The 63,660-nt window shown below is 40.3% G+C and overlaps 3 protein-coding genes and 1 pseudogene across 3 annotated transcripts; all 4 read left to right on the forward strand.

Annotated features, from left to right (window-relative positions):
* The first annotated feature begins 35,436 nt into the window (after positions 1-35,436).
* LOC140926535 (uncharacterized) lies at positions 35,437-36,453 on the forward strand. The gene has a single exon (XM_073376265.1). It carries the CDS (start codon positions 35,437-35,439, stop codon positions 36,451-36,453), a length of 1,017 nt encoding a protein of 338 aa, XP_073232366.1.
* Positions 36,454-36,483: 30 nt separating this feature from the next.
* On the forward strand, positions 36,484-38,082 carry LOC140926545 (uncharacterized). Its single transcript, XM_073376275.1, has one exon. The coding sequence runs from the start codon at positions 36,484-36,486 to the stop codon at positions 38,080-38,082; it is 1,599 nt and encodes a 532-aa protein (XP_073232376.1).
* A 15-nt stretch (positions 38,083-38,097) lies between these two features.
* LOC140926555 (uncharacterized) lies at positions 38,098-39,150 on the forward strand. The gene has a single exon (XM_073376286.1). It carries the CDS (start codon positions 38,098-38,100, stop codon positions 39,148-39,150), a length of 1,053 nt encoding a protein of 350 aa, XP_073232387.1.
* A 5,468-nt stretch (positions 39,151-44,618) lies between these two features.
* On the forward strand, positions 44,619-47,088 carry LOC140946814 (probable ATP-dependent DNA helicase RecS; annotated as a pseudogene).
* Positions 47,089-63,660: the final 16,572 nt, after the last annotated feature.

Below are 63,660 nucleotides of genomic sequence, written 5' to 3' on the forward strand. Positions count from 1 at the left end.
TACATCTTGAAACTCCTAGTCAAAAAATCGTCGAGTTACTTACTGCCTCTATAACATTTCCCCTATTTTATAATAAAGAAGGAAAAGATTATTTGAAATCTTTCACGCCCAGTTTTATACCTTGTCCAGCATATAGTGAACATCTCCCACTTCAGGTCGTTTGATTGAGGAAAAGCTACATAAGTTTTCTTCAGTTAAGTTAAACGTTTTCTATACCAAAAAAATTCACGAAGCCCTTTTTGCTTGAAAAGTCATGCAAAAGAAGCTGTATCTTCCAGCAAAACTTTGCCATGTTCTGCAACAATATGCTGCAAAAGGAGTAGGAAAGTGATGTTTCGCTTTTTATCACCAGCGTTCAAGCATGTGTTGCAACAATCAGGTTGTTGGAAATTGCGTGAATACTGACTTCTGATTGCATAAAATTACGCGGGAATCACACCATAAGCGGGAGTTGCGTCATTCGCTGGAAAAGAAGTTTCCCTGGGTCGGTAAAACGCGCAACTCGCACAGATTTTATTGCAAAAAAAGAACCACTCAATACTCACTATACACTACTTTTGCGGTATAACACGCAACACCGCCATTGAACTGGTTTTGCAGCATTTAATGTTGAAAAACAAGCTGCACGTCTTACCGTACCTTATCTGTGTAGATCAGATAAGGATGAATCCCCTTGTTGGCATCCTTTTAAGCAAACGCATCTAGTCAATTTCCAGATTTGTTGGTTGATTAGCTAATATCAGTTTAATTAAACTCATATTTATATTCAACTCTGTTGAGAATAAAGGGGAAATGACTTTCAAATCTAACGTGTGTAAACGGTCTGGTTTGCCGTTTACAGTGAAGTACAAATAGGTTTTCGATTTGTTGGCCGAGTCTTGGTAGTGTGATGGGTCGTATTGCCCATTCGCTATCGTAAATTATTCACCAATTTAAGTCGATGGATGCATTTATTTCCTGCAGGAGTTTGAGGAACAAGAAGATCAATGAGCGTCTGCCTGGGATATTTTCAAATCTGTCATCGTTATACTACTTGTAAGTAAATCGCGCATTTCTTTGTCTTGACTGTTATTTCATGCGAATCTCGTAAGAGGATCTGAAGACCTCTCATGGTAGCTGGGAAATTGGGGAGACGAGAGAGGATGAATAAACTTAGTGTGTATGTATCTTTTTAGCTTTTCATGATCTTTTAAAACATTTTGGCAGCATATTAGTACTATTATTCGCTGTGGCTAGAGCACTATTATGTCTTAAATAACAATAATATAGTAAAAATGCGCTTTTGTTTGAAAGCAATTAGTAATGTTATGCCCTTTAAATATTAAGAACTGTTTTTTTGACAGCCTGATCAGAGAATGATAAGAATATGTAAATGAGAAAACCCTGTAAACAAATTTTCGCCTATGAGAAAAGCTAGGTTTTCTTGCAAAGCAACTTACCTATCAGTTTAATTAAGAAGTAAAAAGGATTTTAAATCTGAATTTGCGGCATCTCCCTCGAAAGGAAAGCTTTTCGTTTAGTGAGAAAACAAGCGTGATACAGTAGAAAATATATATAATATTTACCCACAAGTTGTTGTCATTTACAAAAAACGATTTCATTTTAACTTTTCAATTCTATTCTCGCTCTATATCCCTGGTTAGGGTTTTCCACAAGTTGCTCGAGATTTTCCAAAAAAGTTTCCTTTAATTTCTTGAAAAAAAAAAAAAGCTCAAAAGTTGCTAAAAAAAATCAAAAAATGCTTTTTATAACGAAAGCTGCTCAAAATTTGCTCGGAAAAACAAAACCTTTTTTTGGTCTGGTGCTAAAATATGCAAATTGTACAACAAAAGTAAGATTTCTAAGCATTTTTGTGCAATTTTGCGTTGTAACCAGCGTTGCGAAATAACTTTGTCCTCATTTCAAACCCAAACATGTAATGAGCCAATAAATTGTTCAATGACCTTCTTTACCCGAGATAATCAAGTCAGTCGAGTGAGAATCAGGAGAATCTTCGTCCACCATTTTGTATTTTCTCTAAAAACCGCTGACCTAGCGACCCTTTTTCTTTTCTCTGGCGTCCATGATAGGCCCCAGAGGAGGAAAGGATTTGGCTCCTTTTTTACAGGAAATTCATAAATTTTCTACTAAAGCATTGTGAAATATGGAAGAAAGGCCAATTTAAGTACTAACAACTGCTCCGATATCTCAGAATTAGAAGATAACTAGAGAAATTGCTCAGAATGCAAAAAGTTGCTCGAAAAAAAAAAATGCTCGAAATACAAGAATTTGCCAAAAAGTTTCCGAGCAACTTGTGGAAAGCCCTAACCTTGGTTGAGTTAATTATTTTCTGAAGAAAAAAGATATTTCACGATGCAAGAAAAGAACGACTTTACTCAGTCATTTGAGTAGAATTAATTAAAACAGCGTAATTTCCAAAAATTACGCGAAGTTTTCAAATTTGGCATAGTGGTTGCTACGGTGTTGCTATGCTGTGTGATTCACATTTCATAGCCCGTAGTGGGTACTGATCTATGCATTCAAAAATTTGGGTTATGAAATAATCGCCCGTCCGTCGGTACGTCCGCACATTGGTGTAAGCAGACGTGAAATGTCACACTTATTAACTAGAATCATAGACAAAAATCTTAGGTCAAACTTGCATTTGTGGGGCTTTGTTCATTATCATACATGCCCAACCCCTCCCCGCAACCCACAAAAAACAGAATTTTTCTCGAGTTTCAATTTTGCATAGGGTGGTGGGAAGGGAGAACATATATCAATGATACCATGTCATTAAATATTCTTGCACCAATTGCATCACGTACCATTCTTTTAGCATGTTCAACCTCCATGCCAGGTTTATATCTTGATCTATGCCAAACACTGATAATTGGTGAGGAGGGCCAATTGCAAGCTATTTTCAAAAGGTTCCCTGTTTTATAAGGACATCCAGAAATGAGAGAAAATTACGAATACTACTTCACTGTCCCAAGGACTTTTGTTCAGGATTATAGGAATCTAAGGTATGCAAGAATATCCATGTTATGGTCAAATGAGAGCTGGGAATCCATTGACCAGTATCATATGACCGTATAGCGGGCTCAGATCTTAACTCATGGAGCTGACTCAATATTTTATGATCTCCGCTGATCATCAGTTATCAGTTTTCAACCGATCGTAAGCTCCTATTTATCCCAAGAAAGAAATTTGAAAATTATCCGTGACAGGTTAAAGAAACCAGCGGTGACAAGTAAAGGCCCGCTAAAATGGGAAACGTTTCAAAAGAAGGGAAACAATGAGACCGAAAAAGGTAAACCTGATTTTTATGTTATGGTCAAATGACAGCAGTCAAAATAGGGTGTCCACTGACCAGTATTATTTGACCGTATGGCGGGCTCAGAGCTTAACTCATGGAGCGGACGCAGATTTTTCTGACCTCCGCTGATCATCAGTTATCAGTTTTCAACCGATCGCAAGCTCCTATTTATCCCAGGAAAGAAATTTCAAAACTAACCGTGACAGGTTAAAGAAATCAGTGGCTCCGCCAAGAGGTCGTACCCCTTTAATGCCCATTTATATACCACTTTTCACGAAAAAAAGAATCCCTTTCGTAAACCTTTTATTGACACATGGTACCCCTTTCACATACCTGTTTAACAACTTTGCATCCCTTTTAACTGATGTAAATGCCCTTTCATTTAAATGACAATCAATCACAAAAATAGAACGTTTTCGAGACTTTATAAAGCCATAAATTTCTTCTGTTAGCCCTTTGCATTGTTGGGCCCTTTCACAGACCCAATTGACAGATTTCTCTACCCTTTCGTATACTTCAACGCAGTAAAATCCCTACCCTTTCATACACCTGAAGCCTGAAAAAGGTACTCCTTTCGGGTGGAGCCTCCCCTTATATAGGTCATTATAGGGAGTACACCCCCTCCCCCCCCTCGGGCATACCAGATAGGGTTTCTGTTCACGCATAACAGCGGTGATTTCGGCGCAAAGCTGGGTCGCGCCGATCTCTAAACAGGAGAGTCACATAGGGGATAGCACAAAAAGCTAGCCAACATAGTGTGAACTTAGCCTTAATTACTGCTATTGTTCTCGTTGTGGCCGTTTGCTATTACACCCTTCTCCACCCCCGGCCTCTAAATTGGATTGCCTGACATACAAACGGCTGCCTGCAATTCAAAGATGTAAGCACCGACATTTTTGTGTCATTCTGTTGTAGCAATCTGATGTAATACAGTCGAACCCCGCTATTTCGAACTCGCTTAATTCGAAGTCCCCGCTATTTCGAAGGAAGATCAAATGCCCTTGGATTTACCCTTCTCCTTTACGCCTTCCCGGTTATTTCGAAACCCCGCTATTTCGAACTTTTTTCCATTTCCCTTGGGGGATCGACTATATCTGATAATATTTTCAGAACTCATTCGAATGTTCTTCATTAGTTACGACACGTGTAAGCGCTGCTTTTGCTGTTTGAAAGCAACAAAACCTCGCATTTAACTGCACTTTTCAATGCTGTAGTTTAAAAAAAAGATATGGCTACGGATCTTGATTGTGACTTATAAATATTCATGACCAAATTAGGACCAGAGAAAAAGTCCGGATAATCGAGGTTCAACTGTACATTCTAAGCAATGCTCAACAAATGACTGAACCGTTGAAAAAGATGCAGTGGTAATGAAAAGCCCCTAAAGTTGATCAAAGAATGGTATTCGTCCTGTGAACACGTTGACAGTTGGCGCGGTGTACATTTACATTTAGGGGAGGGGTTCCATCAACCTTCCTTGTACCACGATGGGGGTATGACTTTCCTTGTACGTCCGAGGGCTAACATTGATTATTATTCATTCAAAATATTTCCCCAATTCTGATTGGCTAAAAGCACATGTTTAATTCACCATAACCAGTTACTGATGACCAAATTTGGAAGAATTTTGACTTTAACGCGGAAATGACCTCAAAAATGCAGCGTTTTCGCAGGTTAAGGCACCGTTAACCGAGAAGACCTGGGGACGAGGTTGAGTTGTTTTGGTTGTGAACTTGAAAAAATGGCGGACATTTCACTCCTTTCAAGAGTAAGAACTACGCGAAAAAATAGCTAAAAACATGACAAGAACAGCAAGGAGACAACTCGAAGGGCGACATCTACTATTTGGAGAATATTTGCGGAGCTGGACAAACCTAAACGTACACTATCGAAAATGAATTGAACATCGATGGATTGATGGAGGTAAGCATGTTATAGCTATGTTTTTAAACTAGGAATTATTTTGAATGAATAATAAAACAGTTATTGAATTCGGCTTTCGTATCATTTGAAGAATTATGGAGATCTCGGAGGGTGTTATCCTCCTCGGCCTACGGCCTCGACGGATAACACTCTCCTCGATCTCCATAATTCTTCATAAGATACTCAGCCTCATTCATTAACTGTTAATTAGGCGTGACTACTTCGGCCGTAATTTTAGATCTCACTGAAGCCTTTGATACCGTCTTCCACGCAATATTAGAGAGCGTAAGCAACGACGACGGCGACGGCAATGAGAACGGCAAAAAAGCAATAGATTTATTCAGCAAAACGACAACTTTGCACGTGCAGCACAGTTTTCTGTACATTTCTTTGCCGTCACTACGCGACTACGACGTGAAAATGCCTAATTTCTCGTTTTAAGGAGGACGTGAACACAAGGCAACGGTTTTCTTTTTCGTTTTGTGAACTTAGAAACAGTCCTTTAGAATTCAACTCCTGAACAATTCGCCAACATTTGATAAATTAAAAGAGTTGGAATAGGAGCGATGAAGTTTGAAACAGCGCGAATTCACGTTTTGAGTGACGATTTCGCTGCCGTTGCCGAGAAATGCATCTTTTACCAGTCCTTTGAAATTAAATACTCAGGGAACGTTTTTAAAGCTGTTAAAAACACTCACAGCACGTGTTTTAAACATTACTTAAAACAATTGCAGAACAGATCTAGAGCAGCATGCATAGTTGCCTCCTTGGGCTATGAAACGAAATCTCAGAAGGTCTCCCTAAAATTCTTAATTAAGATAGCCTAAGATAAGGCTTTCCCTTCTTATCCGAGTGTTAGAGACAAAAACGTGCACAATATCTGAGGGAACTCTTTTCAACATTGAGCAGCGAAAGCAAACACTATAAATCTCGCCTTAGATGAAGTAACTTGAATATTGAAATAACTTGTCTTCCACAAAAGGAATGCTACACAGGTTCGATTTCCCAACACTGGGGAGCACAAATGTAGAACTCCCTTTACCAGAACTTGAAATGAGCTAAATCTACAAGCATTTTGAAAACGGCCCTATGGGACTCTGTCAAATGGTCACTTAATCCCTAAATTTTGCTCTTATTGTCCCTTTTTTATTTTTGAGTATTTTTAGTAGTTATGCAATAGGAGATTTGTTACCAAATTTTTTAGGCGTTCTCCTTTGTACTTTAATAGTGTTGTACTTACAGTGAATTTTTACCTTTATGAACTGCTTTCACGTTAAGACGTCTTTAACTTATTGGGTTTACCGTATTCAAATAAAAGTAATATTCACTGCTGTTTCTGTATTCGAGCGAAAGGGATAAGAACAATAGAGAAAACAGTCCTTATTTTACTCCGATCGCCAAAAATTTTATGCTGTATTGTAGATTGATCTATATGTTATCCATGCTATATGTTAGACTTAAGATCAAATTAAAGGTAAGGATACCAGAAAGTTTCAACGTAGGATGGTACCCCCACAAAATAACTGGGTCGAGTCTCCTCAACTGATGGCAACAAGGAGATTTCGGGAAAAATGAAATTGGCGGAACAGCGGAGTCATAACGTTTTCCTTTGAAGTTGCCCTTGAAATGACGTAAGAACCTATCAACCTTCACTCCCTCTCGGATTGTCTGTAGCAAATTAACTTGAGGACAAGTGTAACCAGTTGAAAAAATGAGATCCTCCCATAAATGAACGTGATTGTATAAACTGCCCGCTTTGAAATAATCTGTGTGTCTAAAACGCAATTGGGCCAGATCAGCGAGGGATGGATCTTTACTCAAAAGCGCCGCCTATACGTTGGGGCCAACGAAAGATAAGGTTTCCTTGTTTATCTCTCACCATTTGACGTCAGGGCTCGGTAGCGCAAAGACTGCCCGTAGTGCAACCGCGAATCCTGGGAAAACGGAGAACAAAACTATAACAATAAGAAAATGGAGAGAAAGGAGGTGGGATCCCCTTATCCTTCGTTGACCCCAGCTCTGACCAATATAATAAAATATAATAGAATAAAGGCGCTAAGAAGGCCCCCCAGGGTCAACGAAGAAATGAGGCAATAACCAGGGCCTCGACTTAAGCAGAAGCCTTTTAAGGTCATCCACAGTTTCCGGCTTCTGAAGAGCGTTGCGAACGGAAGTAAGAGCAGTGGTGACAAGGTCAACGCCTTGTTTCTCCTTCAAAGGTAAACGGTCCCGGACCGTACATGACCAAAACCGGCTCCCTGAGCCGAACGGTCTTAGACCGCGAAAACAATAATATTTCGTTCCAAAGAAAAGAAGACCGGCTACTGGAGCCGAACCAACAAAAATTCGTCCCAAACAAAGAACAGCCCCCCAGAGCCAAACGGTCCCGGACGTATACACTAATACTTGGTTTTAAACAAAAACCCGGGTCCCAGAGCCGAACGGTCCAGGGGCCCGTTTCTCGAAAGTCCCGATAATGAACGGGCCCGGTAAGCTGTGTCCATTTACATTAAAGATCGAGGTTTCAATAGTTTGGCATCTAACATGATAAAACTATCAGTTAATGAGGACGAAATGGAGTAGTTTGCTAGCTTGGACCCGCGCTCTTATTCTTTATATTTCGATTTGAATATTTGATTTCGGGCCCGAAAATTTACCGGGAATTTCGAGAATTTCGAGAAACGGGCCCCTGGACCGTATACCCAAAACAATTTTTTTCCGAAACAAAACCGGCTCCCGGAGACGAGCGGTCCCGACCGCAGACACAAACAAAAATATTTCGTTCCGAAGAAAATCGGCTCTCGGAGCCAAATGGAACACAAACAAGCCAAAACAAAAGGGATGAACTAAGATGAAATACATTTACGAACAACAGTAACAAAAGGAGGCAAAGGAAAAACGAAAATTATGCCCTAGGGACACGTGGAACGTTGAATATGCTAAACAAGGTAGTAGCAAAACTTGCAAGAAAACTAAATAACCCAAACGTTGGAGAAAAGACACGGAAACGAGTGGTAGAACGGGTAAATAAAGCTTCGAACGAGAAAAATGCACCAGAACCTGGAAATTATCCTGTGCGAGGAATCGAAGGTGGGCGGGTTTTCGTTGACAAGCCGATACAAGCGAACCTGGATAAGTCGTCGGTCGTCTCGGCGGTCAGAGCTGTGACAATGAAATCAAAGCCACTTGGTGTATTCTACTTATAAGGGGAGCCTGCAGTGCACTGATGCGTCCCTAAACACGGTGGAGTATTTTACTGGTCGTTTCAAGATACATTAATTAATTATTAAGTGAGAATATTGTTGAACCTCTCTTTGTCTCTCTCTTGCACCAGTAATACCATATATTCTAGGTACAAGGCCATCCCCGCAATTTAGTATCTCGCGTTCTTCCAAAGAAACCTCTCTTGATCTGAAATTATCAGTGTAGATTAGTCGAGTCCTCACGGCACTCCCTCTGGAACGCCATACTATCTTCATCCTCCCTTGCCTTGGTTATTTTTGCTATATAGTCCTTTTCGTGCAACATATCCCGTTCCGTCACAAGCCTCGTGAAAAGCCTCAAAGTCTCTCTAATCTCAGACACAATCCACAGGCCGCCTCTCACCTGCCTCTTCATTCTTTGCTTCGATAAATAATCTCTACCCCGAAGACTCTTCCATTGCTTGTATGCCAGTTTTAATAATCTTGTCCTAGTCCAAAAAAACAGTTCTTACCATCGCTTTTACCCTCTTCACCTCATCCACATACCATTTTTCTTTCTCCTTTAACTCCAACCTCTGCCCTTCATCCCTGCATGCAATACAAATGCCACATAGTGCAAACCAGTCCTCTTTTTTTTCAAATCGTACAATTCATATTTTAACTTAGATATGCTAGCATATAGTCCATCTATCTGTAATAAATCCTCTCTTAAAGCAGAGGTAATCAATCGTTTTCGGTACACTTGTTCCAGCCACATTTGTGTAGAGCCGAAAAGTCATTTTGGCCGTTAGTCACTCTAAGCTGACTTGCGTTAGCATAGCTCGTGGAAAGAACGCTTCCATAACGTTACTTTTTTAAAAAAACGAATCTAGCGCAATCAAACAATCGCAGTGCCAACTTTGCAACGTTAGCAGTTCAAGTAACAAAGGATAGAAAAGGTAAAAAATCTACCTCCGAAACAAGGCAATGTAATATAATTTCCATATTTTAATGGAAACCATGTATGTGAGTGTACTTACTCAATGCTTTGAAGTGTGAAATTAAAAATGGCTAATCCCTACAAAACTCCTGTGACAGAAAGCGTTAAGGCCCCAAAGTTTAAGGTACCAGATTATTGTAGTAAGCAAAAAGCACCGTCAAACAACAAAATGACACGTATAGCTCATCCAAATAGTACAATAATGGCGTCGAAACATGTGCAAATAGGCCTCTTCTTCCGAAGCCCACCAGTTCTCATTGTGGCTATATATTTTGTGCTTTTGACCTCCCCTCTCTTGGCCTATTCCCTTTATTGCCTTCTGTGCTCCTGATAAGACAAGGCTTTCAACATTTTGTTAACTTAACGCGCTTATGAGCTCATCATATCTCATTATCTTAGAGACCAAGATAAGTTAATAGTTGTAGATATATAAAATGGTTGGGGTCCTGCATTTTACAGTTGTCCACGGAGGATGAAATAGAAATTAAAGGTGCTCTGGCTGCGATAGAAATAGAAGAAAGAAGATGTAAGATACAAAGAGAAGAACAGGATATGACACGATGTTAAGACAAATCACAAAGTCTGTTCTGATTAGCAAAAAATCAGGAAAGATAATCTAATGAACTCAAAAAGTGAATGGAACTACTTCTGCATCCGAAGGACTGTTGTAACGCAACAGCCTCATTACTACTCGAGGTTATTTTTCATGCATTGCTAAGTAGTTTATGTTATTTTGAATACTGTGAGGATCAACTGAAGAGGTCGTTATACGAAACTAGTTTTTGTGAATCGCCATATAAATTTAATTGTGTGTTGAAAAGTGGAAACAAATTAAGTTTTTTCCTCTTGTTTACTGAAACACTTCACAGAAAGGCCCAAAAAATTAAAGATGCAGTCATCGAAGCCAATCGGGTGGCTGCTCAGCTATAACTTATTATGACTGGGCAGCTAGACTGCTGGGCCAACCATAATTTGGCTGAAGCTAATGAGTAGCATGAAAACCATCCAGGCAAATAAAAATAAAACATAGAATTTGTTAATAATTTGTATACATGTACTTTGAATGAAAAGGAAAAATTTTGTTTTAAGAAAATGTTATAAAAATAACATGTTTACTAAACAGAAAAGAGTACAAAGCAGCTACAACCTGTTTTTAAAAAAATATTTATATACAGTCAATGAAAAAAATATACTTATACAGTCGATGGAAAAAGAAAAAGTTAATTCTTTAGAAATTTTTCCTATTGTGTATAGTGTCTTGTCGCTCCATATCATCCTCTCCATCTCCATCACGCTCCACTTCTTTAACTGATTTTCTTCATGTTGCAATCTATTACTCTTGACTAGCTCAAAGTAGCATTCTTTCTCTAAGCAGCACTTCCTGCATCATGCACTGTATAATTTTTCACATCATCTTCTATGGATTTCTAAATAAGGAAGCACCTACATTTAAATCAATCAATAATATAAATAAATGTATTAAATATCCCTTTCCCATTACCCTTAAATATAAAATAAAAATAATTCCTAAAAGAAAGAAAATGGAGTCGGAGCACTTTTTCAAATCAAATCACACAATACACTGTTAACCTTAAAATCTAAGGCTGAAGGGCACCCACTTGCCTATTTTTAAACATATTATAACAATTACAAGGCTGTAAACAGTGGATGGATGAAGACATTTCAATAACAGGACTTAAAGAAACAAGACCAACCATAAGCATAGAAAAGCAGAAGCATATTTCCTCACTGAGCTGCACCTACCGGAAAATTACCACACAACCGCACCAAAAAAAAACTGAAACGGGACTAGCGGGCTGCGAAGCATGATGGATTTGAACAGTGATACTTAATATGACTAACTGTAACATAGAGATACAAAATAGAATACAGAGATAAAAAATAGAGATAAAATAGAATACAGAGATGGAGATGACTTGGGTAGACACCTCCCTTCACTCCTTCTCTCCAGTCCCTCAGTACATAAACCTAATAAACATGGGCACCGATACTGTTGTTTTCTGAACTCATATTATAGTTATCCTTGAACTATGGTGTCTTCTTTCAACTACACTAAGAGCTTCTGACTTCCAGGAAGAAGCAAATTTTTCGAAATGAAAGAGGAAATGCTCTAATGTACGTGCTTCAGGTCTTTTCAGAGCGGTTTCTATAATGCATCCATAAGCAAATGCTATCATTTCAGATCTTGAACTATATTTTTTGCAATATAACATGTAAAGGTATATCTTTTCCAAATGAGAAAAGAATTTATGCGTTACTGACCTTTAAGCGTAGGAACGATATGAAACAAAAACTGAGGTCTTCTCGCAGTTTTTGTCGCACAACGAAAAAATAAGCTCGCAAAGACGTTTTACGGAACGCCAAACTTTTTACACTATAATTATGAAGGGGATATAATGGAACCAAGCAATTCGTGTAAGTGTCAACTTACCTATGTTCGCTGAATCCCTCCCCTCCTCCACTAACCCTTACAAAACACAACTGACTTTGTTTTTCTGGTTCCGTACCACTCTACTTATTACGTAATTTAGTCCTGGAAATCTTTCTTTGATCGTGCATAGTCTATTTTTAAAAGTCACCATCTCGTGTATTATGCTACTGGTGTTGTAGTTTTAAGGTGCCTCTGCATTAACCCTAAAACAAGAGAGGATAAAGGGGACAGAGAAGGCATCCCCCATACACACCCTATGCCATAGGTAATTCGTCTCGAGTTATTTTTAGAATCGGGATAAAGTTACCTCGAGCGCTACGTGGATGTTTCGTGGAGGTTTCGCATGACTAAACGCCGTGCAAAACAAATCGGGCGAAAGGCAATGAAAGCGTAAAGAGATCGAGAGCATTTCTGAATATTGAAGGGAAATGAGTCGGCGCTCACCTGGGAAAAGGGAATCGCTGCACTCTTTGACAACCCGTGAAATCAGTTTAACTCGAAGTTGTCGTAACCTCAGTGCTTTAATAAAAATAATGAGAAATTTCGCCGGGTGTTGAAACCGGTCGTTTGTATGATAAAGCAAGTAGGACGCCAAGTGTTATTTTTGTTGAATAATAAAAGACTAATAAAAGAATAAATATCAAACCAGAAATTGCGCTCTTCAAACTGTATATTATAAATGATCCTGAGAGAATATTCAGTGTGTTAAGGATTTCCCTACTGTACTGCTAGCTCTATACAAGAGGGGAAGGGCGATTCTTTTTTAATTTCCGTTTCGCTGACACAGCTTTAGCAGAAATCTCTCTTTGGTCGTTTTCGTCGACAAAACAAATAGGAATATCGCTCTCCGCATCTTCCGCCGTTTTTTCTGCGTCAATTCGTGAAGGACGCGTGGCTCTGAGTGTGGGTCATCCACGCGGAACACTTTCACGCTATGTGATTGGCTGTTGTCTAATCCCCCTTGGGATTTTATGGTCTTAATAATAACTTGACATGAATTACCTATGGAATAGGGTGTGTATGGGGGATGCCTTCTCTGTCCCCTTTATCCTCTCTTGCCCTAAAAGGGTCCTTTCATCGTGCTTAAATAATTCCTAAAAGACAAGGACACAATGGTGGAAATCATTAACGTACAAAACTCTAGCCACAATGTACTGTTACAAATTTTGGACCGCGCGTGAACAATTTGTGCACTTAAAAATTACCTTTTAACGAGGAAAATTCAGAAGAAACTTTGTTCATGGTCGTTAAGGGAGGCTGTTATGGTGTATAACTCTTTGAATTGCCTTGCACCTGATTGCATGTCTTCAAAATTCATACTACGCAGCGATTTATTTAATTCTTATAACATTAGAGATTCTGAAAACAAGCTTGCAGTTCCCTTGCAACGAACCAATTACTATAGATATAGCTTCTGCTACAGCGGGGCTGTTCTGTGGAACAATTTGCCCACTGATGTAAGACAAGCAAAATCTTTGACTGTCTTTCGGAAACTGTTAACTTCTAGCTCGAACATGGCATTAATGGAAACAGGCTTTACTTTGATAAATTAACTTTATTTAGTTAGTTATTTCAAAATTCATCTTTGTAAATGCTATTACCATTAATTCTATAGTTTGTAAACATTTTCTGGGATATTGTATATTGTATATTTAGCCTGATTGTTCTTACCGTGTATAAATAAAAGTGATGATGATGATGATGACTACACTAGCTGCCACTAAACTGGTTGACTGATTGTTGTTGTCATGAGATACGCAGTTAAAATAATTAACCTTATTCTTGCAGAGGTCTGTCCGGCAACAAACTTAAACAGCTTCCACCTGCGATATTTTCCAATCTGTCTGAGCTACAATACTTGTAAGTTTGTGGTTTTTTTTTGTATTGTCTGCTGTCTATTATCTAGACTACAACACTAGTATGCGCAGACAGCCACGTATATAAGTTTCCGTACGGGTAACCTTCACTTCGCGGCTTGCTAGTTACACCAGCAGGGCAACACAAACAGATGTGGGTAGTACACCTTACAAAGTCTTTTCTTCTATTATTTACCAATTACGTATAACAAGAGTAGAAATATTATTTTGCGAAGACTCAAATTGAGCGAAATAGCACAGTTGAACTTTTAGTTGCTTTTAGTTCCTTCTACTCGGCCACATGTAAAATACCCTTCTTCGTTGCTGTTGAAATATTAGGCTGATTTACCAACAGAACGGGAGCGTCATTTGACGACGGGAAAGCGCGGGGAAAGGACTAAATTCGACTTCCGGTGCGCAATTTGAAGCTCTGCCATTGGTCAAGCCAGTTGTTTGATTTGCGCGCGCAGTCGTCAATTGACGTTCCCGTTCTGTTACTAAATCAGCCTATTAGAATATTGGAGCAGTAGACTAGAAAGTGCTCATGAATCCTGTTAGTGGTAAACGGATTTTGCCTATTATAGTTTGAAAACAAGTATAAACGTCTTTTACACTCCACACCGATGAAACAGATTAAGACTAACAGAAAAATATCATTCGAGATGAATTTTAACAAGTATTTTGATGGCGTTTCAACCACAGGTAGCCCAAGCTCACTAGGAGAGCCCTGAACAACATTATCCTACTTAGCTAATTAATTATTCATACAGCAAGAAAATTATAAGACGTTGTATGCAAAAATGTTCTTTGCTCACTAAATTAGCAAAATGTACATTGAATATCGCTTTGAAGCTTCCCTTTAGCGTCTTCTTGCGATGCTTGACTTCCGCGACCCCTGAGTGCAATGTGAGAAGTGAAAATCAGTTACTGTGCCCAGTAGGCTGAATGCTCCAATTGTCCGTACGGTTGAACAATTTGACCCTGCCAGCCCGCGTCGGTTTGAAATTGTCGACTTGACGGTTGGAGTCCGTTGCGGGTCTGCTCTCGACTCGCCTAACCTCGTCCGTGTATTGCCCACTTCGTTGGGGATTTAGGACCTTCGGAATGGGAATTTTGGCGATGTGAATGATGGAAAATGTGCGTTATTTCACAGGCGGCCCAGACGTAGTATGTGTCACTGAATGAATATATTAATATCCACATGGACAAATTAATGCGATGAGTCGTCGAAACTCTCATGGACTAAAATAGTCTAAAAGTCAAAATATAACAAAGCAAAGCTAAGATACCTTCAACTGAACGTATCCTTGTCTTTACTGGCCGGTTTAAGTGGCATTTTGTTGAGTTTTGAAATTGTAGGTACTATCCACTAAAGAAGAATTAAAGGCTGGCTACAAAAAAACAGACCATCTCCACGCGCCTTCACACGAAGCGCTATAAATTCGAGAATAATCGACGAATCCGCTCCAAATAACCATCGGCTAATCTGCAGGTAACGTGTGCTCCTGCTTCTGGCTCGCTTGCTCCACAAAACCCATCGCAACTGCACAATAATTGCTCGCTCATCAACAACCACTGTTGACCTTTACGCTTCGATATGACCGCAAACGACCAGGTTTAATACGCGACGTGAATATTCAAGCTTAGCGACTGCGTTCGCGCAACAATGCAGCACTTGCTATGGGAGGGATGGTACTATTGCTTCTAGGTTGAATCGACTAACCGAAGGTTCGCTCCGTTAGTTTTGACCAGAAAACAAAAGGCGATCGCGGGACCGTCCGTAAGTTTTCAACAGGGCAGCCCTGGTTTTCAAGTTCGAATTTCTTCTAACGTTCGCTGTCTCAGCTGCTGTCACATTGTTCGTCCAGCCGCTTGCATAGGTTCTTGACTCTACCAGACTTATTTGCTTAGATTAACAACGTCTTACTCTATAATATGTTGTCCAAACTGGTGAAGGAGGACGAGAATTTTCCGCCCCGGAAAAAGGCGAAATCTGGCCCCCGCTATGCAGCTGAATAGAAGATACAGCTGAAGATATCGTAAAGTAAAATTTATGTGCGCGATATCTTTTTATTATTATTATTATTATTCTCAAAACTCAGGGGCACCCAACGATGATTTCCCCCTAAATGCATTGAACACACATTTAAGGCTGTCCAGAGTACTTTTGATCAAAAAATGCATTCTAAACAGCGCTTACATAAATTTAGTCAGGAGGGCTAAAAGCGAAGCTAATGATTTATAGTTTACTCATACTAAATATAAAATATATCGTGTAATGCTAAGCTGAGAAGGCAACGAGACAGGGCCACCCAACGACTGTTTCCTCAAATACTTTCAATTGAAAACACTTTTGTAGCTATTCATAAAGTACTTTTAGCTGTATAGACATGCATTCTAAGTGGCGCTATAAAATTTGCATATCAGTGTTCGGCCATTCTAGAGGAACTTGAGTCTTTTCGAAATTACGAGGAATTCAAAATTATTTTCCCGAAAATTTTAGATGCAATTTAACGTATTACGAAGGAGATAATTTTTCAGATACCTTCTTTCATCACATTTTTGAATCCGAAAATTTTAGGATTCCATTTTACTCTCCACGAAAAATAGCCTAACCCGGTGAGTGAAATGTGAAAAATTAAAAGTTGGATGCCCTTGACCAGAACTGTGAAAAACAACAATAGGTCTAATTGCAGCACACTTTCTTGTACATTTCCTTGCCGTTGATTTGCATGATTGCAACGTGAAACGTCCAGAAAACTTCCTGGTTTTCACTTTTTATGGAGAAAATGTGGTAAATGTTCTTGTTCACTTTTTCCACTGCCGCTCATTTTTTTTAGCTCAGCTATAAGATTCGTATCTGTTCGGTGCTCCTTGGGCAAATTGGATCTTTTTAAAAATTATAAGGGCTTCAATATTATTTTCCCGATTGATTGACCTGGAAGCAATAGTACCATCCCTCCCATAGCAAGTGCTGCATTGTTGCGCGAACGCGGTCGCTAAGCTTGAATATTCACGTCGCGTATTAAACCTGGTCGTTTGCGGTCATATCGAAGCGTAAAGGTCAACAGTGGTTGTTTATGAGCGAGCAATTATATTGTGCAGTTGCGATGGGTTTTGTGGAGCAAGCGAGCCAGAAGCAGGAGCACACGTTACCTGCAGATTAGCCGATGGTTATTTGGAGCGGATTCGTCGATTATTCTCGAATTTATAGCGCTTCGTGTGAAGGCGCGTGGAGATGGTCTGTTTGTTTTGTAGCCAGCCTTTAATTCTTCTTTAGTGGATAGTACCTACAATTTCAAAACTCAACAAAATGCCACTTAAACCGGCCAGGAAAGACAAGGATACGTTCAGTTGAAGGTATCTTAGCTTTGTTTTGTTATATTTTGACTTTTAGACTATTTTAGTCCATGAGAGTTTCGACGACTCATCGCATTAATTTGTCCATGTGGATATTAATATATTCATTCAGTGGCACATACTACGTCTGGGCCGCCTGTGGTTATTTATCAGGACATCTGTTTCTGGCGGAATTGTCTCCATGTCACAAATGTCACGGAATTCATCGCCCCCGAGAGCGGAGCCGGTCAAGAGAGGTTTGCCAACCTTTTCTTCTCTTCTCTCTACTGTCATCTGGGTGAAAATCTGTCGCTCAAAAAAGGCCTTAAACAGTGCCTAGGAAGTCTGAAATGCAGTCAGAATACAAAGAAAAACAAGAAGACGCTAAAGGTAAGCTTCAAAGCGATATTCAATGTACATTTTGCTAATTTGGTGAGCAAAGAACATTTCTCCATACAACGTCTTATAACAAAACCAGAGAAAATATTAGTGACTGCAATGTTAATTTACAATAAAAACTACCAAGAAAATGGGATACATGTGAGACTTTTGCGAACTGACCCTACGTGCCTAAATCGACTAACACCAGTCCATGTTTAATGAATAGATAATTGTACCTCATAAGTGCAAAAACTTCCAACATTCCCACCTGTTTTAACTTGAAAGTCAGCTTCCCTGTTTCCTGTCCATATGGAAATGGTTTTAACAAAGGATAAGGTCTACAGGTAACAGATTAAAAAAACAAAGGTGATGCTTTTGAGCGGTATCAACAGTTTTTTTTGTTTTCGAAACGAATTTAAAAAGTTACAAATTGGTCGAACTTATTGCAGTTTGAATAACAGCAGAATCAGGACCACAGCATTATGTCGTCTTTACCTGAGGCCTTACGACATTGCATATCACGCGCAATTTGTTCAACTGTAACCGGCAGCCGCCGGGCACTTTGGACTTATTTTACCAAACTACAATTAATCAATTGTAATATCTTGCCATTTTTCTTGTGACAGCCTCCTTGTACAAAGCAAATTCTTGAACTTTGTGTTTACTTTCAATAAAATAAAAAAAGGAGATTTATAAAGGCAACCCTGCCCCTGCTGTCCTTAATACTTTCTGTACAATGTAAACTTCATTACCATCCTTACTGTAAACCATAGGAAATACGAAAAGACCACATAAATCATTTCGTAGCTTTGGAAAGGAAAAGCGTGCCCAGCAACGGTTCCATCGCCACACCAGCTTTTTCTGTCAATTTATGCACTTTAGGTATCAGATTCCAACCAGGCAATATATAATGATCCAGATTGGCCCCTAAATTAAAGCTAAGGAAATCTTCTCTTGTTAAATGCCGCTTGAACTTTCTAAGTATTAACAAAAAAGAAAGCCTGCATGTTCTCCTTCACTAAATTTGCATCCTCTACAGTTTCAAACCTTTCATAAAAATCAGTGGTTTAGTTTCTGTAATACTCCTGCTTGTGCCCTGACTTTGTATTCAAAGACCAACCAGGCTTTTTATCGTTCTCTCGTAACACATAATTGTCATCCCTAGACTATTTTCACTTAATAATTGATTGAAGCATCGTGAAACGACTAGTAAAATACCTCTCCGTGCTTAGGGACGCATCACTGCACTGCAGGCTCCCCTTAGAAATATAATACACCACGTGGCTTTGGTTTCACTGTGTCACAGCTCCGACCGCCGAGACGACTTATCAAGGTTCGCCCCACCCTCCTCTCCTGGTGTTGGTTGACAACTCCTCACATCTCGCGATCTATTCTTGCCGCCTACCTCTTCCCTCAACAATCCGCGGATCTCTCTCCCATAACTTAGTTTTACGATGTGTTAAGTGGTAAACAGTGAGGATGTAGTACTATGTTGAGCATTTAGCAGGCAGGAAGAGACCCGAGAAAGACTAAGGTGAGGACAAATGTAAAATTGAAAACTTAACACTTAACACATCGTGAAACTAAGTTACGGGAGAGAGATCCGCCCCTTGCCATTCCCTGAGGCAGTCTGCTATAACCTAGGTCTCCGTTCTTCCCCAAAAAGCACATCGACCTTATAATTTCAATTCCCCTACACTCAACACCCGATACTCCATAACTCAATAAAGATTCAGTTATTAACTAACAACAAGTTAATATCCAATAGAATGACATAAATAACCACCGTAGTGTACTAGAATGAATGTCCCTAAGTCATGAAAGATACAATTCAACTATACAAAATTCTCTGCGAATTCTCTTGGTCGGAGAGTTGCAGGGCGGGCGGATATGAGCCCGCAGAGAGGTTGAGTGTAACCCGTTCTATCAACTGCAAAGAAGTAGAAGCACTGGGGCGGTGCGTGTAATACGAGGCAATTTCTGTGCTCCGCCAACCCACGCACTGGGCAATCTGCTCCGGAGTACAACCCAAACCCTTAAGGGTGTATGAAATCCTTACACGAAAGCTGCGAAGGGTCTCTCCGTCATTAAGGCTGGCAGCCTTAAGATACTTTTTAAGTCTTGCAGATACGGCTGACCCTCTAAACGGACGATGTGACACAGACTTTTTATGTTTCGAGGAGCTAAAGAGTTTCTCACTCAGAAGAGGGACACCTAACGTCCCACATGCGGCAATATAATAGTTCAGCCAAAAAACCAGGCAGACAGATACATTTGGTATACCGCGTAACAGAGCAAAAGGGGCGTAACTTACCTGCACACCTCGTTTTACTAAACGTTAAGTTAAGAAGGAACCCCTCCCTATCCTTAAGGCGAAAAAGCTCATCTGCCTTTAAACGGCCCAAATCGGATGCTCTATCACCGGTGTAAACGTCTGTAACAAAGAATGTTGTATCTCTGACCAGGAGGTATCTATTGAGAGGAGTAAGCACAGAGCCTTCGGCAATAAGCCCGCGAAGATAGGCAACGGGTGAATTTGTCATAGAACAAAGGGACAGCCTGACAAGGTTACAAAGGTCGCTGAGGTTGCTCCCCTCTTACAAACATAAGATATTCTTTAATACAAGTATGTGCTAACGGGTTAGAAAACCCTGTGCGGCCTAACCTGTTGATAATCGATCTAAGCTTCCCTATATATGAATCGACAGTTTCGGCCGCTAGACGCTTAGGGCAGCTACAGCTCTTACTAGAGCATGAGCGTATATGGAGTTCTTGTTTTCCCGCGGCATCCATGCTAATCAAAAACTTTACGATGTCTTACGCGATCGCAGCAGAAAATTTCTTTGGGGGTACAAGAGAGCGTAAGAAACTCGATAGCTGAACTTCTAATGAATCCTTTTGCCGTTCATAAGGTTTGTTTCTGAACGATTCTTGGAATTCTGTAAAGCGCTTAAAAGTTGATCAGAGGCATGTCTGCATTTGAACAGCAGGCTTGGCAAAAGTTCGCGTCACTGTCTTTTTAATAAGAGCAGGCGGGACATCTGTAGGCAGGTTCCCATGTGCGTTCGATCTATATACACGGCTTAACAGGAGCAGATACAACGAAAAGCGCACAGATCCCATAGTAAGGCCTACAATCATGGACAAAAGTCTTGGGACACTTTCGCATTTCTGGGGCGTTTTCCAATTCATACAGGTCCAACCCCTCCCCTCACTCCACAAACAATGTTGGACGCGTGTATCCAGAATTTTTTTCTGAGTTTCAATTTTGTATAGGGTGGGGGTAGGGAGAACTGCAAGAAAATTTCGAAAACGCTGAACTGTTCAAAGAGGGAACCGAGAAATAACAGAAAAATATGAATATTGCAATACTATCCCAAGGACGTTTGTCCAGGATTGTCTGAATCGTTGTTTTTTGAAAAAGTCTGTTTTCTTTACTTTTTCTATGCTTTTTGGGCATTTTGGAGACAAGTAGATGATCACATGAAATAATAATGACCTTTGAAAGTATTTCCTCAACATTGCAAGTTTTTACAGGGCAATTCCCTGATTAGCCATATCGGGCCCACTCCCCTAAACTGGAGCCCAGTACAGCGGAAGTTGGTCAGGCACAATGTTTCGAGCATCGTGCACAGTACCCGGTCGCAAAAGCACAGTGTATTATCAATATTCGCAACAAATTCATTAAGGAAACACGGCTAAGGTATATTTCAACCATTTCAATCAATTATCTCGAGGGATTTGAGACCTAGTAAAAGACACGCAATGCAAATTTACCTCGAATATGTTGACGTACCACGCCTCCTTGACACCATGGAGACCTGCGCGGAGAAAGTGTCACTATCTGAAATATCGTTAAGACGGGCCTAGACTTTATTACTCCCCCGCGATCCAAAACTATTCATCGAAGCGAGCCTCCGTGGTTGAATGACAAACTCAAGAACTTGATCAAACGACGCCAATGTGCCCTTGCAAAAGGAAATATGGATACCTTTCGAATGCTCAGAAATTGCGTGAATCGTGAGCGTAAGATCTGCCGGGCAAAGTACTACGAAGCAAAGGTTGGCCATTTGAGGGAGTGCAAGCCATCCGTGTGGTGGAAAGAGGTGAAAAAGCTCAGCGGCATGTCACCTGCCTCAGAAACGCGGAACAACACCAGCAAATTGCTGCAACACCTAGGTTTTTCACCAGGTGCCTTGGCAAATTACATCAATTCAGCGTCCTGACCCCAATGCAGATTTTTGAGCCTCTTACCCACAATCCTTTTGACCCACCGCAAGCCAACAACGAAAGTCATGCCGTAAGTATGATATCGGAGTTTTCAACTTTTTTCAACTATCTGCACTCAACCCCTCCAAAGGACACGGGCCAGACGGTATCCCGGCATGGTTATTAAAAGAAAACGCTGATCTCTTGGCGGGTCCAGTCTCTGCGATCCTCAACTCCTCGTTCCACGAATCCCGCCTTCCGCCTTCTTGGAAAGAGGCTGACGTTGTCCCGGTCCTAAAACAAAGGCCTATTAAAGATATTAACAAGCACCTCCGTCCGATTTCCCTTACGCCTATCCTGTCTAAACTCGCTGAAGATCACATTGTTGAAAAGTACGTTAAACCTGCTGTGTTACAAAGAATCGACCCTCGACAATTTGGAACTATTCCCAAATCGTCTACTACACATGCTTTGGTCAATATGACGCATAATTGGCTTGTTAACACCGACGGAAATGGTGCCACGGCAAGAGTAGTCCTACTTGATTTCCGTAAGGCCTTTGGCCTTATCGATCACAGTGTTCTTGTTCAAAAACTAACAACACATGATATTCCGAGTCAAGTCAAAGGTTGGATTGTTGACTTCTTGATGGACCGGAAACAAAGAGTTAAACTTGCTCAGGAGTGTCACTCTGAATGGCGCTCTGTGCCTTCCAGTGTCCCCCAGGGAACAAAACTAGGCCCCTGGTTATTTCTTGTCATGATTAATGACTTGGACACACCAGTTGACATGTGGAAATACGTGGATGATACATCTTGTTCCGAAATAGTTACAAAGGGTAGTGATAGCAAACTCCAAGAAGCTCTGGATGACCTTTCGAGACAAGCGAGTCTCGATGGGTTCCAACTGAATGAGGCCAAGTGCAAAGAACTTCGAATTGGATTCTCCAACAGCAACCACGATTTTGAACCCCTAGTCCTAAATGGCAAACCCCTTGAATCAGTCACCAGTGCCAAATTGCTAGGCGTGAACATTAGCCACCATTTAAAGTGGAACATGCACTCCTCTGAACTAATTAGAAAATGTTCCTCTCGTCTCTATTTTTTACGTCAACTCAAGAGATCCGGAGTGGCACCAAGTGAACTGGTGCAATTCTATGTGACATGTAGTAGGCCCGTCCTGGAATACGCAAGTCTTGTTTTCCATCGTTCTCTACCAAACTACATCAGTGAAGATTTGGAACGGATCCAAAGAAGGGCTTTCAGAATCATCTATCCTGACCTGTCATATAGTGTACCACTAGAAACAGTTGGCCTACCGAAACTTCATGAGAGGAGAGAAGAGATTTCAATCGATCTGTTTGACGAGATCGTCTGTAACCCCACCCACAGTCTCCATAGCCTCCTCCCCCAAAGGAAGAGTTGTAATTATGCTCTGAGACGCAAAAACCGAGCGTTTGAAGAAAAGTTTTATTTTTAGCCATGTCTATAAGATGTAGATAATTTTTCTTATTTTCTCTTTGTTATCATCAGTATTTGTAAATATCCCGTAATTCAGCCTATGGCTGCAATGGTGTTTATAATAAAGTATCTATCTAAAAAGGCCATCCCGTAAAGTGAATACAATAGTACTCCCTTGATCCAGTAAGGAAAAGTTAGCTTGTTCTTCTTTCTCTCCATTTCAAAGTGAGTACTGTGACTAAAGAGCTAAAAATTGTGTTTTCGCTGTAAATAAAAGCGTCAAGGATGAATCTACAGATAAATTTTGTCACCATCCCCAAGATGTTAAGATTCTATAGGAAAAGCACACTTTATTAAGTTCTTAGAGTGAGTACTGTTAGTGCGTACTCCCCAGCTATGGAAATCAGTTCAAAATAACGCTTGGGTGTTTACTTAGTTCGAGACAGATATAACGCTATACATATTAGCAACACTTTCAAACCAAAAATGATCCTGTACAATTCTCTACAAGACAGCGAAAAACTGTTTTGCCACGAACCTGAGACGTATCATGAAACAACCGCTTTTTTCTTACATCACAGTTGCATGTCGTATTCTTGTTTTGTATAAATGACACGGACAGCTATTCACATGGCTTAATATTTTTTCACGGGCCGTTCAATCTTTTGGAATACGTTGTTATTTTCTCTACCAAGCCTACTGGATTTTTTGACGTTCGTGCTCATATTGAGTACGAGGTAAATGACCGCGTGCTTTGTCGTATATCCACGACTCTAGCTCCTTGGCCTGCCGAAATTCTTACTGTGTACACCATAATGTTAGTAACTCGTTGCTTCCCTTAACCGTTTTCTGAGGTGAATCTTGTTTAAAGTTATGTTATCCTTTAAAATAAAGGACGCGTTATGAGATTCCACAATTTCTGGTATATATCATTTCTGTCGAGCGAATTCTTAAATCACGTTCAGAAAACTCCGAAAAGCTGGGAAAAGATTTGTTCAATTACGATCTTTCATCAGAATCCCGTAAAAACACTTTTATAGGCCTGAAAACCCCTCAAAATTGCCTTTATTCTTCTTCCTATCTCTTTTTCAGACAATCATGGACAAAAGTCTTGGGACACTTTTGCATTTCTGGGTGTTTTCCAATTCACACAGGTCCAACCCCTCCCCTCACACCACAAACAATGTTGGATGTATGTATCCAGAATTTTTTTCCGAGTTTCAACTTTGTATAGGGTGGGGGGAGGGACAACTGCAAGAAAATTTCGAAAACGTTGCACTTCCACGCCTCTTTGGGGACTGAGTCGAAACTCTGCTGTTGCCGGCATTTTTTCGTGAAAATCTCTCGGCTACATATAATGCACATTAGTGCCTTGCGTTGGACAGAGTTTCACCAAAATCGCAAAGACCCAATTTAAAGGAAAAAAACTGCGAATTTTTAAGATTATGCTTTTTTCGTGAGAAGGACTCTTAAACGCTGGCAAACGTCAACAAATAGCTAAAAATAAAATTCCTATATGTTTGCATTGCTCCAAATCGCTCGCATTTACAAGGCCCTAAAGCTTTTTGCTGACTTGCAAGGACCCATCTGTTATGAAGATCCCCAAAACAAAGGGATAAATCTCAGAGTTTATTAGATATAATCGTGTAAAGTTCGCTTATCATTTTCACATAAATTATGACCTACATTTAAAACTGAAACCTCTGAATTTCTCGCATTGGGTCTTTGCAATTTTGGTAAAACTCTGTTCAACGCAAGGCACTAATGCACACTATATGTAGCCGATAGTGTTTCACGAAAAAAATGCCGGCAACAGCAGAATTTCGACTCAGTCCCCAAAGAGGCGTGGCACTATAACCACGTGATATTTACTCCGATCGCCGAGAATTTTATGCTGTATTGTAAATTGATCTATATGTTATCTAAGCTATATGTTAGACTCAAGATCAAAGTAAAGGTGGGGATACTAGGGAGCTTCAAAGTAGGATGGTACCCCCACAAAATAACTGGGTCGAGTTACCTTAACTGATGGCAAAAAGGAGATTTCGGGAAAAAAGAAATTGGCGGAACGGCGGAGTCATAACGTTTTCCTTTGAAGTTGCCCTTGAAATGAAGGAAGAAACTATCAACTCTCACTTCCTCTCGGATTGTCTGTAGCAAATAAACTTGAGGACAAGTGAAACCAGTTGAAAAAATGAGATCCTCCCAGAAATCAACATGATTATGTAAACTGCCCGCTTGGAAATAATCTGGGTGTCTAAAACGCAATTGGGCCAGGTCAGTGAGGGATGGATCTTTTACTCACAAGCGCCGCCTATACAGTGGGGCCAAAAAATAAGGATTCCTTTCTTTTTGTCACACCATTTGACGTCAGGGCTCGGGAACGCAAAGACTGCCCGTAGTGCAACCGCGAAATCCTGGCAAAGCAGAGAACAAAACTATAAAAATAAGAAAATAAAGAAAAAGAAGGTGGGATCCCCTTATCCTTCGTTGACCCCAGCTCTGACCAATGACCAGAATAAAGGCGCTGAAAAGGCCAACGAAGAAATGAGGCAATAACCTAAAAAAGATTAAGACGCTAATAACTGGGGAAATCTTTATTCTAACCATTAAATAAGGATAATTAAGAAAAAATACAAATAGTAGAAACAAATACCGCCCTTTACAAAGCTCATAGAAAAAGGCATGTCTAACGACTCCGTCCTTATGAGAAACGAGCGAGAGTGTAAAATAATGTTACATAAATTCCAGAGGTACAAAAAACGGACAAAGAGAAAACGCGTCCCATGGCCTTACAACACTTACATCATTTGCTAACGCCTAGAGTTTCCGCGGCCGCATTCGCGGCCACAAGCCCTGGTGAAATTCCCTGTTAGCCCACATCTATAGCAATTAACCGGACTGTAAACATAAAGGCGTTGGCGCCTAAACTAGCGCGTACTGTTACGACCTTGAAGGCCTTGAATGGCTGCGTATTAGTCCGCCTTTTCGTGGGTAGATGACCTGGCTTCTCGACCCAGGGCCTCGACGTAAGCAGAAGCCTCCTTAGGTCATATACAGTTTCCGGCTTCTGAAGAGCGTTGTGAACAGAAGTAAGAGCAGCGGTGACAACGTCAACGCCTTGTTTCTTCTTCAAAGTTAAATGGTCCCGGGCCGTATATGACCAAAACCGGCTCCCGGAGCCGAACGGTCTCAGACCGCAAACAAAATAATATTTCGTTCCAAAGAAAACAAAACCGGCTCCTGGAGCCGAACCAACAAAAATTCGTCCCAAACAAAGAACAGGCCCCCAAACGCTCCCGGACGTATACACTAATACTTGGTTTTAAACAAAAACCAGGGTCCCAGAGCCGAACGGTCTTGGACCGTATACCACAAACTATTTTCTCCGAAACAAAACCGGCTCCCGGAGACGAGCGGTACCGGACCGCAGACAAACAAAAATATTTCCTTCCAGACAAAATCGGCTCCCAGAGTCGAATGGAACAAAAACAAGGCAAAACAAAAAGGACGAACTAAAATGAACTACGTGTACGAACAACAGTAACAAAAGGAGGCACATGAAAAGCCAAAATTATGCCCTAGGGACACGTGGAACGTTGAATATGATAAACAAGGTAGTAGCAAAACTTGCAAGAAAACCAAATAACCCAAACGTTGGAGAAAAGACACGAAACGCATTGTACAACGGTTAACTAAAGCTTAGAACGAGCAAAATGCACCAGAACCTAGAAATTAACTGATTAGCAGCCGCGGGTTGTGCGCCGGTTCTGCGAGAGGTTCTTCTGGAGGGTCTGGGTTAGCAGGCGGTTCTGCCGAAACCGGTGGCAAAGGTGGTAATTCTCCCGCTGTTTCCACCATGTAGTCGAGGAAAGACGGTTTAGCGTTAGCTGAAAGTGCAAGGAATCGAAGGTGGGCGGGTCTTGGTTGACAAGCCGTTACAAGCGTACCCAGATAAGTCGTCTCGGCGGTCGGAGCTGTGACACAATGAAATTAAAGCCACTTGGTGTATTCTAATTATAAGGAGAGCCTGCAGTGCACTGACGCGTCCTTAAGCATGGCGGAGTATTTTACTGGTCGCTTCACGATGCGTTAATTAATTATTTAGTGAGAATATTGCAATAAAGACAGTTCTGTTTGTTGTTGCACCTCTCTTTGTCTCTCTCTTGCACTAGTAATACCATATCTTCTAGGTGCAAGGCCATCCACGCAATTTAGTATCTCGCGTTCTTCCAAAGAAGCCTCTCCTGATGTGAATTTATGTAGATTAGTCGAATCCCCACGGCACTCCCTCTGGAACGCCATACTATCTTCATCCTCCCTTGCCTTGGTTATTTTTTCTATATAGTCCTTTTCGTGCAACATATCCCGTTCCGTCACAAGCCTCGTAAAAAGCCCCAAAGTCTCTCTAATCTCAGACACAATCAACAGGCCCCCTCTCACCTGCCTCTTCATTCTTTGCTTTGATAAATAATCTCTACCTCAGAGACCCTTCCATTGCTTGTATTCCACTGTTAATAATCTTGTCCTAGTCCGCACAACAGTTCCTACTATCGCTTTTACCGTCTTCACCTCATCCACATACCATTTTTCTTTCTCCTTTAACTCCAACCTCTGCCCTTCATCGTTGCACCGAAGAAAGACGAAATTTTAACCCTTTTTGATCAAATTATTTGAAGGTTTAAATTTTATAGCAACTTTATGTAGTGTAAAATAATGGGTGTCTAGAAAACTACGACCTAGACAACGAAGACCTACGACCTAGAAAACGACGACCCAGAAACCCGGGAGGGTACCTTGGGAATTTCTGGGTGGGGATGTGCCGCTGGGACCCCGGAACCCTTAACCTTTACCAGAGCTAGTTTAGCTGAATTTTGCTACCCTGTCCTAGAGTAGCTGGTTTCCAGAAACTACTGAGGTCACTAGCAAAGTTTAGCCGAAACAAAACCTTATACCACAATCCTTAGTCTAGATAAAATCTTCAACCAACTGATCAGTTTCCTGAAAAATGATATCCTATTCTAGACCCAAACGCTCTGATTTATATACCCTATCCTAGAGTAAACTGCTTGAAAACCATACCCTTCACGACGGTACATACCTATATAGCCCATATATGGCAGTACCTCCCCGGGGCCTAGAAAACAACGACCTAGAAAACAGCGACCTAGAAAACGACGACCTAGAAAACAACGACCTAGAAAACAACGACCTAGAAAACGACGACCTAGAAAACGACGTCAGGGATGGGGGAGCTCGAAGGATTAAGAGGTTAGAGGGGTATAGAAGGCGGGAAATAGGAGGAAATTATGAACGGGTGAGAGGTGGGCTAAGAAGGAAAATACAGAAAATAGTAAATATTATTTGTAAAAAAAACGGCTAAGGGTATGAAGCCAGTGACTAAAACGGTGGAAATGGAATTGCAAGGTACTCGAGGTCTCCCTTCTGTTTCGTTTATCAAACAGGCGTTGCCTGTTATTGATAGATTTATTTGATGAAAAGAATAGTGATTAACATTAATTCTATACATTGATTTAAAAGTATTAGGTTATTGTGTTTCAAACCAGTTTTTCAGTAGAATCGAAGTGAGAAGGAAAATAATTTAGTCTGTCTATAAATCCGCTTACCTGTAGAATCTGTTAAAAGAATTTTCTAACCTGTAAAGTGCGATGGTTGTAACGACCCGCCACAGAAGTAAGTTTACATTGAATTTTTCTGAATTTAGCTACGAGATTAAGACGATTTGTATTTGTTCTGATTGCGAATTATAAATGTATTTCTTTTAGATCGCATAATTATTAAAGCTTAGCTTGATGTTATGCGGTTTGTGGTGGTCATTTGAGCTAACCAGTTGCTAGGGGAACACCCTGCCCATCTAGAACCAGCTTGGGTGGTGGCCAATAAAGTGTTTACTGATTAAAAGTATATCGGGTTATTTTTCATGAGCGATCCCGGAGTGTGTTAATAAAAAGAGGTTTGGGGGGAACGAAGTATTTCTAAAAGTCAAAATTTGGGACATTTTCACGCTTAGGCGGAGATGCTCGATTGATTTATTGATTAACGTAAACCTTCGTTACATGTACCCCGCGGGATAGTAGTGTAGGAAGACCTACATCTATTGTTCTTGCGTTATTTTCATAAGGCGGTTTATAAAACCGTCTCTCGCATTTTTAAACAGCGGTTACAGAGTGCCTAGTGTAGTCGCAAGAGCTATTGTTTTGTCTCGGACATTGCATTGTGCATTGCGTGAAAGTGATGGAAGAATTAAAGATGAACCGAAGTGAATTTTTTAATTTTGCTCTGCTGCGTTGTCTCTATTTCACATGATGTAATAATTTATTTGTGAACAATTCAAAAGTTTGAGTTCTACCGGAGAACTCACTGCATTTATACCACGCTATTGGACCTGTGAGGAAACAGAAACTCCTAGGATGATACGATTTAGGATCCCAATCACAGTTCAAATCTTCAACCTTCATTGTGTCCTACACAATATTTCCTAATTCTCGTTACCGGTATCCTGCCGTTCCATGAATGGAAAGGTAAGAGAAAATGTTGAAGCACTTTTTACTTTATTTTCAAAATATGAACTGTTTGTTTACGGTATTGAGATGTGAACAAAAACAGCACGCCTGATTTATTTCCTGTTTGATTTATGTGGGCTTAAACTTCCCGCCATAAACGACGCGCCAGTGAGGCAGTGTATATTAGTTAGATATGACGGAAATTTGTTTAAATTGATATCAGGATAATAAATAGGTCAAAGCAGAGCTTTTGCTTCCAGTAGTCAGTCAGGCTGAATCATGACTTCATTGACCAAACTAAAGGAAAATTTGACTTGAGAAACTTTTTTGGTGGACCTCTCAAAGGGAGCACAATTGGTAACAAATTTGGTTACCTTTGCATTGGCGCCATTGCATTCAATCAAAACGTCTGGTTTAAATTTTCGGCAACTTCCAGTACCGAATGGAACAGCATTTTCGCGATGTATACCCAAATTTTGCTCCCGAATATCTTAAATTTCTGGTTGAATGGTTCTCATTTCGGAAAAGTTTCCGGAAGCCTGGGAACTTTTCCGGGAAAATACTGTACGAATTGCCGCTGTTTCCAAAGTTTTTTAAGTTTTGGTTCAATGGAAAGCGCCCAAAATGCATCCAAGAAATTGTGGTTTTGAGCGAATCGTCCGCACGTACTACGATGTGCAAAAAAGTGTGCAGCACGTGCAAATAAGACGTATTGACCTTAGCATTACTTATAACTAGCGGCTAGGAGCGATTTGCGTGGGTGTTTGGCGCGTTTGATAAGATTACACTGAGATTTGCTATGAATATGACATTTGCAGCTTAATAGCGAAATGAGCGAACAGGGACAGGGCCTGCAAGCTTACGCGGTTCACCTCTAACCAAAGCTCTCTTCAAGTGTCTCCCTTTTCCCTTATAAAGGTCCTCTGCTCACGTATTTTTTTCTTCAATTTTTTTTTTTGACTATTATTTATCAAAATTTGTTTTCTAGGTGGTCGTTTTCTAGACACCCTAAAATAATTATAATTTACTTTTACCGGTATCACTTGTAATAATAATAATAATAATAATAATAATAATAACAATAATAATCACCTATAATAAAAGGCAACTATGCGGTTTTTTGAACTATTGTTATGCTTATTGAACCACCATATAGTCATTCAACTATTGTAGCTCAGAGACTTTGGAACCTAAGTATTACAGTTAGTTACTATTGCTTTCTAGCTTAAGCTGAAAAACAAACTAGAAAAACAATCACAAATTGTTGTCTAGATTGAGCGATTAGGTAATGGTTGCAAAAGACAAATTCATTTGACAACTCAATTTAGTTGGATCTTTCTCTTCTTAAACCTTTCTTTATTATTAGTTTCATGAAACGGGATTTTGTTAAATCTGTCCTTTAAATGCATTTCCTGGTTTAATAATAATAATAATAACACCGTCAGAGGAAGAAACTCAAAACAGATATAAATGAGCGACAGTTGAACTATAACAACAAAATGAAAGAGACTAGAAAAAGAGGTCCAAAATTTCATGTTGATGAATATGTGTCAATTAAAATTGATCCAGTGGACAAAATTTCACCCCTTCATCCTAATGTTTTAATTGGCAAAATAACTGAAGTTGAAAATGACTACGCCAAAATCGTGACCAAGTTTGGAATTATGAAAACTTTTATATTTCAACAAACAGGTTAAATAAATATACAGCAACAAACATTCAGCTGGAATTTAGAACAGAAATAACATTTTCTGCTGCATGCAGAAAGGCTGCAGAACAGTAATGTAATGACATATTATTACCATGCAAAATTCACCAAAAAATAAATGACTAAAAACTTGTTGTATTTGTGAGGATTCCTGGTGTCCACAGATTACCTTGAAGAAATGCTTACTGCAAGGAGTGATGTTAACTGCAAACTAAGTGGTCTATCTTAGGTTTAAAAATAAACTAGTTTAAACAAAATTTGAAAAATAAACTAGGTTTAAAAAAATATCCTAAAAATAAATTTGACCTGTAACATATGCTTTTTATGGGAATACACAACTCTCAGTTTTCTTACATAACGTTGTCTCAACAAGGGAGAATACATTTGACTACACATCTAAGGGACTGTCATAAAAAGAAGTTCCATTATATAATATTTCTAGCTGGCAAACATTTTAGAAGATAATCACCATTTTCCATGCTCCTTATAGCCATTCTGAAGCAAAGCCACAGGAACAACAACTTTTCAGAAAAGAAATGTTGCAAAATCTGTTGGAATTAATATAATGAAATAAAGTTGATTATTCAAAAGTGTCAACAACTTCAATACCAACAAGAACATGTGATTAAAGCCGAATTTACTTTTTTCCCCAGTGGATTCTAGTTTTCACACAATAAGATATATAAGATTCAAGAACATGTACAGTGTAGCTCCCAAAAACTGATATTTTACTAATATGGTATGTCTTGAACAATGACTTCAATACTAACTGTAAATTGGCATTTAAAATTTCAATAAAGACCTTTAGCATCAGGTTTTTCATACATGGGACACTGCAAACAGGTCTCAAATATGAGAACGTCAAGTGGTCTTCTGGTCGCGTTTGCAGTTTACAGTTCAAGTTTGAATGGCAGGAAGGGCTTACAGCAGTACTGTAGGTGACTTACAGGAATTTTTTTTGCCACTAACAATAATATTATTGTTCAGCCTTACATTTAAAAGCACGGAGCAGCTTTCTACACCACCCTCTGATGTGCTAGTTAGAGCTGGTGATAAACAATGGACGTCTGCCTAACGTTTAAAATCCAGGCAAAGTGAAACTACAAATGGGTGACTGCAGACTGCAGTTTGCAGTATCCCATGAAAAACTTATGCTAAAGGTATTTTTAATACCTATTGATGTTCTCCAACAGGAAATTATTTTGCTAACAATGAAAGATCTTAAGATTGAAGGATATTCAAAAAAAGATTTAAAGTTCAAGGATTTTCCATTGACTCAACTTAGATTCAAGAGCTTTTAAGAGGGTAGCTAAAATTCAAGAGCTTTTCATATCTTGTAAATGCTAGGTGTCCTGTGCACTAGGCCCAGTCTGCGCCGAGGTGTTGTCATTCGACACTAGGTCAAACCTCGGCATACATGTGATTTTATCGCTTGTTATTTTCGCTTTTATTTCTCGGATAAGGTCGTTTAACTAGACTCACATCGAAGGAATAGAACATTACGGAAGCATTACGGATATTTCAGCAGTTTTCAAGGTTACGGATAGAGACGCTTGTTTGTAAGGATTTCTTGTACGGTATTGTATTCGAACAGTGTGCTGAGCGTAGTTGATCGGATCGAATAAAACGTGGAATTGACATCGAATTGACGGCAGTTACAGTTTGACCTACAAACGAATCACATGGAAGGAGACAAGGAAGAAGATTTACAAGGGAAAGCGGAGTTCCCTGATGAAGAGAAGCTTTGCACTTGGCGCGAAGTCGATATGGATCTCGATACAATCTGCTCGTCACCTCGTGCGATATCGCCGCTGACCGGTTTATTGGCTCAAGAAACTCTCATGGACGTGCGAAAACGGATTCCTACAGAAAGGGGTAGGCAATTTGAGATTCAAAAGTTGAAGGAAAATCGGAAAACTGCACTTGCTAATTTAACTAAGTAGATGAACTTAGTCTCACCTTTGTTAACGGATTTTGAGAACGAAAAACAAGTGCGTACGGAAGTTGTTCATTTAGATCAGCTATTTGTTAAAGTGCAAGAAGCACATGACGCATATCTCAAGGCCTTAGATGATGATGATGAAATTAAATTAGCTCTTGAATGGTTTGGCACTCGTGATAAGGATGTGCTCCAGCTAAAGCAAAGGATTATTGGCTTTTTGGATGATGCAGATAAGCTACGTGGCGGTTTACGTGATACACACTCAGTGAAATCTAAGTCATCTCGTCGCTCAAGGCACTCCCTTTCCTCGGTAACATCTGCTAGGTTAAAGTTAATTGAAGCGAAAGCTAAAGCTGCAGCGTTAGAGGTTAAGGCATCATTTCTAAAAGAGAAACAAGCATTAAAAATGGCTACTGAAGAGCTTGAACTTAGGCAGCAAATCGCAGAGGCAAAGGCAGAAGAAAAAACTTATGAGAAATTCGAGGAGGAACAAAATATTGACGGAATGAATGAAAACTTGGAAGATGTTGAGGTTAAACTCACTTCTACTACCATCTCACCTGGGGTACAACCTAACGATCAGGCTACACTAAGGGTGCCTTCTGTGAAGTTCCAAAGTTCAGCTATTGTTGGTTCAACGACCACTCCTGTAACCACCCCAGCTTTAGTCAGTGCTGCTAGTATGAACCCAACTGCCCGACCCTTTGTTCCAAAGAGTGTTCCCATTAAGGAAGAAGAGTATAAGGACAAGTACGAAACCCCCACTGATTATAAGCTACCACATGTTAAAAGGGAATGTACGTGCAGTTTCGGAAAGATTCAAGCTCTGTGGAAGGTACAGGGTTAGATCAAAACTATCTTGACATTCAAAGGAAGCAGGCTGAACTTTCAGAAATGATTGTTACCCAACAGGCTAGGAGTCTCCTACCTAGTCACAAGCCACCTACGTTTTCGGGAGATGTTATGTCATACCCAGCATTCATAACAGCCTTTGAAACTCTCATAGAATCTAAGGTAGATGACTCTAATGAGCGCTTGTAATTCTTGGATCAATACACTAGTGGAAAGGCCAAGGAACTGATAAAGGGTTGTTTACAAATGAAAGGCGAAGATTCGTACAAGGAGGCTAGACGGCTTTTGAAGAAACATTTTGGTGACCCATACAAGATTGCAAGTGCATACTTCGCCAAGCTGTCGAGCTGGCCCGCTGTTAAGCCTAACGACGGAACAGGGTTACAAGAATTTTCTATTGTCCTTGAGCAAGCAAGGAACGCCATGACAGGCATGCAATACATGAACGACTTGAACACGGCCGATGTTATGCGCCAGTTATGGGAAAGGCTGCCGCGATATCTACGTAGTAAGTGGACTGAAAGAGTTAGCAGGATTAGGAGTGTCAAGGGACAGACAGCTAGCTTTAATGACTTTTGCCAATTTGTATCAGAGCAAGCCGATTTAGCGACAGACCCAATCTATTCCGAGGAAGGCATAAGTAAACCGATGAACGCAGTTGACAAGTACCATAAACAGAACGAACGCAAACCCAAGAGAGGAAGGGGTACCAACTTTGCAACAGGCTTGGCAGGAAAGAATGTAGGTGGAGGAAATTCTCACCCCATCAGCTGTACATTGTGCTCTAAGGCGCATCATCTGGACGAATGTGCTGAGTTTCTTAAAAAACCGCTAGTGGAGCGGAGAAACTTTATCAAACAGAAAGGCTTATGCTTTGGTTGCTATAGTTGTGAACACATTGCCAAGCTTTGCAAAGGTAAACGAACCTGTCAGATCTGCAATAAGAAACCAACGTCACTCCATGATTACAGTTGGAAATCAGAAGAGGTGAAAATGGAAAGTGGAAACGGCCAACATGAGAAACCGGAAGTCAGTAAAAGGAAAACGGAAGAGCGAGTCGTTAACGTGTGTACTGCAATTTGCAATTTGACAGATGCCGGTGATGTACCAGTTGCTATGGGTATTATCCCAGTATGGTTGTACCACAAGGACAATCCAAACAATAAGATATGTGTTTACGCCCTCCTTGATAATGTCAGTGGTGGAACATTCATTAAGGAAGACTCGTTAGGAAGGCTTGGTGTTAAAGGAAGTGAAACCAAACTATGCATGGTACCCAAGAAGTCGATACTAAAGCGGTAGATGGGCTAATGGCTTCCCACTTTCAAGAAAACGACGTTATCGTACCCCTACCGAGAACCTACGTCAGACAACGGATTCCAGCAGATCGTGATGAGATTCCTCGTCCCGAAGAGCTGCAAGGATGGTCACATTTGCAGATGGTTAGGAAACACGTACCTCCTTACATGGAAGACGTAGAAATAGGACTCCTGATCGGACTAAATTGCCCTAGTGCAGTGCGACCACGAGACATTGTTTGCGGGAATGAGAATGAACCCTATGCAGTGAGATCACTACTGGGATGGCACGTAAACGGTCCTGTTAACCAAAAGAGCAGTAAACAAGTACATTGTAACCGTATTCAGATTCTTAAGAGCAACACAGAGGATAACGTGAATGGGTACATCATTGCTAAGACAGAGATTAAGGAGCGGCTAACCCCTCAAGTGGTTTCTCGAATGTTTGAGGTGGACTTTGCTGGAAGGGAGCACGGAGTCGCATTATCAAGAGAAGACCGTCAGTTCCTGAAGATTGTAGAAGATGGAATCCATCATAGAGATGACATGCATTACGAGATGCCTCTGCCCTTTAGAGAAAAGAATGTACAGCTACCCAATAACCGTCCTCAAGCAGAGAAACGCCTGCACGGCCTTAAGAAGAGACTCCAAGGCGACGTAAGGTATCGTGCTGACTACGTCAGATTCATGACTGAAATCATAGAGAAGGGATATGCTCGAAAGGTCAAGGTTGAAGAGCTACCCCATCAAGAAGGAAAGGCCTGGTACTTACCTCACCACGGGGTTTACCACCCCAAAAAACCAGGCAGCATACGCGTAGTATTTGACTGTTCAGCTCGTTACCAGGGTGAATCGCTGAGTGGCCACCTATTGCAAGGGCCCGATCTAACAAACAAGCTCACTGGGGTGCTCACAAGATTCAGAGAGGAGAAGGTAGCCTTCATGGCTGACATAGAGAAAATGTTTTTTCAAGTCAAGGTTCCAAGGGAAGATCAGAACTTCCTTCGCTTCTTATGGTGGCCAAATTGAGATTTAACTCAAGAGCCTCAAGAGTACTGCATGACAGTGCACCTCTTTGGAGCTGGTTCATCTCCAGGGTGTTCTAACTTCGCCTTGAAACGTACAGCCGAAGACGGTGAAAGAGAGTTTGGTGCAAGAGCTGCCGAAACATTAAGGAAGAACTTTTATCTTGATGATGCTCTGAGTTCGGTACCGACAGAGAAGGACGCTGTAGAACTAGTACAAGCTGTTAAAGAGATGTGTGCAAAGGGAGGGTTCAAACTAACGAAATTTGTCAGCAACAGTAGAAAGGTGATGATGTCAGTACCTGCTGAAGACAGAGCAAAGGAGATCAAGGGCCTAGACCTAGGCAGTGACAAGTTACCAATAGAGAGAGCTTTGGGTGTAGAATGGTGCATTGAATCGGACGCATTCAAATTCAGGATAGAGTTGAAGGACAAGCCGTGCACCCGTAGGGGTATACTGGCAACTATAAGCTCGATCTTTGATCCTCTGGGGCTAATTGCGCCCGTCGTCCTTGCTGGAAAGCAGATACTTCAAGAGATCTGTCACGGAAAAGACTGGGACGAGCCAATCGAGGGAGAAGTTCTTGCCAAATGGGGAAGATGGAGAAGTCAGTTACCGCTATTAGAGCAGCTGAACATCCCAAGAAACTTTCAGCCTCCTGATTTTGGAAGCATTGCCACTGCTCAGCTACATAATATGTCAGATGCGTCTCAAGTCGGGTACGGACAATGTTCTTATCTCAGACTGGTTGATGAAAACGGAAGAATTCATTGTTCTCTTGTTATGGGGAAAGCTCGTGTTGCACCGTTGAAGACAGTCACTATTCCAAGACTTGAACTAACTGCCGCTACCGTTTCAGTAAGGGTTGCAAGCATGCTAAAAGAAGAGTTAGACTATGACGGACTCCAAGACTTCTACTGGACTGATAGTAAGGTCGTCCTCGGGTTCATCAACAATGAATCTCGAAGATTCCAAGTGTATGTTGCAAATAGAGTGCAATTCATCCGTGACCACACTTCACCAGACCAGTGGCGCTGCGTGGAGTCTGGATCCAACCCAGCAGATGAAGCATCGAGGGGGATGAACGCTAAGGAGTTTATGCAAAGGTCGCAGTGGATTAAGGGCCCAGACTTCTTGTGGCAGACGGAAGATCACTGGCCTCAACAAGACTCATACGAAAACAAGGTCGACCACAATTCTCCTGACGTTAAAAGTGTTACCGCTAACGCGACAGTGATTGAAGAACATGAAAACATGTTAAGCAGATTCAAAAGATTCTCCAAGTGGCAAGTCCTAAAGGGCGCAGTTGCGCTTTGTATGGAATACAAACGACGTCTCAAGATGAGAGCCAGTAAAGCAGACAAGAGACCTCTAACTGTTGACGGTCCTCAAGTTAATGGACGAAGCCGCGAATGTGAAGGTTGCCCGGCTACTTCCTTTATGGTCAGAGACCTTGAACAAGCAGAAACAGAAATTCTCAAGCTGGTGCAAGCGAATTATTTCGATAAAGAAATCAAGATTCTGATAGATTTCCAAACCCAGACCGGAAGTGTGCCTAAAGATCGTCATCATGATAAGGAAAGGAAAGCAGTTTTGAAGAAAAGTAGCAGCCTTAACGCCCTTGACCCATAACTGGATGCCAGCGGAATGTTGAGAGTCGGAGGACGGATAAAGAAGGCTAACCTCTCAGACAGCCTTAAGAACCCTGTCATCTTACCCAAGACTGGTCATATTACAGAGCTGGTCCTCCGTCACGCCCATGAGAAAACTCACCACAGCGGAAGAGGTCTCACCTTAAACGAACTTTGTTCGAGTGGTTACTGGATTATCAATAGAAATGCTGCGGTCAGACACTTCATATCAAGGTGCGTCACGTGTCGACATCTCCGTGGTACTTTTGGAGAACAGAAAATGGCCAACCTCCCAAGTTCCCATGTTGAACCTGCGCCACAGTTTTCATACTGTGCAGTGGACTACTTTGGTCCGTGGTATGTCAAAGAAGGCAGGAAAGAAGTTAAAAGGTACGGAGCCCTATTTACTTGTTTGGCCAGTCGTGCGGTACATATCGAAGTAGCCCACTCCATAGAAACAGATTCATTCTTACAAGCATTACGGCGCTTTACCTGTCGTAGAGGACCCATAAGAGAACTTCGCAGTGACCAAGGGACTAATTTTGTTGGGGCCGAAAACGAGTTAAAGGCAGCACTTCGAGAAATGGATGATGAGAAAATTAAGGCAGAGTTGCTTAAGGAGAACATTGATTGGATCAGAAATCCTGCTACTGCAAGTAATTTCGGAGGCGTTTGGGAACGACAAATTCGGTCCGTGCGGAACATCATGGCAGCACTTATGAAACAGCATGGTCACAGCTTAAACGACGAATCGTTGCGAACTCTGTTATGTGAAGCTGAAGCTGTTGTCAACAGTCGTCCTCTGACTACCGAGACCTTAGGTGATCCGCTCTCACCGTTGCCACTATCGCCAAGTACCCTTCTCACTGGTAAAACCAAGCTCATTCTCCCCCCTCCAGGAAAGTTTCAACGACAAGATACTTACTGCAAACGTCGATGGAGGCGCGTACAGCATATTGCTAACGAATTCTGGAATAGATGGAGTAAAGAATATCTTCAGATCCTACAGTTGAGACAAAGTGGACACACAAGAGAAGAAACTTCACGGAAGGCGACTTTGTTCTATTAAAGGACAACAATTCTTGTAGGAATAAGTGGCCTATGGCTAAAGTGCTTACCACACGTCGTGATGATGAAGGCCAAGTCAGATCGGTGACTGTTCAAACCGGAACTGGATCAGTTTTGGATCGACCAGTCAATAAACTTGTGCTGTTGCTAGAGTCACCGAAGGATAGACCGGGAATCCCCGACGAGGAGCCTGAGGAACTGTGATGTTACAGAAACAGGATATCTAGACTACTTTGGTCCGTGGTATGTCAAAGAAGGCAGGAAAGAAGTTAAAAGGTACGGAGCCCTCTAGAACGCTTAGCAATTCTAGTATTCTAAACGAGTTAGAGTAAGATTTGTTTTGGCTAAAATGACAAACATTTTAGGGGAGCCATGTAAATGCTAGGTGTCCTGTGCACTAGGCCCAGTCTGGGCCGAGGTGTTGTCATTGGACACTAGGTCAAACCTCGGCATACATGTGCTTTTATCGCTTGTTATTTTCGCCTTTATTTCTCGGATAAGGATTGTTTAACTAGACTCACATCGAAGGAATAGAACATTACGGAAGCATTACGGATATTTCAGCAGTTTTCAAGGTTACGGATAGAGACGCTTGTTTGTAAGGATTTCTTGTACGGTATTGTATTCGAACGGTGTGCTGAGCGTAGTTGATCGGATCGAATAAAACGTGGAATTGACATCGAATTGACGGCTGTTACATATCTTTATGAACTAGGCATCATCTGTGGTATCACAAAACAATGTGAAAATGACATGATGAGCTTCCTAACCTTTCTATAAAAAGAGTTGTTAGTTTAGTTCTAACAATATTTAAGAAGGTGACAATATTAGTTTCAAGTACTGTAGTGTTGAGATGTATGATTACATAAAAAAATAAAGTACTAAAAAAAGAAAAATATAAAGCTAACTTGATGTAGCATGACCATGCCTGTAATGGGAAGTAGCCTTTGAATATAACTGATGCTGTAATGAGTGTGCTGCTTCAAAGCCTTGATTTGAATACTCCCTCAAGCTGAGTTGGTTTCTAAACAATGTTCAATGGTGATGTGGCCATAATCACCAGTGCCCAGGTTGCAGCCAAACACTTCCCTTAAAAGGAATCCCCATTCTTTGCACTAAAAGAAAAAAGAGGCATATTTCCATGGGTGTTAAACTGTCAAAATCAACATTGAAGACTGTGCAGTAACTGACGGCGGGTCTAAAATACAAGTAACTTTTCCACAGGTCAGAGTACAGTTCACCATGATACAGACAAATGAATAGAATTAAAAGTGTTTGCAAGCCCTAAAGTCTTAACAAAATGCTCTATTAGATAGAGGGGAAGCTGTGTGGTATGGCAATTCATCTATGGAGCAGTGACATGTACTTCTTACCTGTGGAATGTGACCTGTACTTTGTGAATATCTTAAACATTTTTTTTACTTTTAAAATAATAATGTATGTGCCTCATTCTATAATCAAACTTTAAGTATTGTTTAAAAGACCAGCATGAGTGTATTTCCAGGTTCTGATTATACATGACTGCAAATTTTTTGAACGGCTTCGAAATTTCTGATATTAGATCTTGCACTAATATTTACATCTGTTTTCTTTTTGATCTAAAAAATTGGATGTAAAGTTTAGCCGTGCTTTTATCAGATAGACACTCATTAAGCATTTCTTTCTTTTGTTTTTTCTTTATGGATTATTAATGAGTTTTTGAATGTCAGTTAAAGTGACTGGAAATTATTTTTGAATTTCTCGTCATGCAATGGCTTTTAATTGCTGGTCTCTGGTGAAAGATTTACAAGAAACTCCACTACAGCTGTATTAACCTTCTTGTCTAAATTTATTATTGTAATAGTTTTAGACATTATGCATATTTTTCATTAAGAGGACTTCTTTTCAAATAGTACTTTACACTTTTACTAAAAGTGAATTACCTGACACATACCTGTATGTCAACAATTTCAATTAAATCTTGCTGATCTTCCTCGAAGGCACTACTTTTAATAACTTCAGTAATGTCTTTTCAGTCAGTGTAAACCTGAAATCAAAATGAATAATTATATGGAAAGCCCAAATTACAATCTGAAACGAGGTGTTTTAAGTTAAGGGGAAACTGCCTATCTCATTTTTTTCATAAGAGCATGCAGTGACCTTCCCTTGTGCCTGTGTTTTGTAACTGCCACTTGTTAAAGTTACGAATTTTGTTCAAAAAAGCAAAATCAGCTTGACTAGTTTTAACTTAACGTGTCTGGATTTTGCGCCATATCTTATTTCTCATAAAACTGTCCAATGTGTCTTCCACTTAAGTAAAAAAAAGACTTGATGATTTGATTACATGTACCTTTAAAAAAAATGGTAGAACACTTCTGTTGCATATTCAGCTAGCTGAGAAAGATCAGCATTGTCCACCTTCTGCCTTTTCTTTCCTCGTTTCGCTTTAGCAACCGACCCACCAACACACTTCTCTGACAGCTCCACATAACCTTTCCTCGATTTCACGTAGCCTGCCCTACCAGAATTAGTAGTTATCTAGGGATGAAGATAAGCCTCATTGGTGGATAGGTAAGGATAGTTTAGGGATAGGTAAATCATTGATGTGGATAAGTGCCTAGTCTATGACGTCACCTCGGAAAGAAGTGCCTTCCTCCATACTAATTAAGTGCCTAGTCAGTGTCTTCCTGCATACAAATTCGGGATAGGTTTACTAATGAGCGTCACTCTACTACAATAGGGACAATAGGCTTGCCTAGACTTGCCCGGGCTCTTTTAACCCTGATTGGATAGTAAACAATCTATTATGTGTTCAACATAAAAGTGCGCTCTCCGTTCAGCATTTTATTATTGTCACAAACTCCAGTAAATAATATTTTTGAGCGGATAGCTTCCAAACATACTAGTCAACGGTCCGAAAACATTACTCGACTTAAAACTATTCACTGTGACCAAAGATAAATATTTTTATTCTACAAAACCATTGATTCTGTTTTGTCAATATAATTCAACCTTCAAACGTTTCTAGACTGTGGTATCGAGCGTTAACCATTAAGAGGTTGGCCTTTTTCCTTTTAGACCTGTTTCATACGAAACAAAACGAACGCAAGCGAACTGTATTTTATTATTCATCGAAAACTAATTTAATATACACTGAGCCAACATGAACGCTTGTCGCATAAATTATCCACGGGAATCAACTCAATTATATATAAACAATGGTGGGATTAATACAAGCGTGCTACAACCAGACTACACCTTTTTTTCGGTTTAAAAATACATTTATTGATAACAAAGCCATCAAAGTGTTACAACAATAGATGAATAGACAGAGTTCCGGCTTAGTCTTCGGGAACAGTTTGTTTGACAAACAATCGATTGAGTAAGAATTTCCGCTTATCGATGGCAAGTTCTGTCTATTCCAGCCAGTCATATCCTTCTGTGTCTTTGAGATCTTGGCGGGTTTCCATCACTTTTCGGAATGTCGGATCTTTCTTCATTGCATGCATCCACTGTAAAAACTCTAAGAACACTTTTCTCAATTCCTTTCTATATACTGGAAGCAAAGCATTTTCAGCTTTAATGCGGGCCACTTCAGGCGAGTCTCCGTTTTGTTCATACTCGTTGATCAGAGCTTCGAGTTGGGTTTCGTGGCGATTACAAACTTCATTTTGAATGCGTGACCAAGGATCTACATGCTCCTCCTCCTCCTCTCCGGAAGAGTCCATTTCTTCGCTAGATTGAGAACTTTGAGATTATTGTTCGCTTTCTTGTGAGCTTTCAATATCGTCGTCATCATCTTCAAAATTTCCATATCCTTTTTGAACGAAGTGATTATAATTGCTGAACATTGTGATCCGAACTGCACGAGGTTTAAGAACTGACTGAATCAGAAACAGCGGCTTGCTTCTTTTATAGCTATCGATGGAGGCACGGCTGCAAAGCACAACGGAACTCTATGAACTTTCATTGCACCCCTCCTGTACCCTTTCTGTACCCCTACTGTACCCCTCCTGTACCCTTCCTGTACCCCTACTGTACCCCTCCTGTACCCCTACTGTACCCCTCCTGTACCCCTACTGTACCCCTCCTGTACCCCTACTGTGCCCTTCCTGTACCCCTACTGTACCCCTCCTGTACCCCTCCTGTACCCCTACTGTACCCTTCCTGTACCCTTCCTGTACCCCTCCTGTACCCCTACTGTACCCCTCCTGTACCCCTCCTGTACCCCCTACTGTACCCTTCCTGTACCCCTCCTGTACCCCTCCTGTACCCCTACTGTACCCTTCCTGTACCCTTCCTGTACCCCGACATCTTTGGCTCTCGTCGAGTTTACCCAAGTATCAACAAAACCTTAAAACCAGAGGGAGAGGTGGAATCGATCCCCCCAAAAGATCTTATTGTGCCCCCGAAATACTCTCTCCTCCGCAGAGGCTCCCGCTGGGTATCCCCATCAAAATATCAATTATCGAAAAAATAGAAAGCGCGCGGGGGACGATCGGAAGAGGGAAACGGCGGGAGCCTCTGCCATATAATGTATCCAAGATGGCGCCTAATTTCCGAGGAAGACTGGATCTAGGAGGTGTTCCTCATAAATATTTACAACATGGCAGAACATACAGTCCGACAAGAAGAGGAAGCTGTCTCGCTTTCTGAACGACCTTTACAGAGAGCAAAGCAAGGCGGAAAAACCACTTGCTGGAAATGTTTTCAGGACGCCAGTGTTACTAATTTCTTCGCCAAGGGAGCCGGAATGATCCAGCATTTTCGTACTATGCCCTGAAACATCAATGTAGACGAAGTGCGATGCAAGACCCTTTTCCAGCAACTTCACGGCAAGGAATCGGCAGATGCCATCGCGCGCTTAAGCAGATTTCGCTTAGAAACGGTTAGTAGCTCCTTATTTTGTTTACCTCAACACGATACTTAAACATCTTTTTTCCTTTCGATTTAATCGAGTGATGAAAGATGTGTTATCCTCTGCAGTTGTGTACTGTTGGTAGTTACTCAGAGTATAATGTGAGCGTGGAGGAACAAGGTGTATTTGGAGCCAAAATTGTTGCCAAAACAAGAAGAGAAGCGGCAAAGCTATACGGTTTAATTTTACACCACTGTGGGAAACTGAGAGCTCTTGGAGACCGACCATGTGTTGTTCAAGTGGAAGAAGTTGGCAACTCTACTAGCAGACAAAGCTTTCGCACGTGGTTTGCTGGGGACAAAATTTACGTCGAGTGTTTTATTCCAGGCAGAAGGGTAAATAAATATTGCCTTTGGTTGTTCCTTTATTTAAAATACAATATTGTCAGTCTAAGATGGATGGTATTAACAATTCTGTTGTGTGAATTCGGTGTATCCCACATTTTACTTTTATGTTTAAATGTCAAGTCATGTTTTTTCATTTTTTAATTATTATTCCCTTTCTGGTAAAGACTTAAAGACTAAGGAAGTTGCGACTTATAATCAATATTATTATTTTTAATACTGCATACACTTGCAATTACCCAAGGTGACACCCCCTTGTTTGCCCAAAACTCTGTATTCACTGGGGAGTATACTTTTGGATCCAAGAGCCCGCTGGAAGTTTTGCAGACTGTTTTTGGCCACACCAACTTCAGGCCAGGGCAGTGGAATGCTATTTCAAAAATTTTATCTGGCAAAGATGTGATTGTTGTCATACCAACTGGTGGTGGGAAGACAGTGGTATATACACTACCTTGCATTATGGCGCCCGGATTGGCCATTATAATTTCACCAATCTTGATGCTGATGTGTGACCAGGTTGCAAGACTTAGAGGGTATGGGATAAACACGTGCTACTATAACACCCTTTTAAGTGATGATGATAGGAAAAATATACTCCACAATTTAAAGCAGCCCGATTGTCAGTACCAGTTTGTATTTATTAGCCCTGAAGCTGTAATTACAGACAGCTTCCAAAGTTGTCTGGACGCTTTAAGATGTGAAAATAGACTGAAAATGTTTGTTGTGGATGAAGCCCATTGTATAGATACCTGGGGAAAGGACTTTAGACCTGCCTACCAACAACTGGGTATTTTGAGAAAGTATGGATTGCCATTTGTTGCCCTTACTGGTACAGCAATAAAACAGACTTTATCGATTATCAGCACAGCACTTCAGATGGAAAACCCCGAAGAAGTGAGACTGCCATGTCGTAGAAATAACCTCTGCTCTTCCGTGATCGCTAAAAAGGAATAAAGGCCAAAGATCAAGTAGCACAGATAGTAAGCAGTGATTTTGATGGTCTGTGTGGAATTGTTTACTGTGCTCGCCAAGCAGACACTGTTGAAATGGCCTTTGAGTTGAAGGAAAGGGGCATTCCTGCAACATACTACCATGTAGGAATGGAAGGTGGTGAACGTATTCGAAATGCTAACATGTGGCTTGAAGACAAAATCAAAGTAATGTGTTGCACTAATGCCTTTGGGATGGGAATTGATAAGAAGGGTGTCAGGTTTGTCATACACCTTACTCTTCCATCATCACTGGAGGATTACGTCCAGGAATCAGGAAGAGGAGGTCGCGATGGTGACAATTGTTCCTGTATTCTGCTTTTTCGCTTTGCTGATAGGTCATTTCATCTGCGAAATGTAGCTGCCATGTCTTTTAGTGAGGACAGTTTAACGCTCCTAAATTCCCTTACAGACTTCTGCATGCAAACCTCACTCTGTAAACAACAATTCGTCGCAAGATATTCTGATGAGAATCTGGGTGAGGCATGTAACTGCTGTGATATCTGTCAAGAAGACAGTTTCCAGGAACAAAAGGACTTGACGCTTCATGCGAGAAACATCATTGATTGTTTACGCCAAATCAGTGCACTTGAAGGAAAACCAAAACTGACTGACTTGGCAATGACTTATATGGGGTCAAAGGCCAAAACGATCATTACACAAAGATTTAACACAGTCGCACAGTATGGAAAGGGGAAAGACCAATTTCTAAATGTGAACAATGCAACTAAATTTATCCAGTTTCTGATTTTTAAAGGATTCATAAAAGAAAACATTAGAAGTCTTGAAGAGAGGATGACAATTAATTATCTAACTTTTGGGAATGTTGTAGAGTTGGTTGATGGTAGATGCCAAGTGTTCTTCAACTTGTAAAGCGTGGCTCTCTTAGAATAGATGATAAACAATGCGACAAAACCGTGAACTTTTGAAATTTCTCGGGAATGTTTATTGTGTTATGACCAATCACAGCAAAGACCAGGACACCGGAACTGGCCACAAAACCACAAACTAATAAATAACCAATTACCGTTGCTACTTGTGGTTAGTTTTCTCATGCCTGATTGGCTTTTTTCTTGTATAACAATAACATTCCTAAAATATTTCTGGTGTTCACTGTTTTCCTGGTTTGACTGTATGAGTAATATTTTACCATCAGGAGGCTGTTAGAAAGCAACAGTGGTAACAAGTTGCATGTACATGAATTATGGGTAATAGCTCTTAAGACAGCTACCCTTGAATGTGTGCTGACCTCACAAAAGGCAATTAATTGCTTTGTGTATTCAAAAAGTGTAAAGTCAAAAATCCCAACACCACCCCTCAACTCTAAAAAAATCTGATGCAGTCCCTTAGTTCAAAGTCATTTATTGAGATAATATTTTATAAAATACAAAGTGAACTACATCAGGATCCTGACTGTATATTATTAAACAGTGTGGAAAAAAAATTTATAATGTTATTGTTACACCCAGCAAGAGCCCAGTGGGTTGATTCTGTGGTGGTGGGTCTGTGCTTATTTTGGTTACTCTTGGAGAAATTTAAAGCAGCCCAATGGCCTTGCCCAGCTTATGATTACTAAGGGAAAACTAAGATTTCCCAGAGTGCCAGTAATGAAAGTAAGGAGCCAGAGAACAATGGACACTGCATATGTGTAACTTCTGTTTGTTAACCCTTTTTACAATGGGTAAAGAAAGGTTTTAACCGTTTAAGTCCCAATACAAATGAATAGTGACCAACATCAATTTTCTCCTGAAAAAATCAATAGACAATCAAAGGGAAAGGTTATGAGAATTCACAAAATGTCACCGAAAGGAAAATGCTATGATCTTTTTTCAAATTCTCTCAACTCATTCTTTAAGGAAATATATATAGATCAGTTTGGAGAATTTATATGAGGATATTGGGGCTTAAAGGCGTAACAATTGAATGAATTCTCCATATCAGTACCATACATGAAGCAGATTGAATCAAAATATCACTTGTGAAAGCATTAACACTGTACATTTGATAATTATTAATAATATTTGGCCTTGCTCTTTTTCGTGAATAAATGTAGGGAAAGGTCATCAATTATGGGAGGAAAAGAGGGATACCCTGCAATTTTTTTTTCAATGCAAATGAAGATAGACTTAAGCCTGAAATTAATGGCTTTCAGAAGGCAGTTTTTTCTGTACGCATAACACTTGTTTATAGTTGAACTCATCATTACAAGCATTCTTATTGAGGTTTTAGTCATTGTGAACATTCAGATCAAGCTTTTAATACCTGCGAAGTCAGGTAGAGAGGAAGAGAGCAGCTGGAGTTCCTACTGTATGAAAGTCAAGGGCACCAAGAAAAACTAATGCCTTGGCATATTTTATAGCCCAATCCCCTCCTTTTCTCCAATAAACGTTTTCTGGGAATTCCTCACCCACTTTCCTCTCCCAAAATTAATTACCAGTCCATACTCATTGCTGTAAATGGCTACATGTAAGAAAAACACTTCCATCTGCTGCTGTTGGTCTCTTCAGTAAGACAAGTACTCATGACTGATAAAAATGCTTTGAAAACATACTTGTAAATGCATATGTTATTTTTTTAAAAAAACTGGCATTTTCCAATGATTAAAATAGTGATTGCACGTGATTTCTTCTTGCTTACTTTTTATGACTAACTTGCTCTATTGAGACTACATGCCCCGTAGTGAAGAGTTTGGTTGTTGATATTGCAACAAAACACTGTTACGAGATAGCTGAAATAGTCATAGCATGACTGTTCCCAGCCAGGAGCTTATGATAACATACATTTGGTACATGTAGAATGTGAAGAGAAAAAAGCACACCGTCCTATTGGCTGAGACAAAAGAAGGTTAATGTGAATATCAACATCCAAAATCTCCTCTTTAACCTTTCACCCTCACAGTATAATTATGATGGAGGTTCTTCTACATTTTGAGTCTGTGCACAAACTCCTGCGGTACTTAAGACATGGAAAGGGGTAAGAACTCCCAATTATTTTACAGAACAATTTTTTTGTCAGGTTCAAATCAAATTCAAAGTTGCGTCTCCATTACCTTTCATAAAATCACTTACATGGCAAAATGAAAGTTACTTTAATCTGTAATACACAATTTGCAACCGGGGAAAAACCATTAAGCAACTCCTAATAACCAGATTCTAGTCTTTTTTCCTTTTTTCTGCATAACAATAATATTTCCGTTTGAAATCATTACTTAATTACCTACAACAACGCGATTCTCCACTTTAAAACAGTGTTGGTTTTACAAATTATGATGACAATATTTCATACCTTAAATCTGGAAAGCTCTCAAAGAGCTTTGCCTTAAAGTTCTCTTTTATTTTTGCCTGTCCCTTTTCCACCACTTTGATCAGGTTCTTGGGAATCTTTCCTTCTGTGCTTCCCTTCTGATCAACTGGGTAGCATTCCACTTCCTTGCGGCCGCTGTTTGTGAAAAATCCTTTTTGTAGACAAAACCATGCTCCCTTAAGCTGATCAGGAAAGGCTGTTTGCTCAGAGTGTCGTGATGTATGATGCACATCGAATCCATCTTTACCCATGTAGGAAGCTCTCACCATTTTCAACATGTCAATGTTCGCCATCAGTCTTTCACACATGGTCACAGTTGTGTGTCCATTAGCATACTTCTTTAGGGGCTGCACAACTTCCGATTCTACAAAACCATCAAGCTCAATACCATGTCCTTTTTTCCCACTAAGGTTGACAGAACAGTTCTGCTGCAATAACCTTCTTGTTGCAAGTGGCCATTTTGCGAGAAAATTGACAACATGACGGAAAACTTCTGTGTAATAATTTCTAAATCCAAGTTGCGCATAAATTGGTAATTGTGCTTGGTACACAACTTCACGTGCATAGCCATCTCCGTATGCAGTTGATGCATCATACAATTTCTGAAGTGGACCATAAACAAGAAATGTGGTTGACCGGTGCTGGAAAGAAACATCATTTTCAGATGATTCTGAAATCCAGTCCTTAAATTTGTCCAAAAGCAACGTACTCACATCTGCAGCACCCCGCAATTCCTGCTGAACTGGAAATGACTCACTCTCTGAAAATTCCAAAGCTGCAGCAATACCATAGGCCTTGCAGACATCACGGATTGCCTCCCTTACTTGGATGAGGTTATTCTCCTGAAATTTCTTTTTCTTAAATAATTCAGAGGTCAATTTCTTTCTTTTCATAACCTCTAACAGGATGTAATGAAGACCTGATGACCCATGGACTTTGAATGCTGCTTCACAAAAGTAGCCTTTATTGTGAAGGTCACCAGGACAAAGACCAACCCATTTGTAGGAACCTGACCTGGACATAGCAGCACTGTTTGTCTTGCAAGTTCCTACATCCCCAACAACAGGCGTGACAAATCCACGACAAGAACGATTAACCTCTGTTTGAGTGTCAACACTGTCCCCTCCACTACTGCCACCTTTAGAAAATGTGCTATCAATCAGACGGATCAATTCATTTTCATCTTCTGACTCATCCTGATCCTCAGAAAATATCTGCAAAATTTCAGCATGCTGCAGCCTTTCAGCCATGCACAATGGAGAGGGAATACTTGTGAACAATGGACCAGAATATCTTGCTCCTGATTCCACTAGGAATTTACAAATGGTTGTATTCTTGTGTAACACTGCAAGACTCAAGGAAGTAATGCCACATCCCTCTCTGCTATTCACTTCGAGACCCATATCAACCAAACATTTAGCAAAACTATCATGACCCTGTTCTACAGCGATATGAAGGAGAGATCGTTTCAAGTGGTCTTTTACATTTACCTTTAGTTTATGCTCAGGGCTGTTAACAAAGGCCAGGTAGCTCTCCTCACTGTTTGATACAATTGTGTCAGACAGCTTAGAAGATATACAGTTAAAGACCTCCCAGAAAGGTTTGTCCTCTGTTTCAAACCGCCGACGCTCACCCTCAAGAGTTGTCGCAGAACATTCTGTTGAATCGTGTTCAGCTACCCCTGGACACTCCTCTTCAGTCTCCAACTCTTCATCAGTAGCCCCATCAATTTCTCTTTCTCGGCTGCGCAACTGCCTTTCCAACTCGCCCATATTACTTTGATGGTTGTGCTGACTAATAAGCAATTCAAAGTGAGATCTAGCCGAGTGAACATCAAATGTACCTGACACAGAATCAAATGGAAGGTACTCTGGACCCTTCTTTTCATTCGGTAATGAAAAATCTATTGCAAGTTGATCAAGAATACTCATTGTTCCAACAACTGTGCTGTTATCTTCAAGAGATAAAGGTAAAACATGGACATTACTCTTTGTAACTGGACTTCTACAACTAACAAGGTCAGTATCCTTTGGGACTTTGATCTTGTATCTCGCTTGAGTATTCCAGTCAGCATTTGAAATGAAAGAATTGAGCTCTGATTCAGTCATGTCCTTAAGCTTTTTTCTGCTTGGTGGCAATTTGTTCAATGCATCATCAAGAACTTCCAGCAAAAAAGCATCAACAGCACTTTCCAAAACATCTGTTTTTCCTTGATCACTCTGGATAAAGATGTCACTGGGATTTAAAAGGAGCACATTCTTCTGAGGTTTGACTGAAGCATCTTTGTCTTGGAGGATGTTTTCTAAACCCTCTACATTTGGAATCAGTACAGCTTGACCTGTAAAGTTCCACATCATAGGGCCAATGTACTTAAATAGCCGCAAGTGTTTGTGCTTTCCTCTGTACATGTTGATATTATCAAACATTAAGATTACTGGAGAATCCGTGGGAGTTTGTTTAGAAATTTCTTCTTGTTTCTTAGCTTTGCGGCCATCAAAAAACTTCATTGCCTTCTCCCAGCTAACAGTTAAACCAAGATGATTCAGCATTCCAATAAATCGCATACCAGCTCCAAAGGATATACACAGACAAGTAAACAAGATTTTAAAATCATTTTGAATTTTCTGACTTTTCAAGCTGACCAATATAGCTAGAGAATGAACAGCACTACGTACTCGCATCTCTGACACATCCCTTCCATCAGTTTTGTGAAGTACCAGGGTGTCCAAAACATTAAAAAGGAGGGGGCACTGCTTCCTTGTATTCACAGGTAGTGTGCTAAATACTCCACTCACATCAACTTCTGACAAATCCTGTCTCAAGTCCGATGTTGAGAAAGCTGATAAATGTGTCCATTTCCTTAACGAGTTCAGCTCTGTCATTTGCACAAAGCACATCACATTGAGACTGGCTTTGTAAGAGTCTCTGAACTTCCCTTTCGTACAGATATTCCAAGGTACCTGAAAGTTCTTGAATCCTACTCTGCAACTTGCATTGCATATCAACCAAAGCACGCACAACTCTTTGAATATTTTCAGCTGTTAACTGAATGTTTAAGCGCTGAATAATGGGTTCAATTTCTGTAGAAGCATTTGCAATCAGCCGTTTAATATTTGCGATATCGGATGTCTCATCCAATGACAAAGATGGCTTTTCCACTGACAATGTAAATGATTTTTTTTTGGCCACATTCTTGTACACTGTCACCTTTTGCTTTCCGTCAGACTTACGGGTACGAGCAACCAGGCAGTTAGGAAAGGTTTCCTTCATAGCATTTGTGGCTTGGACCTTCTGTGTTTGGTCCAAGTGCAGCACCTCTAAAACTGCCTGTTGAGATACTTCAGTTCCTTCTGCTTCCCAGAAGTGATCTTTAAGTGCACTGACAAATGCTGCCCTTCGCATTTTGTAAAAAGTACTTAAAGGCTTTTATATAGCTTGTTTTTGAGGCTTTTGTAACCCTATCAGAGTAATTCAAGCAAAACACTATAAACAAAAAATCTTCATGCCGATACATGGTACTTAAAGGAATTCTTTTCAGTATTACATATTACATGGAAAAAAAATTGCCAAGCTAACCTACAAGGATGCTACTTGTGAGAAAGGATACAGAGGATTCAAAATGTTTTGACATAGACTTTACAAACTTGAATGACAAAAAGATCAACAACAAACTTCCTCAAACCTCAACAGTTTTTCCTCCCTTCATCTAAGAGAGTAATTCACACTTTTCTCAGTATTGCTGGAAGATAGTGTTTGTTTGAAGTTGTAACATCATCTCTCATTGAGAAAAGAGTTTCTCTGTGAGAGGTTTCCCCATTGTTTCAGATTCAAATTTTTCTAGGGTAATGATTGATATTATGGTAATATACAATGCACGATCATGGAAAAAGACAAAGCAAAAGATAAAGAAAATGCCAATTATAAAACCTTAAGGTTCTGAAACTGTTATAATAAGGAGAGGAGCACATCACTAAAGTGAAACAGACAATATTCTTATTCACACATGTAATTCTGATCTTAAGACCAAGGTCAATAATAATTTTTTGTAACAAAATCATTAAAACCAGAGAAGGTTAGACATTGTGATAAAATGATCATGAAATCAAAAAGAAATGTAAAGTAAGTGACCACACAGCACTTGCAAACTGCATGTAATTAATAAATTATAGTTTCTCACACATTACTCTTTACGATTTGTAAAATGGACAAGCTTAACATGGACCACAGAAAATAACAAAGTCGGAAAGCTATAAGTAATGAAAAAATAACAAGAAAGTTTATGTCTACTTCTTTATCTGGAGAAAAAAACTAATTCGAAATTACCTGCACTTCCCAATTCATCTTCTTCATCGTCTTCGACTGAGCTTTGATGCCTCTTGCTCCTCGGCTCAACTGCAGACTTAGAACTTGGGGTAAGTGAATGCTTCCCCGCAGGCTCACTGGCTCCCCTTTTAACAGGCGTACTAGTAATTGGATGGAAATCGACCTCATCTGTCAATTGAGCATGTAGAGAGGGAACAATAAGACGTAAGTCAGAGATGAGAGAGCCGCACTCAAAATGAGGAAAAATCCAAGATGGCGGACAACAGTCAAATACAGCGAACAACGAAAAAATATCTAAATCAGTGACCAATCTGCATCAAACTGCGTCTACTAACCTTCTAGACTCAGATCTTTAAATGAACACTCAAAATCCGTTAAATCTTCGCCTGCTTCTGCAATTGTCACAGAACCGCAAATCTGGCCAGAGAACCGCACATTATATGGCAGAGGCCTCTCTTCTCTCTTCCCCCTTCCCATCGTGCCCCACGCGCTCTCTTTTTCTTTCTCCCCAGCCTCCCCACAACACAAAGAGGCCTCTGCGGAGGAGAGAGCCCGAAATATGCTGAAGCTAAATCATCTACGCGTAAACCGAAACCGTTTGATCTGGATTGGTGTGGGATGACCTGGCCCGCCTTGCAGAATTATTTACATGGAGCGCCCTATCTCAAAGCTATTCCAGAAGGGTTTGGCCTTTGCGAGATGTACACGAGCACTCGAAATGCTGTTAACCCTTATACCCCCACAGTCATGTTTGCATCTGAAAATTACTGGCCCGTCAAAATAAAACATTATTCCAACGGCAAAAGAAAGTGGATTTATATACACGAAGACGAACCAAGTGTCCAAGCATTTGTTCAAGAAACGAAAGCAATCGAAAGAGCTAGAGGGAGAGGCACTTTCTAGGCTTTGAACATTTGCTCACCATATTGTAATCCTTTTTCTAAAGTTGTTGAGTTACTACAATAAATGTATTTTTGCTTTGTAAGATTTGAAGAAATAAAAGCTTTTAAGAGCCAATGTCTGTAATTTTCGAGAATCGGTTGACAGTCGTGAATTTTTGAATTTCTTCATCTTTTGCTCAAATAATCTCTATAGTACACTAATTTCAAAAATCACGTTAAAACTTGTAACAGCTTTTTATTTTTTCAGGAATCAGGCAAAGTTTGAAAAACTCTAAATCGGCGCTCTTTCGAGTATGAAATTAGCGAAAATTGAGTATTTTCTTCGCGCTCGTACATAAAAACGGAATAATATCTCTAGATGAAATCAAGTCGCAAAACAGACACACATTTTTACTCTATAATTCAGCAGTTAACTTTAAATAAACCGTTTAAATGTGACTGTACCGAACGCAAGAAGAATCACGGTTTCAGCACTTTTCAAAAATGGCAAATTTGACCTAACTTCACCATCGTAAAAACCCAGTTGGTACACGGAATTTCGATATGAAACAAGAACTGTATTGAAGCATATCCTTTGCTGTTGTTTGTGTTAAAATATTTCTGGCGGCATTCTAAATGCACACCGTCGAGAGACCAAAACCTGAAGGGTATATTGACACCAGGAAAGCGCGTGCAACAAGCAAGTTTCAACGCTTGGAATATTAATCCTTCGCAAACCTAAGTTACTTCGACATTTAAACCCTAGTCAGAGTTGTAACGGTTTCAGATTATATTTCGGCGTTTCTGTTCGGTTTAACATGATTCCTTTCAACTGATTTTTGTGATAAACCATAATGAAGTGACGAATATGCAGTTCAAATCACAGTTAGTAGAGGGGAATATTGTGGAAATACTCGCTTGCTATAGTTTTAATCGTATTGAAACCTTAATATCAGAAAAGTTATTTACTTACCTGAATTTAAATGCTAGACGGGGTCACAGTACCGCTAACTAAATTCTGCATCACGGCAGAATCGAAGTTAAGTTTGTACATGTTTTCAATCTGTCAACACGAGGGAAGATGACATTCTGGAAGTGCGTGACGCGTAACGCGCCGAAAAAGAAATACCTGGTATAAGTGTTTTACGGTGCAAGTCTTTGTTGTATGTTCGTATAGCATCTCGCACATATTCAAACTTGGTTTGTGGCGCCTGTGGCCCCAGTAATGCTGAACGTATTGCGATCATAGAAAAGATGTCGTGAGTCACTTGGTATGCTCCTGACTTGTTAGTCACGTGAGTATGTAGGGCAATAACCAAACATCGACCCTACCATGCTAATGATAAAAGTAAGGTTTTCTGCATTTACGTTAGGTGATCTTTGTTTGATCCACAAAATTGGCGCATGAAAATAACAGTTTTTCCTCACCACCTCTAAATGTTTGGTTCCGGGTAGCGATGCAACAAATCACGTGGTACCGTTCTAGATCAACCTACTGGCTGCAAATAGAGGGGTCCATAAAGGCAAATTGATTGATGATTGCGTATGGCCTGAACTGAAAATGATATACGCAGACGTTTTCTGAGCGACGAATGTGCAGCTTTTACACTCCTCTTTCGTTTCGAAAATAGACGAGCACGCGAGCGAAGCGAGCGCGCTAGAGAGAGCCCCTTGCTCTACTGGTCAATAAATCCCCCGCAGCTTTTATTTTCATACGCAAAATCGACGATCTCCAAAGAGAAAATAGATCGACGATCTCTAATGAAAAAGTAGAGGGTCTGTAAACATGCTACGAAGGTGCTTTCTATTATTTTAGTGAACTTTACAAGAGGTCTCAGGTGATTATGAAAACGTCATGAAAAGTCTACTTTAGGGAAGGAGGAGGAGATGGGTGGGTTGGTTGGCATTGGGTTCTCCTTTAGGATCAACCCTACACATACAAAAATTCATGTCTTTATCACTACATTTAGAGCTAACGGACTTTGTTTGATCCACAAAATTGGCGCATAAAATCAAAAGTTTTTCCTCACCACCGCTAAATGTTTGGTTCCGGGTGGCGGAGAACCAAGCACGTTGTACCGTTTCAGAACAGCCCACTGGCCATGCCGGCTGCTCATTTAAAAGGGGTCCGTAAAGGCACATTAATTGATGACTCTGTGCGGCCTTATATAATTATATACGCAGACGTTTTCTGAGCGACGAAGGTGCTGCCTTTACACTTCTTTTTCTTTTCGAAATTGCCACGGACTTCTCTCCTCGCTCCTCGCCGCTAGGCGGTCGTTTTTGCCTGAGATATACCACCACGAAGGAGTTTTAGACACAAGTCACTGCAGGTGCAGACCTAGGTAAAGGGCATTCTCCATCTGAAATTTTAAATCGAGATGAAAGGCTGTTTTCAGCCTTTTATCTCTTTTCTCCGCAACGTATTTGGTTAAAAGATAGTAGGTAAAATGGCTGAGGCACTTTAAAGCATTTTTTTTTTCATTTTCGCGACGGATTTTGACATGAAAAAGAACTTGTCAGTGTATTGATTTATTTTCTAGCCTGGGAACAAGTGCCGGGGGGATGGTGGCGGATAGAGCCAGGTGACTACACCTTTTTTCAGGCGGGAGCTAGCAGTACGTACATTCTGGTCTACCCCATACTGTGTAGACTGGCCTTTAAGGGCCTCTGTTCGGGGGGCGAGGGATCAGTACAATTCGTCAACAGCAAGTTGAGGTCTCGCCAGAAGATACCCTTGCTGCAGAGGAGCAAAGCAATACTACTTTCAGTAATTTAAACATGTTAAATACTTGTATTTCGCTCATCAAATGTGTCCATTGTCCATTTTCGATTTGTGGTTTTTCAGGAATGTTCTTTTGCGGAGCATTGGCCAATTTTCTTTAAACAGTTTTACTCGTTTCCATTTCCCCGCTCTACCCTCATGTTGCATATGGCGTACGTGTGTACCTAAATCCCTCAATTCATACTGAGGTGATCGATAAAGAAGTCTATACGCTAAGCGGGGTTAAGATTAGTTTATTACAAACAAAGGCGCAGAAGGCTAAGTGCAAATAAAACAAACTAGTGTGAAAAGTTTTGCAGACTCGGCTTACTCTATTTGTTTTCTTTCTCTATTTGAGTTTCGGCTGATGACATCCTAAAATCAAGTTTAGTTCCACATGTTTTGGGAATATAAAATATAAAACTAAAAAAAAAACAGTGAAATTGTACACTCGTGCAATGATTTATCCTTGTCTGTACAGTTGCGTGACCAGACTCAAATTACACACGGGCTTTCATCACGCATCACAGCGTTTAGTCTGAGGCTAAACGACGGAAGATTTCAGTAAACTGCGGCCACTTGCGGTTGAAACGACTGTGGTAAGTAATTCTTAGAGATCTCGAATCCTATTTAGAGCTAGCACGCCGTTTCTAGCGGCTTTATTTTAGGTGCAGAAACTCGAAGTTAATATTCACACTCCATGAGAACTTAACAGCGTTGTCTTTTTCAGCTACTTGCCTGCAATCAAATGCAGTGTTAATCTACTTAGTTCTTTTTTTATAACCATCAAATTGAAAAGCGTTTTTCAAAAGATTTTTAGAGCTTCCCGTAATGTGCCCCTTGTAAAAGAAGCTAAGTTAGCAAAAACGTTTGTGTGCCTACACTCGCGGCTAGCTTGTTTTCAGCGTTCCAACGTGCGAAACTACGCTACACGTTTCGGTGTCTCAGCGACGCACTTTTGTAATGCCGCCAAAAATTTTTTAACACAAGAAACGGCAAAGAATATGCTTTAAAACAGTGTTTGTTTCATGTTGAAATTCCATGTATCAGTTGTTTTTTTCGATGGTGAAGTTAGGTCAAATTTGCCATTTTTGAAAAGAGCCGAAATCGTGTTTCTTCTTGCGGCCAACACAGTCACATTTAAACAGCTTATCTAAAGATAATTGCAGAACTATAAAGTACAAGTCTGTGTTTTCCTTGTGACTTGATTTCATTTAGAGATGTCATCCCGTTTTTATGTACGAGCGCGAAGAAAATGCTTAATTTTCTCTAATTTCATACTCGAAAGAGCGCCGATTTGGCGTTTTTCAAACTAAGCTCGATTCAGCAAAAAATAAAAAGCCGTTACAAGTTTTAATGTGATTTTTGAAATAAGTGTACTATAGAGATTATGTGGGCAAAATATGAAGAAATTCAAAAATTCACGACTGTCAACCGATTCTCGAAAATTACAGACATTGGCTCTTAAGATGTTCACCCAAGCGCATTCACGCTATTGTTTTATTTTTGTTTGTTGTGAATAATTCGCTTCAGTGGTTCTCCTCAACCTTGCTTTTGTAGAAGTTGAAGTAAGAAAGAACTTTATGAGGAAATAGGTTTCTGTAAAGCCGTTGAAGCGGAAGACACCCAAGAGAGTGACAACGACACTGAAAACGACAGTCAGGAAATAGAAAGTAGTAGCCCTGAAACGTCCACCACCTTTCACTCTAAACGTCCCTGTGAACATTGCGAAAACTCTAATGTGTACTCCACATTGATCATGAAATGTCCTAAATGCTTTTGGCACGATAACTACAAGATTTGTCCTATATGCGATCACCAGATCCCCGAGGAGAGAAAATACATCAAAGAGGGCTTTCTTCGGTGTCACGATTGTGGATTAATTACACACAAAAACGCCAAGACGTTGGAAACCAATTTTTATTCCCCTTCTAAAGAGGAGAACCAAGATGAAGATTAATTAATTTCCATTCCTTCCAAATCGCTGTGTATTTGACTCTTTTTGTCATTGTTTTTTAATAAAGTTTTTTTGAAACGGTCTCTCTCTTGTGTTTTTATTGCTAGCAATTATGAGTCGCGTGTTTTAATTGATCCTTGTTAACTTATTTGTTTTATAATAATACGTCAAGATTCTCTCCCTTGGGTCTTTCCTGTAGAGCTAATTTGTATTCAACTTTGGGCTTTCGAACTCGCATAATTAACTGATTAACCGTGCGTGAAAATGACAAGACTTCAATAGTTTTTCATGTCCTCGAGATAGAAAGGAGAAAACAGTTCTGTAATAGTCAGACAAGTTTACAGCTCGATTCGACTTGCATGTTTGGAGCAATGTTTGAAAAAAGTCTCGGAGATAAATTTTCCTTAGCAAAGCGATTGCAAGAATAAAATGCTGAACGGAGAGCGCGCTTTTATTTGGAAGATAGAATAGATTCTACAATCAGGGTTAAAAGAACCCGGGCAAGTCTAGGCAAGCCTATTGTCCCTATTGTAGTAGACTGACGCTCATTAGTAAGCCTATCCCGAATTAGTATGCAGGAAGACACTGACTAGGCACTTAATTAGTATGGAGGAAGGCACTTCTTTCCGAGGTGACGTCATAGACTAGGCACTTATCCACATCAATGATTTACCTATCCCTAAACTATCCTTACCTATCCACCAATGAGGCTTATCTTCATCCCTAGATAACTACTAGAATTCCAGTCTTCTTTGAACTTCTTTTCCAGTTTCTAAGGAAAACAGGTTAGGTAGTCACATCACGAAGTGTAAGGGGGTATTCTTTTTAAGGGAGGACTATTATGCAAGAACACAAACCACTGGGTGTGCTGTATATGCTAATTAAGGAACATTCACTCAGTTGGGATGCAGTAATCTGATGCAATATTAAATGATGTATGTATTAATACTAACAGTGCTAGCTAGTAGCCTATCACAACTTCCAGTGTAGATGGATGTAAATACAGTCATTAATTCAAACTGTCTGGTTTATCACAGTCAAAGGGAAGGAAAGGTTTTAAGTGTGGTTGTCAGAGAAAACCGGGCAAAATCTTAAAAATGTCAACGGAAGGGGGTCAACAGAATAAGTTCATACTAACATCATAGATAGGTTAGGTTCAGTAATGGACAAATATAATAAACATAGGTTCTTCACTGCTCTTGTATTAGAGATACGAGCATCACTTTATTCGACCCCCTCGGACGCCATTTTTACAGGCCAATTTTCACCATTTTCTGAAACTCACAGAACCCTCAAAATCTAACGAGCAGAGTTTATTTTTTGCATGCGTTACAATACATCACAGAACTACTTTCTGAAACCATAAGAATTGTTAAGCAGCCACGGACAAGACTAAAATTTTCTTATTTTATCTGACCTAAATTCAGTGTCTGCAAACGAGCAAAAAATCACGCATTTTTGAATTGATCTACAGCGCACAACTAAAACGACGAACAACTCTGACAGCCAAATTGCAGTCTACTATCATCCATGTAACCAAAACACTAATAATCATTTTGGGCCATTGAAACAGAAAGAAATTAGAAAACTCACATTTGTTATAGTTTCCAAGCTTTTTCTTGCAAACAGGCCGATCCCTTCGTGTTTGTTTTAAGTCCTCTTCGTGAATTTTCTTTCATATTTCGCTGTAAAGTATGTTCAGCAGCTGGAGGAAATATCAAAAAGCTCGAAATACTGCCTAGGTTACATGTTCAAAGGGCAAAAAGTACTGAACAACGGGATGAAACTAGAAAATAACAAAGCGACGCCATCTTGAAAATTCAGCACTCAGGAGGGACTGGCACTAGTAGCTGCCTTGTCCTCGATGAATTACCAAATAGATAAAAAACAAAAAACAAACAAACAAACCGGCTTATCAGTTACCTACTACAGTCCTATTTCTTCTTCAATCACTACTTTTAGTTACATTTAGCTTGTTTTGTGTTGTCGTTTTTTTTTGGCGGAGTGATAGGGTGTGGTGAACAGGTGACCAATTGCCATTACTTTATTCAGTCTTCATTTACTCTTCATTCACTTCATTTTGAGTTATCCCGTATAAGGCTTTCTTTGAAATCTTTTTTCCCCCACAGCTTTATTGGCTACTCCTGTAATATACAATATAAATTTATAATACAACACACACAAAAAAAAAAAGAAAAGGAATTTAGAAGCAAAAACCCAAAACGGGTAGGTGCAACAGGACTAACGTCCCATGCGAGGCACCGCCTTTATTGTATCATCTATTTTTGCGTGAGTCTTCAATCACCGTCCATGTCCGAAGGTCCACTCATCTCCTGTTCCCGATTTCATGATGCACTTTTCATAGTCCGGAAGGCTTCGCCCGAAGGGTACCTCTTTCAAGCATCAGGTGTAACAAAGGGTACGAAAATCACACGTTGAAGTATGTGAAAGGAGAGGAACATCTTTCATTAAGTATTTTAAAGGGCCTATTATTAAAATGCTTCGAAGAAACACGCCTTATGGCAATATCATTTACATGTTAATTCAGTTAAAGGTTACACGAAAATGGCCCGAAGACCTCCCTTCCTACCGATTTATTCTTACGAAGGGTACAATTTTTCAATGGTAGATACACGAAAGGGGTACCTTTTGTCAAAAATAGTATATATAAGGGTAAGGGACTGGACCTTGGGGCGGACTCTCTCCGAGCCAAGCATCAGTGAGTAGCCTCCCAGCCCCCCCCCCCCCACCTCCCCCTTCTCCCTAGGGCTTTCCACAAGTTGCTTGGCAACTTTTTTGCAACTTCTAGTATTTCGAGCGACTTTTTTCGTTTCAAGAAACTTTTTGTATAATTTCTGAGCAATTTCTCTCACTAGTTTTTTTCCAATTCTGAGATATCTGAGCAGCTCTTAGTGCTTAAATTGGCCTTCCTTGCTTCCATATTGCACAATGTTTTAGTAGACAATTTATGAATTTCCTATGAAAAAGGAGCCAGATCCTCACCCCTTGGGGGCGGGTGATGAGCGCAAGATGCAGCCGGGCTGCTAGGTCAGAGGTTTTTTTGAACAAAAAGGCAAAATGGGGGACTTCGATTCACACTTGACTGACACGAGTGTCTGAGGTGAAGAATGTCATTGAAAAATTTTAATGGCTCATACTAGAATTTTTACAAGATTAATGTGAATATTGATGTGTATAGTCTTTACTCATACATTTTTGGTTTTAATTGTGGTTTACCGGCTCCTGAAGGCGGACAGAGTTATCTAGCAACGCTAATTACGCCGCGAAATTGCACAAAATTACGTTTTTATACTCTACCAGGAGCCGTATATGTCTAAATCGGGGTAGTAGACCGTAACCGTAAAGGTATCCAGGTAACTGGATACCTTTTTCAGGGCTGATGGGGTTGACTTCATCGAAATATCAGGGGCACCCAACGAGAAGATAGTTCAAAACCACTTAAACATAGCATTGTTAAACGTATTTTAGTAAATTATAGGGATCAAAACTTACCTTTTCGAAAATTTCAGCCAGAACAAAGGCTCACGAAAAATTCTAGGTGACCTTTTAAGGGTAAAAATCCGTTAAAAATAGGCAATTATACCATCTTTTAGATGTTCGAAAATCCTAGGAGAGGCCGACAAGCAAGAAACTTTACAACAAATGTTCCGAAAATTCTAGATCGCAAATCGTCTTCCGAACAGATATTTTCCGAAAATTGTCGTTGGGTGCACCTGAAATATATATCATAGCCATTAGATGTGCTAGTTTTAGCACATTTTGTGCCATCTTGTATGACTCGCGCGCGCATTTTTTGCAACAGCGCCGTGGAAAAGATTAACGAACGAAATGGCGTTGGAAATTACCTCCTTAGGAGATGGATAAATTCCATTTCTGTCATTATTGCCTCCTCTGAATTTAAGGCAAGACCTTGACAATTTCTCTAAATGTGAGGACTGCTTTGTTAAACACCGTAGTGAGAGTGTTTTTGACAAATCCAGTGACGAAGAGACGTAGGAGATGTCAATTCTTTCACAGCTACACCAGTAAACAAAAAGGAACCTAGTGGCTGCAAACTTCCAGGTGTGCGACTTTTATCAATGATCAATATGATGGAGGAGGTACCGACTCGAGTTAACACTCGGACCCCTTTTACAAATTTTTGAACGGCCAAAAACTTGCACGGATCCGCCTTTTCTTTACATGCGACCCGCGGAACCGTAAAGTTTTTGAGCTGCAAACAGTACTGTAATCTGAGAATTTGCGCGTTTCCTCTAAACGTGGCGTTTATCTTGTGTGGACCGTGCAAAGAGCATTCTGAAAAAGAAGTGACGGCACAAAAAACAATGAGTGGAAGGGGTACAGAGTGAGAGTCGTAAGAACTCCTTTAATGGTACTTTTTAACAAAAGCTCCTTCCAGATCCTTCCCGTAAACCAGATACTACTGGTAAACGCTATGAATGGCCTATTTTGACAGCTCTTGTGAACATTCGAAGGTCTATTACCTTATGAAAATACGAAGTGACAGCGATGAGATCATCAGTTAGAAGGCTTTCTTTCAAAAAAGTACTTCGTCCGCTGGCTCTCTTGGCCGCTTTGCGGCCTAAAATGCCCGCTCCGCACACTGATTCAACTACATGTACTATGTTTATTTTAATAAACAGTTGGTAATAAAAATTATTGCAAATTTTACAGCAAGCAATATCCACTGCCCGCAGTTAGCCCGCACGCTTCGAAACTCGCGAGTTTGATATAAAGCAAGTCTAGCTAGCTCGCATGAGAGCGAAGTTAAGTGATTCAGTGATTCATAAAGAGACAAAATAGATCTTTAATATTATCTACATTCACGGGACACCTCGAAATGGGGAGGGAATGAAGCAATGCCAGTTAATCACCAATTAACCTGCGATCAGGCGTTCTTCTTGCTTTTTCCCTTGAAAGAAAAACAAGCTAAATCCAACTAAAAGAAGTAATTGAAGAAGAAATAAGACTGGAGTAGGTTGCTGATAAGCTGGTTTGTTTGTTTGTTTGTTTGTTTTTTTATCTTATTGGT

Source organism: Porites lutea, chromosome 1 (assembly GCF_958299795.1).
Source record: "Porites lutea chromosome 1, jaPorLute2.1, whole genome shotgun sequence".
NCBI lineage: Eukaryota > Metazoa > Cnidaria > Anthozoa > Scleractinia > Poritidae > Porites > Porites lutea.

What these genes read in the sequence shown, in the direction of transcription:
- LOC140926535 (XM_073376265.1), top strand. Translation starts at nt 35,437, where the DNA reads ATGGCTTCCCACTTTCAAGAAAACGACGTTATCGTACCCCTACCGAGA.
- LOC140926545 (XM_073376275.1), top strand. Translation starts at nt 36,484, where the DNA reads ATGACAGTGCACCTCTTTGGAGCTGGTTCATCTCCAGGGTGTTCTAAC.
- LOC140926555 (XM_073376286.1), top strand. Translation starts at nt 38,098, where the DNA reads ATGTTGAGAGTCGGAGGACGGATAAAGAAGGCTAACCTCTCAGACAGC.